This window comes from Cyphomyrmex costatus, unplaced genomic scaffold (assembly GCF_001594065.2).
Source record: "Cyphomyrmex costatus isolate MS0001 unplaced genomic scaffold, Ccosl1.0 scaffold254, whole genome shotgun sequence".
Classification (NCBI taxonomy): domain Eukaryota; kingdom Metazoa; phylum Arthropoda; class Insecta; order Hymenoptera; family Formicidae; genus Cyphomyrmex; species Cyphomyrmex costatus.
This window is the reverse complement of record NW_017276629.1, coordinates 77545-149633: the sequence shown is the minus strand read 5'-3', so window position 1 is coordinate 149633 and position 72089 is coordinate 77545. Positions and strand designations below refer to the sequence as shown.

At 31.3% G+C, this 72089-nt stretch overlaps 8 protein-coding genes across 10 annotated transcripts in view; 6 read left to right on the top strand and 2 right to left on the bottom strand.

The window, feature by feature from the left end:
• The window catches only part of LOC108774404 (dim gamma-tubulin 6), a 4877-nt gene extending 4097 nt beyond the window's left edge, over window positions 1-780 (top strand). The window contains exon 8 of the mRNA XM_018540498.1: window positions 338-780. Within this exon, the coding sequence (XP_018396000.1) occupies window positions 338-768 (431 nt within the window). The 3' untranslated portion in view covers window positions 769-780. The remainder of the gene's footprint in view (window positions 1-337) is intronic.
• Window positions 781-1913: 1133 nt separating this feature from the next.
• On the bottom strand, window positions 1914-5163 carry rush (pleckstrin homology and FYVE domain containing family member rush hour). 2 transcript variants are annotated; one of them, XM_018540556.1, is made up of 8 exons: window positions 5056-5163; window positions 4397-4461; window positions 4158-4295; window positions 3835-3898; window positions 3067-3192; window positions 2840-2946; window positions 2500-2757; window positions 1914-2135 (listed from the first exon to the last, which is right to left on the bottom strand). In XM_018540556.1, the coding sequence occupies exons 1-8, from the start codon at window positions 5069-5071 to the stop codon at window positions 2106-2108; spliced, it is 804 nt and encodes a 267-aa protein (XP_018396058.1). In that variant the 5' UTR covers window positions 5072-5163; the 3' UTR covers window positions 1914-2105. The 2 variants fall into 2 exon arrangements, with proteins under 2 accessions (XP_018396058.1, XP_018396059.1); XM_018540557.1 differs by having other exon boundaries at window positions 3067-3123.
• A 455-nt stretch (window positions 5164-5618) lies between these two features.
• On the top strand, window positions 5619-6824 carry RNASEK (Ribonuclease kappa). Its single transcript, XM_018540572.1, has 2 exons — window positions 5619-5883; window positions 6552-6824. The coding sequence occupies exons 1-2, from the start codon at window positions 5815-5817 to the stop codon at window positions 6777-6779; spliced, it is 297 nt and encodes a 98-aa protein (XP_018396074.1). The 5' UTR covers window positions 5619-5814; the 3' UTR covers window positions 6780-6824.
• A 1091-nt stretch (window positions 6825-7915) lies between these two features.
• LOC108774456 (major facilitator superfamily domain-containing protein 12) lies at window positions 7916-10823 on the top strand. Its single transcript, XM_018540565.1, has 8 exons — window positions 7916-7990; window positions 8153-8651; window positions 8892-9099; window positions 9182-9390; window positions 9664-10026; window positions 10131-10287; window positions 10395-10516; window positions 10602-10823. Exons 2-8 carry the CDS (start codon window positions 8345-8347, stop codon window positions 10703-10705), a joined length of 1470 nt encoding a protein of 489 aa, XP_018396067.1. The 5' UTR covers window positions 7916-7990; window positions 8153-8344; the 3' UTR covers window positions 10706-10823.
• A 1995-nt stretch (window positions 10824-12818) lies between these two features.
• LOC108774435 (serologically defined colon cancer antigen 8 homolog) lies at window positions 12819-18031 on the top strand. The gene is made up of 9 exons (XM_018540540.1): window positions 12819-13088; window positions 13615-13752; window positions 14234-14567; window positions 14702-15479; window positions 15568-15806; window positions 16335-16446; window positions 16656-16773; window positions 17288-17364; window positions 17455-18031. The coding sequence occupies exons 1-9, from the start codon at window positions 12883-12885 to the stop codon at window positions 17901-17903; spliced, it is 2451 nt and encodes an 816-aa protein (XP_018396042.1). The 5' UTR covers window positions 12819-12882; the 3' UTR covers window positions 17904-18031.
• Window positions 18032-20587: 2556 nt separating this feature from the next.
• Window positions 20588-48006, bottom strand: LOC108774412 (ATP-binding cassette sub-family G member 4). 2 transcript variants are annotated; one of them, XM_018540509.1, is made up of 22 exons: window positions 47974-48006; window positions 47413-47581; window positions 42747-43057; window positions 42107-42280; window positions 41333-41543; window positions 40872-40970; window positions 39555-39700; window positions 39310-39478; window positions 38294-38394; window positions 37984-38139; window positions 37159-37277; window positions 36806-36894; window positions 28562-28872; window positions 25937-26110; window positions 24667-24877; window positions 23952-24059; window positions 23139-23290; window positions 22879-23047; window positions 22555-22655; window positions 22291-22446; window positions 21651-21769; window positions 20588-21422 (listed from the first exon to the last, which is right to left on the bottom strand). In XM_018540509.1, the coding sequence occupies exons 2-22, from the start codon at window positions 47537-47539 to the stop codon at window positions 21197-21199; spliced, it is 3429 nt and encodes a 1142-aa protein (XP_018396011.1). In that variant the 5' UTR covers window positions 47540-47581; window positions 47974-48006; the 3' UTR covers window positions 20588-21196. The 2 variants fall into 2 exon arrangements, with proteins under 2 accessions (XP_018396011.1, XP_018396010.1); XM_018540508.1 differs by lacking the exon at window positions 47974-48006 and having other exon boundaries at window positions 47413-47730.
• A 7831-nt stretch (window positions 48007-55837) lies between these two features.
• LOC108774431 (flocculation protein FLO11) lies at window positions 55838-63816 on the top strand. Its single transcript, XM_018540537.1, has 8 exons — window positions 55838-56260; window positions 57856-58345; window positions 58770-58866; window positions 59620-60344; window positions 60463-60642; window positions 61099-61361; window positions 61457-62259; window positions 62710-63816. Exons 1-8 carry the CDS (start codon window positions 56214-56216, stop codon window positions 62772-62774), a joined length of 2670 nt encoding a protein of 889 aa, XP_018396039.1. The 5' UTR covers window positions 55838-56213; the 3' UTR covers window positions 62775-63816.
• A 6556-nt stretch (window positions 63817-70372) lies between these two features.
• The window catches only part of LOC108774419 (sodium/potassium-transporting ATPase subunit beta-2), a 10449-nt gene continuing 8732 nt past the window's right edge, over window positions 70373-72089 (top strand). Inside the window, exon 1 of the mRNA XM_018540515.1 lies at window positions 70373-70811. Coding sequence (XP_018396017.1) covers window positions 70686-70811 — 126 coding nt within the window. The 5' untranslated portion in view covers window positions 70373-70685. The remainder of the gene's footprint in view (window positions 70812-72089) is intronic.

Genomic DNA, 72089 nt, shown 5'->3' with positions numbered 1-72089 from the left:
ATAATTTATATCAAAAGAAAGTATATAGGACAACCAAGAAGTTACTAAAATTAGGTGACGATTATTTTGCTATGAAAGGAATAATATTAACTAAACATCACTAAAAGAAACCGTCATTGTTCTTTAATTCTTTTTTATTTATATTATTTACATTTATTTTTCACAATTTGAAACATGTGTCTTTGTACTACAATAATAAGAACGACATTATTTCTGTAAAGTAGTATATATTTAATTCAACTTCATTATTATACAAAATAAATAGCCTTTTCAACAACTTCTTGGTTGTTGTTTTATTATGGTATATATACATAAAATTAAAATTTTATTTATATAGTTAATTCTAGCATGATATCTCTGCAATCTACCGCACATTCCAATTCTGTCATTACAAGTATAGAAGAAATACCTAGTTCATCGGATTTTAATTTAGATGCTATAGCAAAAAGTTTTTTCAATTGGAATGAAGAGGTTTCTTATTCATCCGAACAATTAACTCCAAAAAAACAAAATGTCTCAAAAGTTGCGTCCCAGCAAGCGAAAGATCTTGATTGCGAGATCAAAGTAAATAAACCTGAATTGGATGAATTTACAGAGGTTCAAATTTTAAATGACGATAATAAAGGTACAATTGTAAAACGTGAAAATGATTCAAGAAGACGGTCCATTAGTGACTTAGTGGAACGTTATAAGAAGATACTGGAAGCCAGCAATAATTCTGTTACAGCGAAGTTAGAAAATAAGTTTATAGACCAAGAAATTGAATAACAAAAGGGTGAACGGACAAAATTTAAATTCAATTTGTATATTTTATTGTTTGTGTATTTTTCCATCTATAAATTTTTCAAAACGGAAAATTTATTAATGATTTCCATTATTAAAACAAACAATAGAAAATACTAATTAAGTTTGCTCAATTTATTAGTTTCTGCGCTATAGTATTATAATATCAAGAAGAAAAGAATAGACACGGGTTGGTATTAACATTTTCTATTTTGTGGAACTTATTGTATATTTTTTATAACATGTATTCATATATATTATATAGTTATAGAGATAAAGTCATGAATCATTATATTATCATGTTACAAACTAACATATATTGTTATGAAATAATTTTTTTTATAAAACTTTTAAAAATGGTCTCTTTGTACAAATGATATATTTTCGCCTTCTTTATCCCGTTTCTCGTATCATTGCAATTTAGATAAGGAATGGCATTCGTATCTTATATATAAATTTAAAAACATTTTCTCTTATTGTTTATACATTAATTGAACATTTTTTTCCCTCGAGATTCTCAGTATATTAATTCTAATAAACTAGTTTTATCTTTTTGTTGCTACATTAACATCCAAAAGATAATGTGGTGTTTACTATTTCATCAAATAACACTCTTAAATTTGTAACAGTACAACAGTTTATTCACAGATATTACGTTTAGAGTGCTATGTACTGTATCATAACATATTGCAATAATAGGTAGAAAGAAATGTATACAATTAAAAATTAGTCTTTGCATTCTAAATGTTGCATTAAATGTCACACGTTCTTTACTTAGATATCTGATATTGATCAATAATGTAAAAAGGCACAATGGCGGCATTCTTAGTGTATATATTCTTAGTATACATTCATGAAAAATGTCGGAAAAATTTTTGATCCAACAATAATTAGTGGTTATATATAATAAACTTATACATTGAACATTATGTAATTGTTTTATCCAATTACAAATATTTGTTAATTTCTAACTGTGCATTTCTAGTACTTTAGAAAAAATATTGATACTTTTGTTCTTTTAATCACCTATATATTTCTATCATTTTTTAAGTTTGCATTAATAAAATGTAATATTTTTTTATTGCTAATTGCAGAATGCAAATTAGATATATGTATAACAATATGTGCTTCGTAATTTTGGCAGAATTTTATATCATACACACTTGTCTCTTTCAATTTTCCTAATGAATTGTTTAGAAATATTTCTTGAATAACATTCTTTATCAACATTTTTATTAATATAGTTCGATATTGATTTAAAAAAATATTTATGTAGAATTTTTGCATCTTTTTCGTACTTCATCCGTATGATATAGTCATTTTCATCGGCCGAGCGTAGAATAAAATTTAGGCTGTAAAAAAAGGAAAATTCTTATTACATATAAATACATTAGTTTTATAATTATAAATGAGAACTGAATGCTAGCAATTATGCCAGTATCATAAATATACCTTCATTTTGATAATGTTAGTATACAACTCTTAATAAAATTATTTCAATATTTAATCCTGAATTATAAATTACATATATATGTATAAGTATCACATTTTAGAAATAATAAATGAATGTGTGTATTCCAAAACTCATTGTCAGTGCTGAAAATCTATGGTGTACATAACGTAAATAGATCTTCAACTCTGACAGTAAATTTGCGTGTGTGTTAATTGCATGAACGTTAAGAAGCTTTATTCAAAACAAAAAAAAACCTAATTTACCTCATCATGGTTCTCTTCCTTATTTCCATCATCGTCGTCTCCAGAGCTATCCCCACCTGAACTGTCAGCAGAATTGCGTTGCGGGTCTTTGTTATTTAAGCTATCCACAGCAGTCGTTGGTATAGCCTTGATTTTACTAGCGGCATCATAACATTGTAAACAGACTCTGACAGCTTTTCCGTTTCCTTGCCCAGGCAGTAATAATTTTTTATTACTGCATGGACCACAAACTACTGCTCCGCATTGTCTACAATGATGCTGAAATAAAGAGTGATTGTTTAAGTTTTTTCAACAATTACCTGAATCCATTCAAATAATAGAAATATGATTTTATCATTACTCGTCTGTTTAATACTGTGAATTGTGTTTTATTGCAGTGCATACAAATTGTAGCTTCATTATCTGGCACCCAAACTGCTGCATGGACCTCAACAGGCTTTTTGCCACCTAAACAAATCAAGAAGCAAAAAAAAAATTAAAAAGAATCAATCTTATTTTATAGTCGCAAACTTAAATTTAGAAATTTATCATTTTAAAAACATTTTTAACAATTTGGCTTTTACTTACTTTTTCTTAACAAATCTTCGATACATTTTGTGATATGTGCCATCCATTCTTGTTTTTCTGTTGGAGTAGCAGCATAAACAGCAAACGACTTTGTTACTGTTTTAATGAGCCATCCATTACGATATTCTATAAATAATGGTCCAATACTATACTACCGTTTTCTAAATACGCACATACGATCTCATTTGATTACTGATCCATATGCCACGTGACAATTAAAAAAACTATAGTAAATGCATAATTTCTCAAAAACAGAAACCAATAAAATCTTGAAATTTTTATTTATTTTTTGTAATAAATCTTGCATGTGAAAGTTTTCTGTGACTTTTAACAAAAATTATCAATTTAACAAAAAAAAAAAGAAAAACAAAATATTAGAATAGATTTCAGTCAGTATTGTTATATTGCAGTTTTTTTTATCATGTAATACCTAGCCAATATGACAGTTAAGAGTCACAAAATGAAGAGAGAGGGGTTTGTGTTGTATGTAGAAGATATTTTTTAAATATTCCATATACTTCCTTAACCATAAGTATAAAGCACCTTCACAAATTGACATAAGCGTTCTATATCTGATAAAAAATAAACTAATAAAAAATATTTAATTTTATAATAGTTTTAATATTTTGCTATTTCTTTTATTACCTTTTCCAAGAAAATACAATGAATTGAATATGCTTAATATTTATGACTAAAGCTGTGTAACATAATAGAATAAATATGAATTATAATATGCATAAGTATAACAATTATAAGTAATGTACTTACGACCCTCGTCAGCTAGAGACTCTAATTTTACCTCTTCCAGTGGTATGATATGCTGCTTGTTATACTATAAACAAATTACTATCATTATAGTCACTATTATTACTGTTATTTTATGTATCAATAGGTCTGTTTGCATTGTTTATACTTTTCATACATCTTTGCTTTCTCTCTCTTCAATGTTCAAATATCTATTTATCTTACTTTAAGAGCAAACATTTTTGAGAATTTTAAGCAACATAAACAGACTTAATGTTGGCTAAAAAATTAATTTTATATATTATAGGCTTTATCTATAAAAGATAAACACTTCTCTGTGTATATACCTTTTTCTTATTAATCACAATATTCCCATAGACCAATATATCGTTGAACAAGAAGAACTGTCTAGGCTTGGGCTTTTTCCTGCACATTTTTGTCAGGACCCCTTCACCCACCAGGACTCGGCCGGGTACTGCGAGTGGCTATGAGATAAATATTTCATAAATGAGTCATCACTACAACTAGCTACAAACATTTGAAAAATTTATAAATTATGCACTTTTGCATGTAATCTCTTTCTTACCTGACCTGAACCGCCGAAGCAGTTTTCGATCATCGCGATGCGCCTGGCATTGACCTCGCTGTTTACTACAACAAATCAAGCCCCAACGATGGAGGAGAGGGGAGATTAACGAGAATGGGTGCTTTCCAGTAAGGACACAGTCAGACCCAGTGAATCATTACATCCTTGTTGTTTGGTTGTGTTAAACAAGGATGAAACGATGCCCTGTGTTACACAGGGTCTCCGTGTGTCCTTGCAGAAAAGCACCCAATGTCACGCTCGCAACACACCCACGTTTCGAACGAAAACGTCCGAGGCACGTCAGGCCCTATCCGTGTAAATTCCATCTCTTTCATCTCTTCATCGAGATGTCACGTTTTAAATATGAAAAGCATAATGAGAGCAAGAGGGGAGGAAGAAGCGTGCGACTAAACAGAGCGGAATTACTCCGGACTGTCCGGAGCTGTCAAAAGCACACGGCCCACCAATACGAAGACCGTTATCATCGCACGCATAATCGCACAAGAAGACCGAGACGGCTGCGCGCCATCCGCGTCTGTCCGTTTGCGATCATGGGACGCGCGAGCCTCCCCAAGCTGCCCGGGGTGCCTAGCGGCCTCGTCTTTTCGTAAGATACGCGATATTAATTAAATAAGCTAATAAACGAAGCACGAACTAACCCAATCGGTCGACCATGATCCCATGAATCAGGGTGGACAACAGTAAGGTGCGTGAATCACATCCAGTCCGATACGTAAGTCCGTCGCGGCCCGAGCGGCCGTGCGTGTCTGACGATGTGGCGATAAAGTGCGTATCTAGCGAGTAAGCTGTTTGGTTTATATTTTTAGATCTAATGGAATATGCCAATCAAATAAAAAAGCTCATAGAGCGCGTTCAGCGGACTCAACAGTTGAGTGAATGGGCGCGTTCAGTGGACTACTCAACAATTGAGTGAGCGCTCGCTGTTATTGGTGTATTCTTCTAGATCTAAAATTTCGATTGGATGATCTAAAAAAATATACCAATAATAGCGAGCGCTAAAAAAATCAAACATTGCTCGTGATCTTTTATAAATTGGAAGAGAGTATGAAAATGACCTTTTTCTTTCGTCGTTATAACGTAGATCGAATAAAAAGATTTCATTTTGAAAGAAAGACATAGATATCGATAAGTCGCTCGACTTATCGATACCGCTGGCGCTTCAAGCGACTTGTCTGGACTTGTCGAGATCATTGGATGTCACATGATTACAAACCTTCATTGCGGTATACCATTAACGAATGTAACGACGGATAATCAGCTGAGAATATTAGCGAACGCGGCACCTGGGACGCCTCGTTCACGTTTACGGCTAATCATCAAGGGTTCGTGTAAAGCAACGACGAAGTCGCTTAGTTCAATTTGACCTGCACTTCGTACGAACAATCTTGTCAACCAAAATGAAGATCTGTGGGCCCAAGTATGCTTTGTGCGGTTTAGTGTTGTCTGTTTGGGGCATATTCCAATTGGTAAGAGAGAGATCACGTTTTTATAAATATATTTACGTACTTAAAAACGAAACATCTTGATATTGGAGTTAACTTCCTAAACAAATTCAATGAAAACAGCTTTTGTAAATCGTTGCAAATCTTGTCGATACAGTTCCAATTTCCAGATAATATATTAGCTGCATTTAACAGAAAAAAAAATATTTGCAACTCTTGTAAGATTCTTTAACATGATTGATTCTTGCCTTGTTGGATTTAAGTGTATAACTAATCATATTAACACTGAGCGTTGACTAATTTTTATAGATGTACCACAGAAGCCGAAGCTTGAAACTATTCTATGTTTGGAACTGATTATTTTGGCACATAATATGAATGTGTCAAAGAGTCATATAACAGTTGCAAAGCTATCTTTTTCTGCAGAATACAATTATTGACAGAACATGAACTTAATACTGATACAGTTAATGTCAATTTGCTATAATATTATAGGCATTCATAGTTCTTATTTTAAGATCATCTTAAAGAATGTATTAAAATATTAATATTCGAATTGATTCATGACATCTTAAGACTATATGTAAGATGGTCTTAAATATAGGATCTAACTGAATCAAATCTACTAGCAAGCTGCATGCTAGTATATATCATGTTGAACATCTTGTCTATTGGATCTTTTCTGTCCTTAGCTTCTAATGGGAGTATTTTTCTACGTCCGAAGCGTAGCACTGGTGGAAGATCTTCCATTAAAAGAGTTAAAGGAAACTACCACAACAGATGAATTCTACAAATTAGTAGACCGAGGATACACGCAGAATGCATACAATTGCTGGATTGCCGTATGCATCTATGTCCTCACTTTCCTTTTCTCTGGCCATCAGTTCTATCTCAATTCCAGATCATCTCTTAGCGTATAAATATACAAATGTTACTCAATAATGCTACTGTACATCCAATTTGTAATAATGTACATTTAGAAATGATTTTAAAATATCTTGATTTTCAATTATTTTTAAAGCTGTATTATGTAATTATACTATATAATCAAGTTGTTATCCAAACACAATATAATGTAGACAAAATGTTTGTGTAAACAAAATGTCTGTATTCCAAGTATTTCTACAAGTGCAGAAGATATTTTTTGCCTCATATGTGTATATTCATATTCCCATGTATTAATGTATATTATATATATATATATATATATACATATATATATATATGTGTATCTCAGTGAAGCTGAGAAGAATAGAATGAGGAAGAAAGATTGTATAATTTTCGCAGCGGTCTTAGTATAATGCTTAGTATAATGCCATAATTTGTTTTATTTATCAGTAATATTTCAGTAAGTTTAAATTCTGCTTATACATATATTGTTACATATATTGTTAATATGACTCAATAAATTAATCTTAGACTATAATGGTTTTTTTTCAATTAGGTAAGTTTGATTACACTGCAATATATTTTTTAATTTTTTAAACCGCAATCAAAGTCACACGCACATAATTCTCGTGCTGTTACATTTTTGTTTGATATTTACAAAGATGAAAATAAATATGTATCTGATGAGTGTTATAAACATAAATTGGATCATGGTCTAACATTTGTGGTTGTTAAAAATTTATTTGCTATCTTATTTTGTAGAAATTAGGCATGTTTTTTTTTGTTGAACTTTTGATACAGTTCATCTTTCTTTTTTCTCCACAGAGAAAAATAGAAAAAAAATGTGCCATACAAGAAATTCAGCTGAAAAAAAAAACAGGCTATTATCTTATTCAATTGGTCTTACTTTGCAAGGTAAAATTTTACGTAAAGTTTCAACTGTATCTTAATACTGAAAATCTGAAAAAAAGGAGCATAGCGTTGTATTTTAAAGCAAGACAGAATAAAAATGTATAAATCGCAAGAAGAAGGCAGGTGAAATACAGTTCTTTACTTTAATTACGTTATCGCCCTTTTGTAACGGTAAAAGGCGTGTGCACTGAAAGAATGAATCACATGATTGCTCAATGCTCATATCTGTCAACGTATAACGTCATTGGTAGCTTGATGGCTGGTGATAGGTGCAAGATGCATTGTGGCGGCACAACATGACGTGACATGACGCTCAGAGGAAATTTGATAGGTTAGAACCGATGTCTGCTTATTGCCTTCTGTATCTCGAACACCTTTGACTTTGATAAACAGTCTGATTTTCGATAGCATATTATTGAAAAGAAAACGACGGGACATGACACAGCTTGTCGTATCGTGGCGTTGGTTTTTCATCTCGATGTTCCGTTTTCAGGATTTACAAGTGTATGACACATATTCGACTCATTGATGACGCCACGACCACATTCTTTAATTAACACAAGTTATTACGAGGTCTGGCGTGTTGGAAATCTTTTCCTTTCACCTGCAAAATATCTCCCGAGAAGAGGAAGAACGTAAGTCGCACTTAAAGACAACTGTTTATGTTTAGTAACACTCTGTCACGATGCAACCTGGGACGAGCAGTTCGACGGATGATTATGTGGAGATAATACGGAGATTACCTGTTTACTTGAGATTAGCCTATGGTACAGGTCATGTATTAAATGACATCTGCGCTTCCATGTGGTTCACTTATTTACTGGTCTTCTTTCACCTGGTGCTTGGATTTGATCCAACTCTGGCTGGTGTTGTTCTTCTCATTGGCCAAATAGCAGATGCCTTGGTCACTCCATTTGTTGGTTTTCAGTCTGACATAAACGACAACTTTTGGTTGTGCAGATATGGCAGAAGAAAAACCTGGCACTTGTTAGGTATTACTTTTAAATTTGTTATTATCTAAAACCTTTATCTCGTCTAGTTTTGTTATTATTTTATGTAGCTTATATCAAACTGTTGATAGTAAGCTAGTAGTTTGCTAGAAAGAGCAAGCAGGATGTTAGCATTGACTGCATCTATATATTAACATTTTACAAAATTTATTTTTGACAGAATTGACTATCTAGATATGCTTTTGTTTTGTAATATTGTAATAATTATTATTTACTTTGCAGGCACTATTTGTGTACTATTTGGATTTCCTTTCATATTCTCGCAATGTATAGGCTGTGAAAGTGCACATCAATATGCACAACTAGTTTATTATGCTGCTTTTGTAGTAATTTTCCAATTTGGTTGGGCAGCAGTACAAATATCACATTTGGCCTTAGTCCCAGAGCTTACGCCTGCTGAACACGAAAGAACTGAACTTATAGCTATAAGGTAATAATAGAAGAGTTCATTCAAGAAAAATAGCAACATTTATTTAATGAAGATAACATTGTATATTTGCAATATTAAATAGGTTCACATTTACTGTCCTCTCCAATGTTCTTGTTTACTGCATTATGTGGGGTGTACTACATGTAACAAGTGACGAATATGATAATCAAATTGGACCTAATGACATTCACAAATTTCAGAAAGTTGTTTTAATTGGCACAGTAACTGGATTAGTAGCATCCATTATATTTCACGTTGTTATTAAAGAAAGTCCTAATGGCAATGCTAATGGTAATAAAAATAAAGTATAATTTAAAAAAAAAATTATATGTACATGTGTACAGGATGAATCAGAGTCGTTGAACCAGCTTTTTACCATATGAGAAAGTTATCAACTGCATATCTAATTATCTGCATATCTTATTATTATATTATAATTTTCTCATATGATATATATAAACAGTTTGTTCAACGACTCTGATTCACCCTGTATATACATGTCACATGTGCATATATGTATGGTATATAGTATATAAAAGTAAATATTTGATAATATCTTTTTAGGTAGCTTTATGCATAGGAATGCTAGAACAGCATCAGTATTATTGAAAGACATCAGAATGTATCAAGTAGCGTGGATCTATATGCTTACACGTCTATTTATTAATTTATGCCAAATTTATATGCCTCTATACTTACATGAATCATTGAATATGCCTGCGACATCTCTGGCTTATATACCATTGACAATGTATCTAAGTAGTTTTTTGATGTCTTTAATCATAGAGAGGCTCAATACAAAATGGGGTCGAAAAGTCGCATATTCTATTGGTGCTTTATTTGCGATATGCGCCTGTATTTGGATACAATTTGGTAATGGCGACACATATGTTAAATATCAAATCTATTTTGTAGCTGTGCTACTAGGTAACTTATGTAGAATTTTTAATTAGATATAATGTAAATATAAAGTTTTTCTTAAATTTAAGAAGCCTAAGAATGCCTAACTAATTTAATTTGCAATGTTGCAGGTTCTGCTGGTGCAATAATGTTAGTAACTAGTCTTGGTGTTACTTCCGATCTAATAGGAAAAAATACCGAGAGTGGTGCCTTTGCCTATGGAATTATGAGCTTTACAGATAAGCTTAGTAACGGTCTGGTGGTTATGTTGATTCAGTATTTAGTAAAGTTAGTAAGAATATATTTAATACATAAAAAACCTTGAATTAAATTTTTTATTACTTCAAAAGTTGTAGATTGAAAGAAACACTGCTTTAACTATGTTTCTCTTTCAGACACTTTTCGTCTGGTTATGCTGGTTATTATTACAGAAACATTCTTACATATGTCTGTGGAGTATCCGCGATATTTGCTTTACTGATGATTTTATACATCAAACCATTCTCTCGTACTACGGGTATGTTTAGAATGCATTTGTTTGCATCTTAGTGACAATAATTATAAATCAATGTTTAATCATGTGAATGTGAAAATTGTTTTAGTTTTCGATACGTTACATAACGATGATGATGAAGGTTTCATGGAATCTCCAAATGCAATTGATAGAAATTCCTTTTCAAACCAGTCTCAAACTAATATACATTGATGATATAATGTAGTACTTAATTTATAGTTTGTAAATTATTTAACATAAAATATGGAGAATGTAAAGACATTGATAATATTAAGAGAAAAAGAACATTACTTGCTAAATAGGCCGCGGAGCGCTCCATCTGAGTTCTTATAGGATTCTATGCTATCAACGTTATCTTTGTTGTACATCTAATGGATGATGAAGGTAGAATAACGCTGATAACGTTTCCTCGAACGTAGTTTGGGTATGGTATGTGATATATGTATAGTAAACAAACTACTATCTTTTTTACTTGAAACTGTTGATATTATAATTTAATATATTTTAATAATATTGAATTTTATTTTATGTTCTATTAATGCATTTATTATATTGCAAGATTATTGTAAACGATATTTGAATTAAATATTTACAATTTTAATACAGTTATATCTCGAAATCATTTGGAATATATATAAATATTTATTATGTTTTTTTTAAATTTAAACAGGATTTAATCTATGTATATATACTATGGTACCTATAGCTGTATTTGGTTTTGACGCTCATGCGCTAGTTTTATCTTATCTTTTTTCTATAAGTAAAACTAATAAAGATGAAAAAGTGATAAATATAGAAATTTACAATGCATGAAGGTTGAAATCGAATGCAAGCTATACTTTGAAGGTAAGTGCGCTCATTTACTTGTGTCTGTGTATTCCACTTTGTCACGCAAAGCATAGAGAGAGGGGGGAGAGAAGAGGGGGGGGAGAGAGAGAGAGAGAAGCTTATAATAGCTGCGTTCAGCAGACTCAACAGTTTTGCAACCGTTTTATGATTCGTCTCGCTGATTGGATTATATTTTTAGATCGAAAGAAATAGTTCTATCCCAGCAAAAAATCATAAAACAGTTGTAAAACTGTTGAATCTGCTGAACGCGCGCGACCAATGTAACCTAATGTTATAAGTTAAATCGATTATTTTTTATTTTTCAATTATTTTTGTTGATTTTCTTTTCTCTGTACATATATGTTTAATAGTTTAAAGTTTAAGTTATTGTTTTAGTTTTTAATAGTTTTTTAAAATACTTAGAATTAATATAAAGCTCATTAATATTGAGAATGACCCGATCGGAGTCAAAACGTCTATTGAAAATATATTAAACGTTTGTTTAATATAAAACGTCTGTTGAATATTGTAGCTACATATATTATTTAAATTAAAGTTTTTTCATTTTGTTATATGTATTGTCGGCTCTTTGTCTCTTTTTATATTGTTTTATACTTTTTTCATTTTTATGCGTGTATTGATTTTTTTCATAGTCTGTATAATATATCAATTTTTTGAATGTGATTTAAATATTTTACTTACTGATTTAAATTTGAACTGAAGAATAAAAAATTAAAAAAACAATTATCGATTTTCCTTTGATACGAATTCCTGTATCTAATAATTATTTGTTTCAATTAATGAAAATTACTCTGTTCTAATAAATTGCGTTTAATGAATGCGTTCATCAGGGAGACGTCATTATTTTTGAATGTGATTGAAAGCAGTATTTGTGTCGTTCTATCCTTGTTTTACGTCTGATGAACGATAAAGATACAATGAGCGCTAATCACGTCTTCCTGTGAACGCGCTCATAATATTCTAAATATTTTATTTTGATTTTGAATATTTTATAAATATTCTATTACTCTAATATACAGAACATTTGGAATTCGAATCGTTCGAATATTTTATGAATATTATATTCAGTTTCGTTCCTACGAACATTACGCATTTGTTGATCGTTCTGTTTCCATAGGAATTCTCTAACGGAGGATATGAAAAATATCAGGAAGCGATAGCGTCAGCATTTGCCTATCTTCGTTACCGAAGGTATGCTTTATCATTAAGGTATGCCCCAGGTTAATAAAAGTCACGAAACGCGTACATGTGTGTGTGTGTGTCGGTGGTGGTCTGATGGTACGACGACGGTACGGTGCTACTTGTCCCCGCTGAGGGGCCTATAAAAGTCGAATGGTACCATCGCACGCGATCCACCACCAGGCTCCTCCAGTTACAATGTTGGAGAACCGTTCGATTTTCTTCGTCGACTTCTCCCGACTGGGAGAAACGTATCATCGATTGGTCGGACGGTCGGCCGGCGTACGTTCTTGAGAGGGTGAAACGATGAGTTCTTTAATAAAGGGTAGAACGCGCTCAGAATGCTGACGACGAACAGCCCTTATGGTTGCCGCGAATGCCACCCCTTTGTACCTGGCAGTGTGACGAGTATTGCAACTATCGGTAACCCGAGTACAATTCGTCCGAAATTCTCTCCAAGAATCACCACTAAATTGAAAACATCACCTGGTATAAGTAGTTACACAGATCCGGCGTGTGTCGCGCGTATGAAGCGCTTGAAGAACAGGTGAAGTTGGAATATATTTATTAATATTTGTCTGTTATATTTATTAAGAGGAATATTATCTTATATATATTGTGTCTGTAATGTAAATAATATGGTAATGTAAAAATGATAAATATTACTGTATTAAATATCATTAACAGAGGAGTTTAATTATAAAAATATCTAAAAAGATACTTCAATTTTTGAAATATTTTAATATTCAAAATTGATCTAATTGGTCGTATCTAATAAAGGAAAACAAATTTTGAAAAGTTTTCGTTACATTAAGTTTAGACGATTGTTAACAAACAATGCTAGAAAATATAACAGAATCTGTTAACAAAATATAATGACAGAATAATTGCGCACACAGAATGTGCTATATTTTATATTTACTTAAATGATGTATTCCATTTAAATGGTTATAAATCATAATTCTGTAGTTTTTACTGGCAATCTATATAGCCTAGCTCTTGATGTTAATCTACCGCAATATTCTGAAATATTTGATTAATTGTGCAAAAAAAAGAAAACAATTATTTTGCAGGAAAACAAATGCGTCTTCAAAGTTGGATTTAAGCAAAAAGAAACCGGCGGATTATATGGAGTTGGCATATAGGGAAGCTATTTCAAAACTGAAATATTTGTTAGCTGAATCGTATGCTCCAACGGGAATGTCCGCAATGTAAGTTTAAAAAAAAAATAAAATGATTAAATTATTAATACTACAAATAAAATTGAAAAAGGGAGTAATAAAACCGCATATATATTCGTACACATTTCACGATAAATAAAATTCGGAAAATAGGTTGTGGGATAGAGAATTGCGAAAAATAATTTATTTACTATATGAATATTTAAAAATGTTTTTACTTTCAGAGATCTATTAAAATTAAATTTTGTGCCAACCATGTAATCATTATCTCTCTTTTATTGAATTATTATTTAATAAGCTCTTTAAATATTAATTTCTCTCCGTCTTTTCCTTTTTTCGTTATCTTTCTTTTCCGTGTATTTCATTATATATATATATATATACACATTATATATATATAACACATATGGTACATTTTTGAGTGAGAAAGATAATAACATTGATAGTATATCACAATTAGTTAATATTTACTAGGATATGATAAAGTAAAATGAAAACAATTTCTTTTTAGAAAGCAACGAAGTGTTCGAAACATATACAAAAGCAGTAATCTCCGAATTAGTGAATCTGGAGAGGATACAGATGATCAAAGTATGATTAGCGACCACTTTCGAAGAAAGGATTTCTCCAAAAATGCAGTTTTAAATACCTGCCCACCTTTCTCGAAAACTCTTCAATCGTCAAAGGCATACAGTAATATAGCATTGTCGAGAGCCGATCTTCAATCTATTCCTCCGGAGTTAACGTCCTTCATCGAAAGGCAGGAGGATTATATCGAACAATTGGAACGAGAGTCTCAATATTGTAGAGATGAATTGATCAATCTGTTAAGTAAAGTTCGTGAGGTACAATGTATATTTTTAAAATATATATGAATATTAGAATATTCAAGTATCCTATTACCTATTAAAATAATAACAAGCAGAATAGAACGTATAATGAAATTTTTTATTGTCTCAATTACCATGGCTTTTTGTAGGTCGTAGCTGAAAACGAAGCGTTACACAGCAGGAATCAAGTTGCATTGTCCAAATGCGTTCTACAGGATCATAAAGATCACTGTGGAGCAAACCACGAGTGTCACAAGCAGGACACAGGCGGTCATGTTGATAACACATTAGAATGCAAACGGGAGAAATCCTTGGAAGGACCCAGTATAATGTTTGAGTCGAGAATTAGTGAGCTGGAAGCGCAATTGACACAAGCCAAACTGGAGTTACGAAAGGCTCAGGAGGAGAATCAGGTGAATTTGAAGCGTTTGTCTGAAAGTGGTTCATGCGAGAGTAATGCTGAATTGAAAGCCGAATTGGATAAAGCTTTACGCGCCAAGTACGAGGCTGAGATGAAGCTAGAAGAATTGCAGAAGCTGCTGTTTGTCGCGCGGGATAAAGAGACCGAGGCGACACAGAGAGCAAAACGGTCTCTGGACGATAGGCATGAGATTGAGTTTGAGAGGAATCAGAGCGAGATGGAGATTCGAAGATTAAAGGACGAGCTGGAGAGGCAGCACGAAAAACTACGAGAGGCAGCTCAAGATGCGAATAGACGCATAACTGAGGACAGGCAACAAGTGGAGCGTCGATACAATCAGCAAATCGAGCAACTTACTGCCGATATTGCGACTCATTGGGAAACCACCAATAAATCGCAATTAGAGACTGAGAAACAACGGCGAGAGATAAATGAATTGAGACGAGAATTATCTCAGAAACAAAACGCCATGGATAATCTGAAGAAAGAGCTGCAAAATAAAATATGTAAGTTTATGCCGCACAAATAAATTTGTAAATAAATATTAAAAAGATCTAATCATTTGCGCAAACAAAGAAATATTCTTCTGTTTAGCAACTTTGCAGAGTGATTTGAACCAAGCATTAAGCGAAAAAGACGCGGCGGAACAAGAGGTTTTGACCGGTAAACTAGCGGCTGAACGAAGCGATAGGCAGGCTCGTCAAGAGCAGAGCAGATTGCAGGCAGAAATAAATTCGTACAAGCAGCGTCTGGAAAGAGCGGATGCTGATTTGGTACATTGTAGACGGGAAAATTTACGATTGTCGGAACAAATTGCATCTTTGGAAAAGGAGGTAAATATCTTGAATGTGATTTTAACTGATCAATACTTAATTATATCACGTGTATTATTAGCACACAATGAAATATCTAAAAGTTTCCGGAATTATTTTAAGTAATTAATTTAAAAAAAATAACATTTTTGTATTTATTTTTATACTTTCTTGTTTTTATTTTTATTTTATTTTTTGGATTTTTATATATTGGATTTTATATGCTGGATTTTTTCGTAACATTTTATGATAGAATACGTTTAAGTAGGTTTACTAAAAAAGAAATAAAAGTTGACACACTCTTACTGTTATTTTTTTTATTTCTATCTCATATAAAAATTGTCAAATTATAGACAAAAATTTTTTTAATAATGATATACTCTTAGTTAGTCTAATGCCACATAGTAGATCCTTTCACAAAATATTGTAGATTTACGATACAATATTGAATATTAATTCCAGTTCGTACAGAGGATTCAAATTTCGGAAACTTTTAAATAATTAAAAAATAAAAAAATTTGTATGTTTTTTGTTTTTGTACGTTTTCAGATCAGTATGAGTAAAATTGTACGATCTGAAGAAAATCGTAGCGAAATTACACCTAGATTGGAACACGAGAAGGAATTAACATCCATGATAATGGATATGGAGACTAAACATGGTAAGATATTGTCCTAGGTATGCCTATGTTAGGTATATTGTCCGTGAAAAGTGTTATTTGTAATTTGACAATGATATTGACTTAAGAGTGTCTTTATATATGTGTGAGAAATCGGCATGCCTGACACTATATGCCTAGCATAGGCGAAGATTGAGATTTAAGTCAATTAACATAGCTAACAGGCTGACCAAAGCAACCAAATTTCACAGCTGCCACAGTGGCGGGCCTAGAAGACGCCCTGAGTAATCAGGCCAAGCTCGTCTCGAGATTGACCACCGAATGCCAATCTCTCACACAGCGTTTGGAAGCAAACAATCTTAAACACAAGTATATTCTTAGTCCGACTTGCGGAAACTAAATGAAAAGATATAACGCACGTAGCTTCGAGCTGTCAGACGTTAGTTTAGTTGGTTCTCGATTAGTCTAATCTTAAGAAGCGCAGCTTAATTTATTATTATAGAGTATATATTAACACCCGTTATTGCGTGCGCGTTTATTATAATGTTAATTAGTATAGATAAGAATGCACCACTTCTCACTATATATATCTAAGGCTATTCTGTGTTGACAGAGGGGGTCGTTGAGAGAGATGTGACAACGGTTGGGCAAACCGCTTCGCCTTCGAGCAAGAAACGTACCGTTAAGGTTGATCTAAAAGTAAAAGTAATTCCAAAAAAGAAGTCCGACACCTCCAAAACATCTCTATCAGCACAGTAATAGCGAGAGTGTCCTAGAGCAAATGACAATTACATTATTACGCTCGATGTGACACTGATTTTCCGCTAATAGTCATACTTAACTTTTAACCCCATGTTAAATCGCATTTACTCATTTATCACAGGGAAGAAATGGCCGGCTTACAAAGCAACATAGAAAACTTGTCAAGTAAAATACAAGGCAGCCTTGTAAGTCACACAGGTATAATTAATTTTTATTTATATTTCTTACATAAATCGGTAATTAAAAAATGTACGTCGAATGTTGAGTGACAAGAATTACTTTTTCCAGGAGGAATTACTATGGAAACTAACAATGATACTGGAGCTTTTCATTATAACGCTGCGATGGATTCAGTAGTCTCGCCGCACACAAACGGATTATCAGGTGCTCAAATGGTACATCATGGATTCGATACCGCCAGCGGTCAAAAAGTAGTGGGCGAGGAGTCAGAAATATATTCTGACGCACCGAAGAGAAACGATCAGATGCAAGGCAACTTGGTGCAAAATAACATTGCACCGAATATGGAAACCGCAGAGATGTACCAGCAGCAAGGAGATGCACAAAATAACGAAGAGTATACGGTGAACGATTCAAATATGGAAGCTTACATGATGGGACATGATCAAAATCAGTACGAATACGATCCTTCACAATATCCAGAAGAACAGTATGTTAATGACAACCAGTTTAACATGATGGCGGACCAGATGGAAAACAATCAATCTCCGACGTAATCAGAATCACTACTGAAACTCTGCACTAACGTACTCTGTATTAATGGCATACGCACATACCTATAAACATACTATGAAAAATATAGGAGAATATATAAATCGAATCCATAAAATTTTTTCAGTTATTTTCAGGCCCTCTTTTGAATTTATAAACTTACAACACAAATTGTTTTTTCTCATATTAAAAGGAAAGCAGGGAGTGCAGTAATTGCATCAGACTAAAAGCAGAATTTACGAATTTATTCCAAAGAAATAAATAAATAAATATAGTTTTTTTCCGTTTAGGGGGTGTTATCTGCGACTACATTTGAGATATAGAAAATTAATACATATGATACAAAATTTATTAAAAATATAAAAGTTCTCTTTGCATGTGTGTGTATTGTATTAAAGATAGGCTTAAAAATTTCAATAAAAATTCTCATTTACGATAATTTCTTGTCTAAGAAAGAATTTGCTATTTCTTAGTTCCGTTATTCATTACGAGCCGTGAAAATCTATAGTATTATACATTTATAGTAACATGAACTATAGAAATGTACAGAGCAAAGCCTCCGTATCATGTATACGTACGAAAATAAATTAAATATGAATTTTTAATTATTCAACATTATCGTCAATTATGTTAAATTAACGCATTGATTATTCATTTATATTTTCTCACATTTTTAAATATTTCACATTTAATTTATAATATTATAATAAAGTTAGTTACAAGACTCAATTTCAAAATGATAATTATGTAATGCAAAAAGGACTAGTAAGTCTGATAATTTATAGAAACACCTTCATAAATATATTCTTCGCAATATATTAGAATAAATTAAAGATTTTAACAAATTTTATTGGCTCGTAGTCCTATTTCTCTTTATTAGTTTTAAATTTATTGAGCCATATTAAATACATATTTTAATTTACGCGGGCCAAAGGATTCGTTTAAAATCACAATTTGATTAAGGGAACGTTATTTCAGATTATTAGAGTTGTGTTTCAAGACCGACGAATGTTCGGCGCGCAAGTTTAGGGGAGGGGGGAATACATATATTACATTGGATAAATATTGCGAAGAATATTACTACGTCGTCGACCCGCCATCAGAGGTCTATCGATATACGCAAATTCTCGAAAGTGCTTTGACATGCGTATATCTCTTTATATAGATTCTCGATTAATAACTTTCCCAGGCGTCTAAGGTAGGCTTCCACTTATACAATACTTTACTAATGAGTTCAGTAGTGGAAGCCGGGACGAAACGCCAAAATTACGTGATATTTCTTCGCAATATGTTAGAATAATTAAAAGATTTTAACGAATTCATTGGTTCGTAGCCCTGTTTCTCTTTATTAGTTTTAAAAAATAATATGCCATGGTTCTAACTTGATATGATTTCTGTATCTTCAACATCTGCCAACCGTTGTTTTGAAGATTCAGTAACAGGCGCTGGAGAAGCGCATTTTTCTAGAGATTGTTTCTTATCAAACAGCTCTGCTTCAAATTTAGTCAAATGTTCTTTCTCTTTCTTAGAGGAATTAACTTAGACAATTTATAATATTAACATACTAATGTTTATATTATAAATTGTCTAAGTTTCCTCTAAGAAAGAGAAAGAACATTTAACTAAATTTAATCTACTAAGATTATAAGAATGAGCGATACAACAAAGATATTTTAAATATCGATATATTTTTGGACTTTTCCTTGATATTTTGTATTTTAATATTAATATTAACACTTGAACAGAAAAATCAAATTTCAATAACGGTCAAAGCTGGATCACAGTGCTTATTATAATTGTGTGAATTTTATATACTGCGTATGTAGTTCCCCCATAAATCGTGACGCTGATAGTTTTTCAGCATTGACGCATACATACTTACTACCGCAGTAATATCACTTAGTTAAATTGACAAGCAATCTAACAATTTTTGATGCTTATAGCATCTTATTGGATCTTAATAATATGTTGAAAGACATATATTAAATTTTAATGATGTAATGTTGAAGTAAATCTAAATCTGTGAAAAATAAAGATTGCGAAGAATATCACGAGTTGGCGTTTCGTCCGGGTTTCCACTACTGGACTCATCAGTAATAAAGGCATTGTAACGGAAACCTACTTTAGACGCCTGTGTAAGTTATTAATCGAGATTCTATATAAAGCGACATACGCGTATCTCAGCACTTGCGAGAAATTTTTGCAAACATCGATAGACCTCTGATGGCGGGTCGACGTAGTAATATTCTTCACAATATTTATCTAAAGTAGGAGAATAACGTCTTTCGCAAATTCTCGCAAGTGCTTTAATACACGTATATCTTATATAGAATCTCGATTGAATAACTTTTGTAGACGTAGGTAGGCTTCCACTACAATGCCTTACTGATAGTGAAAGCTGGGACGAAACGCCATAATTATGTGATATTCTTCGCAATATATTAGAATAAATTAAAGATTTTAACGAATTTATTGGTTCGTAGACCTGTTTCTCTTTATTACTTTCATAAATATTCAAATAAAAAACTGAGATACCACCAACAAAGAAAACTTTACTTAAATTAATATTACATGTTTCAGCTATATTATTCAGCCCTACTCATATGTACAAAAATTAATAATCTATCTTATTATCTATTAAACGAAAATTTTATAATATTATATACAAAATGCAATAGAATTTTTATTATCTTCAACATTGTAAGCCAAGGAGGAGACTCAATCCATATTTTTTGATCTTATCCTCACACATTCATTCTTTACGCAATTTTTGAAATATAATCCCTAACGTACCAACTTCGACGTACATACAATACTTTCTCATTATTCCTATCTTATCTATTTACAAATATACCTCTGCTTGTCTCACCATTATCTCTTTTTATTATAAATTTTCTTTCCTTAAAAATTTTAATTCTTTTCCCTTTTATTTCTATCAACTTCTAATTATTATGTATTCCTATTAATCTGTTACATCTTATATCTATTCTCTTTACTTTTCTCTCTTTGAAGTGTTATTTTCTTTTACCATCTATTCCCTGTGTATTTCTATACGTGATTGCATCAACTTTGACTTTAAATGAGACTTATATCTTTGCTTCTCTTTTTACTTTAAAGTTTAAAGAAAGAAAGTGAGAGTTTTAAACCTCGTTTAATTAAAGTCAAAGGAATGTTTCTGCCTACATACTATTGCAGACAGAATTTGTTCAGTGGGTAAATTTTTATTTGAGGTATGCGTATATCTTGCGAACATTTTTTGAATATATGTAGAGTTTAAGATTAATATTAACTTCACTCGTCATTTCTTTGCATAATAAACTTTCCATTGGAGTACTGTATAGTGGACCGCGTGTAAAAAGAGTATCCAAGAGATAAGTATTATCGGAATTGCATAAAATGGTACTGTTGGCATGTCCATCATTGAAAGAATCTTACTTGGTGAACGTAAGTAACAGTAAATTTCAAAGCACGTCAAATTCGGTCGATCAACATAGATCGCTTGTATTATTCCTTCAAATGCATATCTGCAATAAAATGTACATTTTTTTAAATTTATTAAAAAATATAGTAAAATAACTATATAGACATACAACAAAAGCATATTTTTATAGCAACAACTTTCGATAAATAGCCGTTTTAAATTTCAAAAAATGATTAATACAATTAATACGAAAAACATTAAAACTAAATAATAATAAAATTGAATGCTACAAGCTCTTAATTAATAATAACGCTGCGTTATAAAATTATACCTGAAATAGCTTATAACACTTAAAGGCTGCAGATACGGCGACATTTCCCCCACTTTCGTAAAAAATCCGGCAAAAAGTAATAATGGTATGTTAACTGATGATATTAAAAATAAACCGAACTGAAAGAAAAATTATATTCAGTTATTTACATTCTCATACTAATTGTAAGAAACAATTGAATTGAAATTTGAATGATATAAGCTAAGAGAAATTAAAAAGTTTATTATTATAAATGACTCTTATATATATATAAATAACATGATTATATGTATAGTCATTTTTCCTTTATATAATTGTACTATGATAGCTTTTTTCTTGTTGCTTTCTTAATGTATTATAAGTAAAATACATAAGTGTAATAAAAATAAGAGAAAGAGACCATGTTCGGTCAAAAAGAATTTTATTGGTATTTGTATAATAATAATATTTTAGTATGAATTTTACAATTTCTAGCAAACTGTGTATCGATTATTTGTTGGTCTTCAAATACAGTTATAAATTGAAGTTAGAGCAAATACCACAAATTAAATTAAATTCGCATAAAAATAATATTAAGCATCAAAACCCGCGTTTTGTTTATTGGACACTAATTCTCGATTGATTTCCACTTAAAATAGTAAAATATACACCATTGATATACCTCAGTACCAAACGCTGAGCCTGCAAGTATCCCGACTGTTTGTCCAACCATCATAATCAACAGACAAATGATCCACGTCTTTAGAATTCTATCATATTCCATTGGCTGTCCTGTCATATAGTATGATATAAATATGAAGGCTGATGAACAAAGTATCTAGAAAATAGACGATTCTTTAATTTTGATTTCAAAATAATGACAATCATATTTGGTTTAATCTGATATAGTTATAGTAACAAAATTATAATTTTATATTAAACATACTTGCATCACAAGATCCGTTATTACTTTCACGCTATAATAGGCTCCCAAAGAATACCAATTATTTAAATGTTCCTTTAAAAATACTGCCGCTTCCGTCGGAACTACAATCAAATACATCTTTATCACGACACAATTTACAGAATTCATAAAATGCGTTTATCATAATCTTGCGGCAAGTTAAGAATATTGTCAAACAGATATTTCATTTTTTAAAGTTATCTAAAAAAATTGTAATAATATATAATTTATTTGACAATAAAATCACACAAATACATTACGACTCAAGTTTATAAATAAAAAAAGAGAAGAATTTATATCACTTACACGTTTGCACTGTCCGTTCGGCATTTACGAAGAATAAAAATAACAAAAAGAAAAATAAACAAGCGATGTTGCTGTTCACTTTTTCCGCATCGTCACCGAAATCATAAAATACTGTTCCTAACATCAGCGCGACGATGATATGCGACGCAAGTCTTACTTTTGTCAAGATCTGAAAGATTAGTCAAAACAATAGTATTTTAAAATTTGTCAAACAAATTAAAATATTACTATAAGTATTACTTTCAAAAGTTTCTACTCACTGTATCTCGTTTTATGCAGATTAGAGCTCGTACAAACAAAATTTTTTGCTGTTGCCATATCGACTTTTCTTGTATTATATTGTTTGTTGGTGTACTTACAATTAGATCATTCGTTTCACATTTTTGCTTGGAATCAATTGATGAAGTCAATTCTATAAAAATGTCAATTAATTATTATAAAAGTTATTATTTTAACAATAATTAAAAAATTTGTTTCTTACAATTTTATATCTATAAATTATCTTGCTTTGTATTTTTTATTGAATTATGTTAATTTTATGTCATACAAGGAAAGTGCTCAATGTTTGGCTGATCCAACATTTTTAAGAATTTTATATACGATCATAAGGAGCATAAAATGTTGAAAATTAGTAATTATAAGTAATCTACACAATCAATGCTTTTGTTCTAATTTAATCTATAGTAATAAAATTGCATATAATACATTGATAAAATAACAACGTTTCGGCTTCATAGAGACTTCTTCAGTGTAGAAATAATAATTACTAATTTTCAACATTTTATGCTCGTATTGGTCGTACACTTAATGTTTTGTTTTTCAAATTTATCGAGCGTTGATATTATTGTTTAAGAATTTTATTTCTGTAAAGAATTATGTAGATATTCAATAGATAAAAATCATACTTTTGTTATTCAATCATTGTAAAGCAAGATAAAAATATTAATAAAATAATAAATATAAATTACTAAAGTAAAAAGTGATTACCTATTAATAAATTATTGTGGATTACAAAAATAATCGAGATATAGTTAAGAATAAAACGTTTAAATAATAAAATATAACACATTTACCATTTTTATTATGTGCATTTCGTAATCTAATCTTTTCGCTTTCATCACGACAAATTTTATATAGATTCTCCAAGTCTCCACCTCTTTGTTCAGTTATTACTTCAAGCACTACAATTAGAAAAACTCAATTAATATTAATTATTTTTTTATTTATAACATGTTTTAATTTTTAAAAAATGATTTTTTAAATAATTTTACAATTTAAAAAATTTGGCAACTATTTTAAAATATTCTTATTATTATGATCTGAATATGACTAAAAATTTGTAAATAATGCATACATGTTACGGCATATATGTATATATATATAAATTTTTATAAAATATTTTGTCTTAAGAGTACATCTCCTTCAAAGTTTTACATAAGTTAAATAAATATTATTATTATTTAAGATAATAATATAATATTATTACAGGTAAAAATACAGATACGTATTGATATTTTTTATTTTAATTCTTATTCAAGTACTAAAAGTTAAATAAAAAAATAATAATCTATTCTATATATCATCATATTTTTCAAACTAATTGCAAAATATTTTTTTAAATTTACAAAATTTATTTTAAAAATATCATAAGATAATAACTAAAGAAACCGATTTTAAAGTTATAAAAAATATATTTAAAAATGTATACAGTTTTAGTCAATACTATTTTTCAAATTCCTCTGTTTTCTTCTGTAATTTACGTAATCAAGTCGATAGAGTCAATATTACCAAATTCGGCTATGTTATAGAAGCTAGGACACGTGAACCCGGCAATGCTGTACGTGTTTAAGATTTCACTCTTTGGACCGCAGTACATACTTCTGCCTTGACTCAGTACCATAATGTCATCGAAGAGCGAAATTATTTGACTGCTGGGTTGATGTATTGCACAAATCACAGTGCAATTTGCTCTCGACATATCATGCAGCATGTAAACAAGCTGTTCAAAGCAAAAAATATATTTTTGTATAAGATTTAACGTTATTGCAAAACAATACAGTATAACAGTTTAGCAATATTATATAACATTTTAGTAAATGAATTGACATCATTTGTCGTTATTTTAATGTCAAAACTTGAAATAATATTAGCTCATTTTTTGGGATTGCTGATATCAGTCGGACATCCCGACACCGCTCGGATAACCGACAGTACAATTATCTGATTGAATATTGGATATTTTCCGAATGTCCGATATAATTTTTCTATTATCTTTAAAAACAGGGAAAAAGGAAAGCAATTGGGGGAAGAGTGATAATAATTTTCTTTAGAGATTTTAAGATGTTTATTATTAAAAGAAGGATTGATAAAAGTTGTCGATTTTTGTCCCCAATTAGAAATGTATGTTTTTTTTATAATTTTTGGGCTGCAAAATCATGTGGAGCAATTAGTTTTTCGTAAACATGAAGGGAACATACGTAAACGTAAAAATGCAGTGAATGAAGTAAGTAAATTAGCATAAGATTTTTGCTATGAAAATGAGGTACATATTGAGCCTTTTTAATATTTTAACTCTTAAAATCATCAAATATATGACATTTTGTTGTGATAGAGCTGAAATAGAAAAGGAAACAAATGTACGGAATATCAAAGGATGTAAAACGAGAGTCAGATGCAAATTGTCGATTATGCATTTAACAATCTGGAGAATTATTAAGATAAAGACTATAATTGTTGTATATCTATATATTTTATATCATCAAATCTTATTGGACCGTGAGAGTTTAAACTATAAATACCGATGAGTACATGCTATAACGGTCTGGATCCTGAATACTTCTAATATATAATTTTGTGTGAATTTATATACTACATATGTAGATTCTTAAATGTGCACCGAAATTATTAATTTTTATGTGTGTGTGTGTGTGTGTGTGTGTGTGTGTGTGTGAGCCGTCTTTATATTTTGTAATTTAATTATTACATAACGCTTTTAAAATAATTGTGATTAATATATATATACATATATAGTTGCGTTTATAGTAATTTATATGTATACCTGATAAGAGGCAGCACTGTCGAGACCGCTTGTTGGTTCGTCTAATAAGAGAATAGATGGTTTAGCGATTATTTCTATGGCAATAGAGAGTCTTTTCTGTTCGCCACCACTTAATTTGTTCGCTAATGTGCCCAAACAATTTGACAAGCCGAGAGTTTCCGCCACATCGTTTACCTGAAAAAAAAAATAATATCTTATGTATATAATTAATCTTTTGCTTGCCATATATGATAAACCAACCTAAATATTAGAGAAAATAATATGTGTAAATATAAAGAACAATAATAGCCTACACGTTATTGAAAACACAATATAAAATTACATATAAATAACGGTTAAAGACGAATAAATAAGTTGTTATAAATATATTAATAATTTTAATGTTCAAATTACATTGAATTGAGCGAAACTAGTTTTGACTTTACAAAGTCTTCTTCAGTCGCAAGAAATTAACATCAATAAATTAAAAAATAATCTGTACATATACTTGCTATTTTTATTAGTATAAAGAATGTCCAAAATTTGCCACTTAAAATACTATTAAGAAAGTTTTTAAAAAATTAAGTAAGAAATTTGTAAAAAAATATAAAGTAAAAATAAATAAAAAAAATTGAAAACAAATTTAAAAAAATAGAAAAAATGGAGTGTAAAATCTTACTAGTTTTAGGAAAAAAAATTTCAATGAACTGGTTAATAAAACATAAATCGCGGTTTTCGTTTCATTTCAGAAATCAAAATAATAAAAGAGCGAAGAGAAAAAAAGAAAAAGCAAAAAGACTAATGGTAATGATAACGTTCGAAAAAACAGTCGTAACAAAGAAATCTACTGCAAAAAGCATATGAATATTTGATGCTTGTAGCATTTTAATTACAAATCTGGCAAACTTCTTAAAAAAAAGTTTATATCTTTTAAATTCCACACGTGTGACATAGAAACTCAAACCAAAGTCAAACTTTTATTATCATTAGGTAGACTTTGTACAACTTCTATTGCATCCTTTCGAGATGTCATTCAAGAGAAATATTGAACTCTACTCGGCGAGACCTTTCCAACAACATATATTTTGTATCAATACGCAATTATCACTGTGGGCACTTTCCTTGTTAGCGTCGAGATATTATCTCAATAAATTAGCTCTTGTGGATTGTAGTAGAGCTACAATCAACTTATCCAATAATTATGTAGCTCTCTTTTTATGAACATTAATTCAAATAATTATTTTTATAGACAGATGGATCTCTTAATAGATTAGATATTGTTGGTGTAATAGAGCTTCAATAAGGGGGGCGGCTTGTAAAATCGCCATGTGTAGAGTTGGACAACTTGATCGTAGGGGGAGAGTAAAAAATGTTCAAAACTCATTTAATCTTCATATTAAAATCTCTTTATAATCGTAAAAAATAATAATTAAGCAACGAAATTATAAACATTTTATAAATATTTATAGTTTAACTTGAAACATACATAAACTCATAAAACAAAACTCTTAATGAAAAATTTTAATAAATTTAATCTTGTAGAGCAAACATTGAACTTTGAATTTTATTTTTTATAATGAATCCATAAGTGCATAAATATCTAAAGTTTCAGCAATCTCGGAGTGCACATGCAATATAGCTGCTGAATTCAACCAAACTTACTGCATCGTAGAACGCAAATATGTTTTTAATCTTCTCAATACAGAAAAAGAACGTTCTACAGTACACGACGTCATCGGTATTGTTAATAGTATTTGAATTAGTTTTGTATACTCCGAAACCAAAAGTCCCTCACAATCTTATCTTTTCGAAGAACTGTAACAACGTAAAAGTTCCAAAAAATTTAACTATTTTTAATTTAACACTTTGTTACTTTCAAAAAATTCTGATGTGTGTGGAATATCTCACACACACCCCACAAAAGTCGCCGTCCCTGTGACGAGGTACAATATATTTGAAATTTTATAGCTTAGAAATTTGTATGTACGAAATGCTCCAGAATAAATCAATTTATCAAATAATTATTTTTTATATGTAGGGGAACCAGGTGTTCTTTTGACCAGTTGTACCTTTAACTATTTGAATTTATAAAAAATCTATCGAATATTTATAAAAGTAAAGATATGTAATTTGTAGTATGAGCACTAGAGGTGTTTTATAACTTACAATCATAATAATAATGAAAAGAATTATACTGCTATGAAAAATAATTTATTGTTTTCGAGTGTTCGAATGAAAAGTAATTTCAATAAGCTTTTTAATCTCATAAAATGTTGTATATGCATTTTGTCTTATGTTGGAATTGCTTAAAATGTTAAATAGATATTCAGAAAAAGTTATTTAAAACTTAATACCGTTAATCTTAACTTATAATTTATAAAAATAATAACAAATTGAAAGTGAGCAAGCGTTGTACCTTTAACCAGTAAGTGATAATGTACTTTTGACCAATCAATATGATGTCAGACAATCATTTAGTTTGGATATCTCATCTCTAATGTTAATAAAATTATGATCATTAGACGCGATTTTAAATAAAATGAATGAATCTGCCAGAAAAAAGCGTCATTCTGGCCCCGTGAAGCGAGATATTATATGTTGAAGTTGACCATTGAAATTCTTCTTTCGTATTTATATTTTACTTACAACTGAACAAATTGTTTGTTTGCTCTCATTAACGTTGAGTTTCAGTCGAGCTGCTATGTATAAAGTTTCTTTGGTTGTGAGGAACGGTAATAGGTCCAATTGTTGCGGCACGTAGCACACTTGTTTTCGAAATGTCCCTTTATTCCGTTCAATGCCGTTTATGGTGATGGTGCCCTTAATGTCGGTCAGTCGTTTGCCAGATATGATTTTCATCAAAGTGGTCTTTCCCGCACCGGAAGGACCAATTATCACCGTGACTTTCTTCGATTCGAAGTACCCCGTTACATTTTGTAGAATCGTTTTTTCCGGTTCTAGGATAATAAACGTTTTTCTTTAACTATGCTTAATCTTTAGACCGCCGGAAAGCTGATATATTATTTTAATTTCATGATATAGTTAGCCTGAAATACTATATTTTAGTTCAATTATACCATTCTGAATGTATTTGTAGACAAATTGCACTTCATCATAAAAAATTTATTTTACTGCTGTTTTACATGCAATAATGGCTTCAGCATTCAAAATTATCATTTTTTGACCTCACCACAGTGACCTCAAATATAATTATGTTAAAATTAATTAATGTCAAAAATAATTAATGTAATAATGATCTCAAAAATATTCATTATATATGCATTATTTACAAGTAAAAAAATTTTAATCTTTTCCATAACCTATCCTGCCGGGAAGCCGATATATCGGCTCAAGCCGTGATGGAAACATTGTATATGATATAAGCAGGGTTAGGAAGTAACGCGTTACTTGTAACGGCGTTACCGTTTTCGTTACTTTTTTCAGTAACGATCGTTACTTTTTTCTGTCTGTAACGGTAACGGTAACGTATTTAGTCGTTACTTTTACCGTTACTTTAGTTTCAGGGCTGGTTTTAGGCGGTAAGCACGGTAAAAGCGGCGCATCGGGGCGTCATAAAACGGGGGCGCCTTAAATTCCAGCGCCAAAATATTTGAATGTTTACCTGAATCTATACCTACACGTAATATCAATCCGTAATAAAATTTTTTTGTTGTATCTTTTTTAGTATTTAAGTTATTAATATAAAAATTATATTGTTCAATTTACATTTGCGTATATGATAAAGTATGTGAAATATATCATATAATATATGTTAATTTTTTAAATTTCATTTAAAGTTCATATTTTCTTAGTTTGAATAAAAATACAGAATAATTTCGAAATTTTGTTATTATTATATATTATTATATATGAATGTGAGAAAATGAGAGGGAGGGGCGCTTTTTTAAATCTTGCGTAGGGCGCCAAGGATGCTGGAACCGGCTCTGTTTAGTTTCCTATTTTTAGTTTCCTATTCAATAGATCGCGCACTGATTGCGCGCCAATAGCGCGCGCTGATCAAGTACATTCTGAAAACTTATGGTACATTTTCACTGAGCGCGTCACGCGTCGAAGGAGAGAAAGAGAAGTGTTGTGTATTTATACATATAAACTTCTCTCTTTCTCTCTTTCACGACGCGACGCGTGACACGCACAGTGGAAATGTACCATTATTGTTAATTTCTTTTATAAATCTTAATTTCTTTTAAAAATATTTTCTAATAATTTTTAGCATTATAAAAAAAAAAAATAACGAATCGTTACATTTTAAGTAACGGTAACGCGTGACTTTTTTGAGATAACGCGCACAACTCTGGATATAAGTATCCTTTATCACAAACACATGTTTTTGTTACTTTTTAATGAGGTTTTGATAATCTTTACGCCGGCAATCTAAATGTTAAACAACACACAAAAACGCTATGTTAAACTTATGAAACTCTTAAGGCCTTCGGTACAAGGTCAGCAATACTACCAGTATTAACGAATACTGATGATGATTTGGATTTGAATACATATGTTTTTTTCCTTAAGATCCATGTTACCATAGATAATAATGTACGTCAAATCAAAATGGAACTTTAAGATAAAACTATTTATATTGTATTCCCGAGATTTCAAAGTCATTAAAAAAATTTGTTAGCAACATTTCTAACGTATTAGAAAAGTTTTAGCAATTTTAATATTTTTTAAGCAATATTTCAAATTGTAAGTTTTTTTTAAAACTTGTTAGCAATTTTTCTATGTATAAGATTTTAACTGTAAGATTCGTGAACATTTTGCTATTCCAGAGGTTTCAAAAAGTATTGCAGATATGATTTCCAACTTTAAAATGTTTCATTTTTTATTAAAAATATTTTTAAAATGTCTACAAAATTTTGGTGTTGTATGGATACTATACGGACTTCTATAAAAATCTGTCAGCTATTAACATTGCACATGTAATATCAATGTGTATACATTCGTGAGTCATCAACGGATGCTTTTAGCACGCAAATTCGTGACAGTACTATATTATTGTATTTGCAACATGTATCGTGATCAACATGTATCATGACAATTAATTCATATGTACGCTGCAACATATTATTAGTTGGCCCGAGTAGAACAAAAAGTCATGATATTGAAATAGCGTCAAAATTACTTCAGAATGATTATATTCTGCAATTTACACATATATAATCATGATTCATTTTGATGGTATGTGATCTATATTTTCTTCTGTTAAGAAAGTAAGAACTAATCGTTATCTTTTACGCTGCTATCATGAAATTATCACAAAGTATACAAACAAATTTGTTAAGGTCAAAAATGCAAAAAAATTTCGCCATTCATAAACACGATAAATGAACTCGCCTTTTCGGTTGTGACGAACCGAATAACAAAGATTGTTGAATTCGATGCACATTTGCGAGTTTTTCGATTTTTGTAGCAATTTTTCCGATTCCCCCATATGGATCTCACAATCGTCATTCACTATTCTTGCAACGTTATTTTTATCATTTATTTTCATCATTTTATTAGACGCACTATAAACTAGTTTTGTCGTCATTTTATTAATTAAAGAGCTGATGTTTGTAGTACAAGATTACGCAAATATATGTTATTATACAATGATCATTAAGTACTTTTTTCAGTCGCCTATACGGCAAACTGTAACACTGAACTTCGATTATATGACTGATGTCTCAGCCTCGTGCTACTGATTATAAACGTAACCAGGGACGTATCTAGAGGAAGAAATTAATGAAACCGACTCCTTTCGTGAGCGTAAATTTAAAGGAAGGGGAAAGAACAAAATATCATCCTAGAAATCTATCTCTAATTATCTATGTAAAACTTTATTATCAAATACAAAGTGATTTTATAGTTTAATGTATATACGTCATATAGTACATAAATTTTTTCGACCAAAAGTAGAATTCTAACCTTTTCATATAAACACAAATTTATAAATACCTATACTAAAAAATATTGTTTTAACACATTAAATGTCATTTTTTTATTTCACATCTTCTTACTGTGTAGTCCACAAAAAGTAATTTTTTCAAAATTAAAAAAAAATAAATAGAAAATATGTAAAAAAATAAAAAATTACTCGAATCCTAAAAATAGGATCGTATTTTTAGTAACAACGTTTCAGTCAGGTTTAGTACTGGCTTAAATTTCTTTTAATAAAAAAATCATTACAGAGAATTATATGTAAAAAATAATAAAGAGGCAGTAATAAATATATATATTTTTTGAAAAACAATTGCAGTTACCTTTAAAAAATAAGTCTCGAATAATACGTATCTTTATATTCCCATTCGTTCTTCCTATTCCGATCTATAAGTAGTAATAACTGTAATTTTCCTCTTTAAAAAAATAATACTGCAAAATTGCGTCAATTAAAATAAAATATATATACGCGTTATACTATTTAACTGAGCAACATAAGTAATATATAGTATATTTTCGAATTCCCTCTTAAGAATAACTTTTTTTTGTTTTAACTGAGTATTCAAAAATTTTAAATATAAAAAACTTAGCACTGCTACAACAAATACAGGGTATTCCGATGTATACTGCCAGCACTGAAAAACTATAGCTCACGTTACGTAAAGATTTTCAGTGCTGGTATATATCCGGAATACGGCCACGAAGTACTATAGTTTTAACGATAGAAGGTAGACCCTATAGCTACAAAAAAGCAATTGACATTTATGAACTCAACCACTTTGAGCGTACATACAGCGCATGAGCAAGAGTTATCTTTCTTGCATTGTTGGAAACTGTTTAGTTGGAATTTTTAGTCGCCTACGTGTAGACGCTAAAATAGAAGCAGCATTGAAGTTCGTGACGCTTGTACGGCTCTGCACAAGCTTCAATTCTGCAAGCGGTAGCACATAAATGTTCTATAATGTATGCAGAGATTAAATGAAGTATCTCCGCTAATATCATAGTGAAGTAATAATAGTTTCCGTTCGTGCGCTACGAGTCCAATATTGTTGATTTATAAAAAAAACTTCATTTTGCACACACTGTCACTTTCTATCATTAGAATTTTATATGTTACAAATGTTTTTTTTTTTGTTATATAAAGAAGTACTACCATTTAGGTTGAAACATAATTATTATTCTAAAGTAGAAATTCAAGAGAGTGTCATACATGTTATTTGAGTAGATAAAAAAGTATAACAGTATAAAACTAATATGAGAATAGGGCTACGAGCCTTGGATTCATTAAAATCTTTAATTCTATTAATTCTAATATATTGCAAAGAATATCACGTAATGTTGGCGTTTCGTCCCAGCTTCCAATACTGGACTCATCAGTAAGGTACTGTAATGGAAGCCTACCTTAGACGTCTGTTTTAGTTATTGAATCGAGATTCTATATATACAGATATACGCGTATCAAAGCACTTGCGAGAATTTTAGCGAATATCTATAGACCTCTGATGGCGGGTCGACGTAGTAATATTCTTCGCAATATATTATTCAAAGTGATATATGTATATGTATTCCCTTCCCACCCCCCTCCACCAACTTGCGCGCCGAACAATCGTCGGTCTTGAAACGCAACTCTATCTGAAAATTCCCCCCAAATTGCGCGCCGAAATATCTTCGGTCTTTAAACGCAACTCTAATAAACTGAAATAACGTAATTGATGAGTCTAGTATTGGAAGCCGGGACGAAACGCCAACATTACGTGATATTCTTTGCAATATATTAGAATTAATAGAATTAAAGATTTTAATGAATCCAAGGCTCGTAGCCCTATTCTCATATTAGTTTTAAATTCATTGAGCCTTATTACAATAAATATTTTATAACAGTATACTTTATTTTATCCACTTTATTTTAATTGGTGCAATTTTGTGATATAATTATTTTTTAGAAGAAAGAGAGAGAGAATCAAAATCATTCTTAAATTTAAATAAAAAGAATGAATAGGAATATAAAAGAATAGGAACATAAATTGTACAATTGTTTTACAAGAAGGAGCGCGTATATTCCTTTTTTTAATGACGTGTATTCTAATTAATTGAATTAGTATACATACATTCGAATTAAAAATTAATACTTATTGCGAAAAATATTACCTCGGTTAGGAGTCGAACCTGGATCGCTAATATTTTTATAGAAGTAATATTTTTCGCAATAAGTATTAATTATTTACATATTTTAATTTATCATTCAACATTATTAAGATTGATTTAAGATGCATAAAGAGCATCAAAAAAATTGTTAAATTGCTAGCACAATTTAACTCGTGATATTATTGTGTGATATTATTATCGTGATATGCCGGGTGGTCCACTTAAATCCTACACACACAAACACATCTTGAATATTTCGTTTATTTTTGACAATACGAAAAAATGTTTCAAATAAAAATGGAACGGTGTCGAGGGGGACACGTTTTAGTCACATTGTTTTTTTTCTAAGTGGAGGCGCTAAAAAGATATGAAGGTCACCTCCACTTTTTTAAATGGAATTATGTAATTTTTTTTAGATAACGTGATTCCTCTAATTATTTTGCATATAAAAGTATTAAGGTAGAGATACCAAAAAACCAATAGTTTTCGAGATATTTTACACTTTATTTTGGTACATTTTGACACAAAATGTTAAATAACTCGTAAACTGTTGACTTTTTGATTATCGTACCTTAATACTTTTGTGAACAGAATAATGAGATAAATCAAATGGTGTAAAGAAAACACATAGTTGCTTAAAAAAAATTATGTATGCAAAATGGATAATTTTTTAAATACGCAACTATGTGTTTTCTTTACACCATTTGATTTATCTCATTATTCTGTTCACAAAAGTATTAAGGTACGATAATCAAAAAGTCAACAGTTTACGAGTTATTTAACATTTTGTGTCAAAATGTACCAAAATAAAGTGTAAAATATCTCGAAAACTATTGGTTTTTTGGTATCTCTACTTTAATACTTTTATATGCAAAATAGTTAGAGGAATCACGTTATCTAAAAAAAATTACATAATTCCATTTAAAAAAGTGGAGGTGACCTTCATATCTTTTTAGCGTCTCCACTTAGAAAAAAAACAATGTGACTAAAACGTGTCCCCCTCGACACCGTTCCATTTTTATTTGAAACATTTTTTTGTATTGTCAAAAATAAACGAAATATTCAAGATGTGTGTGTAGGATTTAAGTGGACCACCCGGTATATATGACCTCAATAATATCACGTACATACTTTATTTCAGAGATCTTCCTGCGAATTGATATCTTAGGATGATTGATATCTCAGTGCGTTTTTCAGTATTTCTTGTAAATCTGTGAGAAAATCTACATACAGACGATGCATTTTTAATAATGCAATATGAACTAATTAGACAATTATTTCTATATTAAAAAATTATTCCGTCAGATCTTTATAAAAAGAAGAAATTATAGAATCCACAGAAATAATATAAAATATATACAAGTTGTTTATTTCATTTCAAATATAATTGTAAATATCACTTACAATTGAAGAATTGTGAGTATTTATTTCTGTATCTAAAATACATTCATAAATTTCGTTTTTAATATGATCATACAAACTTCCTAATATGCTCTCTTTTAAAATCATATAACATCATTACATTTAAAATCATCAGGAGATATGTCAGTGTATCGAACGTCAAACGCATATATAACTTAGTTGTCTTAGTACAGTATAGGTATAGTTTGTACTTTTATAGTAAACTTATGCATTTTTAGTACATATAAACACACACACACACACACATATATATATGTGTGTTCGTTTTTCACGCTTACGCGCTGTAAGTTTCATTCTATCTTTTTTTTTTTTGCGAGTACTGAGAACAATGATAGGATGAAGCTTACCGCAGCGCGTGAATGTGAAAAACGGATGTAACGATGATATATATATGTATTGTTAAACATGCATATAGAAAAGTCACAAATTCATAAAAATTAAAATCTTACAAATAAAACATAAGTTTGTAGAGAAAACTAATTAAAATTTGAAAATATTCTACATATTTTTTATTTAATATTCTATGTTTCTTTTATTTTTAAAAACATAATGATATTTTTAATTTTAATTTTAAAAGATCATTAATTAAACAAAAAAATTATGCATTCTTTGCTCAAAGAATTTTGCTTTCCTTTTGATAATAAAAGTTACATAAATTTTAACTTCTCTTGTTATTAATATATATTTTTATACTTAGAATTTAAATCCCCCCTTCAAGAAAAAATACATTAGAACGCATTTTCACAAAAACTACTTAGAAAATATACATACATTTATTATTTTGTTGCGTCGTTTATATTAGAAAATAAATTAAATAATATTTTCTTGGAGTATCTAATCGATATTCAAATTGACTTAAAAATTGACGCATTAATTATTCATTAATATATGTATATCTTAAGCTATTATAATTTATTAAACTATTATATATTTAATTTATTTTATTATAAAACACCATTCTTATATATTGTCATCATAATCAATTATAGGAAAATAAATCTTATTATGCTATCATTACTATTATTATTACTAAACGCGTTATATGTATATAGATATAAACAATTTATATAACTTTTTGCATTCCCAATCTGATTATTTTCTTTTAAATTTTTCCCAATGTTATATACAGAGAGAATTTTCTCAATAAGTCGTTTTTTTTGTTCGAGACATACCTTAAAAATAGTTTCTCGTTTCAGATGAATATTAACTTTAAAATGATTTATAAATATTAACTTCACTGATCACATCACTTTCTTGCATAATGAATTTTCCAAAGAAATGCTGTATAAGTAATCGTGTGAAAACAGATTATCCAAAAAGCAAGTATCATCACAATTACATGAAATGGAAGTGTTGGCATGTCCATTATTGAGAGAATCTTACTTGGTGAATGGAAGTAACAATAAATTTCCGAACACGTCAGATTCGGTCGGTCAAGATAGATCGCTTGCATTAATCCTTCCAATGCGTATCTGCAATAAAATTCACGCTTTTCAAAATTGAAAATATACAATGAATTAGAATTATATAATAAAAGTACATCTTTACACAGAAAGAAAAATAATTTTCAATAAATAGCCTCAATAAATATAAATAACCAAATAAATATAAATTAAATAAATAGCTCAATAAATATAAATTAAAACTATTGTTTGTACGGAAAACATCATATCTACAAGAATAAATTTAAATGCTAAAAACTTTTAATTAATAGTCACTGTGGTATACAATTGTACCTGAAAAAGCTCAAATAACTTAAAGGCTGCACGATCATCGGCATTTCTCCTAATTTTGAGAAGAATCCAGCAAACAACAATAATGGTACAGTAACTGACGGTATTACAAATATACCTAACTGAAAAGAAATTATACTTATAGTGTATTTGATTTACTGACTCGATCCGACTCCGAGTCAATGGTTTGTTCTTTTTAGTTGCATTTCTGGCACGATTTAGCTCTTCTTTTGCAGCTAAACAGAACAGATCGTTGACTCGGAGTCGGGTCGAATCAATAAATTGAATATGTTATTATAGTTATTTAACATTTTCATATTAAATACGTAGAGAACAATATGTACAAAATGTGGATATGAGACGTTTTAAAGATGTCTTTAAGACGTTTTTAGGATATCTTATGCCTACATTTTGAATACATTGTCTTTTAGGTATAAGAACGATTGCATTATTACATTCACATTATTAAACTGAAAATTTCTTATTAGAAATAAATTATATTAAAAAGCTATAATTTATTAATAATTTATTAATTTATTACTATTATATTATAAATAATTACTCGTATATTCCAGTAAACACGCACGTTATTTTGATATCAAATATCAGGTATGTCATACTAATAATCAGGTATATCATACTAATATCGTCAAAAAATAAAAAAATAATTTTATATGTGTGAAAGTCATAATGATATGTCTTACTGAAGATTATTTCACATCATTATGGTATAATATTTCAGTCTTGCTCTGTAGCGCAATTTTATCTTACATTGATATTGAAACCTAAAAGTTAATTAAAATAGTAAAAAATACATTGTTGAAATACCTCTGTGCCTAACATCGTGCCTGCAAGTACCCCGACCGTTTGTGCAAGCATCGTAATTAAGAAGCAGATTCCCCACATCGATAGAATTCTATTATATTCCATTGGCTGTCCTGTCATATAGTATGATATTAACACGAAAGATGAACAGCAAATTATCTAGAAAATAAACGAATTTTTAATTGATTTAAAAAGTAACGATAACATATATTTATGTAATTATAATCTGATTATAATCTTTAGTCATAACTTCACACCTGAAAGAAATAATTAATAACAAAATTATAGTATTGCATTAATGATTAAAACATACTTGCACCAAGAGATCCGTTATTATTTTCACACTGTAATAGGATCTTAAAGAGTACCAATTGTTTAAATGTTCTTGTAAAAATACTGCTGCTTCTGTGGGAACTACAATCAGATGTATTTAACTTAATACAGTTTATGAGATTTATGAAACATATTTATAATAATTATAAAAATTAAGATAAGTTGTAACAACATTGTCCAAGAGATTTTACAGAAGACTCGAAAAGATATATTGTAGTATTTTATGTCGATAACACTGGGGCCGATGTGGTTTCTGCTATTTGAATAAAAAATACCATTTCCGATGTATTTTTACGTACTGAACACGAATCTGGCAATGAAATTGCTTTATCACATTAGGAATTTTTGAGGAAAGTGGGATTAAAGGTGTCAAATTGACTTTTATTGACATATTTGTGACTTTTTTGCTAGCGAAGTAAATTTTTTTTCTACTTTCGTTTACGCCATCTTAAAGTATCAACTTTTATCCTTAAAAATTTTTTTTTAAACGCCGTACGTTTCTTTTTCACTGAGATAATTTCTGTGTAGTCATACAAAGAAAAACATTTTGTGCAAAAAATATTTTTGAAGAAAAAGTTTTAAGAACTGTGTGTTGATTTTAGTAGGAAAGTTTTTAAGGACACTAAATCTGAATCAAAAGTTAAATTCAAAATAGCGGATCCAATATGGCGGAAAAATTTATCATTTCAATACCGCAATGCATAGAGCAATTTCATTGCCGGACTCGTGTTCAGCACGATGAAAAATTAGAAATGGTATTTTTTATTCAAATAGTAGAAAAAGTTAGAAAACGTGTAATTTATTTACCAAAAGAGTGCAGTCTACTTAGTGTTATAAATGCTTCAAATCATTTGATCTATCATTCAGAAAAAATTTTACTAATCAATTAGTGTTTTAAAACATTTATATTTTATAATATCAAGTAGACAGCGTTTATATACAGAATTTATATTTGTATATAATAATATAAGTAAAAAAAGAATATATATCACTTACACATTTGCACTGACAGTATGGAATTTGCATAGAATAAAAATAATATACAGAAAAATAAATAAGCGATGTTGCTGTTAACTTTTTCTGCGTCATCACCGAAATTATAGAAAACTATTCCTAATAATATCGCGACTTGCACGTGCGCCACGAATCTAAGTTTTGTTAAGGTCTGAAAGATTAATCAAAATGTTTTAATTTGTCTCAAGCAAATTGTTTAAATATTATTTTTGAAAGTTTTTACTCACTGTATCTCGTTTGATGTAAGTTAAAGCTCGTGAAAATAAAATTTTTTGCTGTTGCCATGTTGACTTCTTTTGCGTTATGCTATTTATAGATACATCTGTATTTTTTGTTCCACATTTTTGCTTGAAATCAATCGATAAATCCATTTCTACAATAATTAATAATTAAATAATTGTAAAATATTTTATTCTTGTATTTTTATATGAAATATCTTTATGTGTATCTTTATTTATTGAATGGCATTATAAATTTTAAAACGCTATGGTATTTAAGCAAAATGATGGCACGAAATGAACTCGCATTTTTTATCGTGTCGGCAACACAATGGTAAATTAATAGCACGTGTATTTTACATGCCATCAAGATGCTATCAACTTGCTATCATCAAATTTATAATTTAGATGAGGACATTTCATGCATAATAAGAAAGCAGTAAGCTGCTTATGCTTTTTCATTATGTGTGAAATATTGTTTTCACGTGAATTCTACTTAGGGCTGGGCATCTATTTAAAATATTTTTATTTGAAAACGGTATTTGTAAAACAATTGTATTATGTCTTTTGTATTTCAATGTTAATAATAAAAGATTGAAAGTATTTTATATTTTAAGTACTAAGATTGACGATGTTATTATTAATTTAAATTATGAAATAAAGCTTTCAACCTTTCAATTTTAAGTACAAAATTGATAAATCTATCGTTCCGCGATAAGATACGAAATGTATGTTCGAAATTTACGAGTATGTCAGTCACGCTTTTATTGAATATACCATACGTTTATTTTTCACTTTTTCACTCATTTATCTTATTATTAAAATTTACGTTTTATAACTACATAATTTTTATATTATTTATTTATTTGCTTATAAATTGTGTTTTTAACACTAATAAAATGATTATAAAGTGTGTGATTAAATTATTTAAAGATTTTGTGTTACATTCTATTTAACATAAAATATTCAAGTTATTTAATAAGCTTATATTAAAGATTATATTAAGTTAACACTCTCTCTCTCTCTCTCTCTCTTCTCTCTCTTCTTCTCAAGCATATCAATAAAAATTTAACATAAAATTTTAATAAGAACTGGTTTTAATAAAAATATAAAATATTTTTATTGTGTAACAATTAAATATCTTTAAAGAATATAGAAATATATATGTTAAATAAAATTTAGGGTATTATTACTCAATTATTGTAAGGTATGGTAAAAAATATAAACTAGAAGAATTAGTAAAATAATTATAATGATGAATTATTAATAAATTAAGAAAAAAGAAAACTTTTAAATAATAAAATATAATAAACATATAACATTTACCCTCTTTTTTGCGTAACCTAAACTGTTCGTATTTATCACAACAGATCTTGTACAGATTCTCTATATTTCCACTCCTTTCTTCTGTTACTACCTCAAGCACTGTAATTAGATGAATATAATTATGTAATTGTCTTTTTGCTTTTCTAATTATTAGATATTTTTTAAGTATTGTAATTTCTAAAGTGTAAAATAAATTTGTCAACTATTTCAAAATATATTTATTATAATTTAAATTCACATGTAGAACAGATATTCAAGAAATGTTCTACAAAAAGTTTTGAAGACGTCCTAAGAATATTCTTTGCTTTTGTAAGATTAATAAGAATTAGTTCTAAAATTATTAATAAATAAGAACAATGCGCTCTTTCTTATGTTAATTTTCCAAATTTTCTTATCTTTTCACACACATCAAATTTCTCGTTAAATTTATTTAACAAGTCGAATCAGTAGAGTCACCTTACCAAATTCAATTATGTTATAGAAGTTGGGACACGTAAACCCGGCAATGCTGTACGTGTTTAAGATCTCATTCTTTGGACCGCAATACATACATCTGCCTTGATTAAGTACGATAATGTTATCGAAAAGCGAAATCATCTGACTGCTGGGTTGATGTATTGAACAAATCACAGTGCAATTCGCTTTTGCCATATCATGTAGTATATTAATGAGCTATTTAACACAAACATCATATGTTTCAATATAGTACATTAAGTGTTTTACTATATTGTGAAACGATGCATTTATATATACGTTGAAACATATATTGCTAGAATGTGCAATCAAAAATAGAATCTGAGCACTTATTGTGTATAAAATAATTAATTTATACAAAAAATAAAAGATAAATTAAAGGAGGATGTTAAAAAAGGGTCTATTTCTGCTAAAAAAAGGTGTAAGTAAAAGAAATAGTTTTTATAAATTTTGATTTCTTAGGTACAATAAATTATAAAATTATTAAAATATTTGTGGAGATGGTTGAAGAACATTTTGAAAATTGACTAAAAATATAAAAATTTGGATTCCATGTTTGTGCTCAATTCTTCAAGGTATTCTATGTCTTTCCAACATTCCATTATCATATTTCGGAGGTCAAAATCTATTAAAAAACACTATTCCGCTTTTATTTATACTCTTCTAGAATAGGTATAAATAAAATTGCAGAAGTCTTCTTTTTATTATTCTCTTCTGTAAAAAACGGTCGTTAATATGTATTAGTAATTTACGCTTTGTACCTGATTAGAGGCCATACTGTCGAGACCGCTTGTTGGCTCGTCTAATAAAAAAACGGATGGCTGAACAATCATTTCCACACCAATACAGACTCTTTTTCGTTCTCCACCGCTTAACTTATTCGCTAATGTATCTAAACACTTTGACAAGTTGAGACTTTTCGCGATATCGTTCACCTGACAGAAAAAATCAATATTAGTAGAAATAATAATAATATATACATATATATATAATTATACAATAATTTGTATATACATTGAAATTGAAATTGCAACATAAAAAATAGACATTTGATTCAGACGAAAGTGTATATTATACATCATATAGGAACTATAATATATGAACAAATTATTAAAATTTTAGAAATTTATAGCAAGTATTAATCTTTATTAATCTCCCCTCTCTTCCCCAGGGACCATCTTTTTTATTTTATAAACAAACTTTATTCTAAAGACATTATGGAAACGTCTTTAAGACATGCATAGGATATAAGGAAGCTTTTTTGATAAAATAAGCACGAGGTTTTTTTTAAACAAAAAACAGCGAGAATTAATTTAAGCACCTAATAAATAATTATATATTATACGTATATGTATATACAAATGTGTTTGCTGTTCTCTCGTTTTTATATTTTCAACTCACCGTTGAACAAATTGTTTGCTTGTTCTGATTAACGTCGAGCTTTAGTCGAGCTGCAATGTATAAAGTTTCTCTGATTGTGAGATATGGCAATAGCTCGAATTGTTGCGGTACGTAACACGCTTGTTTATGGAACATTTTTCTGTTTTGTACAGCACCATTGACGGTGATGGTGCCTTTGATATTGTGTTGTTGTTTGCCCGATATGATTTTTAGCAGGGTAGTCTTCCCCGCACCGGAAGGACCGACTACCACCGTGATTTTTCCCGGTTCGAAGTATCCCCTTGCATTATGCAGAATCATTTTCTCAGTTCCTATAGTGAATGTTCTTATTTTACTATGTATAGCAGAAAATACAAAATCAGTTACGTGTCACGTTTAATATTATATATTAAATCAATTATGACTGCAGATCAAAAAGTGACTTTTAATAATCATTTGAATCATTTTAACATCTCATTTTGATATTAAGTATTATGATTCCTTTCTATTTGGATTTAGAGATTTAGAAGAAACAGTTATAATTCTTAAGGTGCTTTTGCATACTGATGCTCATTTTTAACATCTAAACAGGCCACACGATCAAAATTGATATATACTTCAATTAATATTCTTCAATTTTTATTACATCATTTGTTTATCATTGAATTTTTTGAAAGGTAAGAATCCCCTTTACTACTTATTATTTTTGATTTTATATTTTGTTGGATAATCAAATCAGCCAATTTGTGGCGATATATCTCGAACGCTTGGCTCGACCAATCACTGAAGCGCATGGGCGCAACGCTGCTTACTTACCTGTCTGAGAACTCTACCTAATTCTGTTCTTTTTTCGTCCGTCGCTTGCTTGTACGCGACTCTTACGCCGTGATCGCTCTTTGTATGGGTCTGAGCACAAGCACTGCCGTAACATTTTACAACACACTTAAGTTGTAGACATATATAACGCACAAACTTTGGGGTATCGGCGTATGACGTGTTTATGTACATTATTGCCATATCTTTCGACAGTGTGCATAAACACGTCATACGCCGATACGCCAAAGCGTGTGCGTTATTTACGTCTACAACTTAAGTGTGTCGTAAAATGTTACGGCAGTGCTTGTGCTCAGACCCTATCTCAGACATAATACGTTATAGCGAATGTATGTATTCATAGTGAAGCCTTATATTTAAGGCTTAATTTTTATTATCTTTAGATGCTCTACAATTTATTTTGTTGGTTACTATGAAAATATATGACGACCTCTAAAGATAAATTTAAGGAAGCTTTTAAATATAAAGTCGTAGACTGCTATTTAATTTGTACGTTCACTGAAAAAATTATATTCTTAACTTAAGAATATCCTACTTATATATAGTATATATGTTTTTCTCTAAAATAAGTGCCAAGATAATCCTCTTAATTTAAAAGGAATATTATCTAAAAATTATCATATTTTTAATATAAGAATTTCCAAGATATCCTATTTTAAACGACATTCAAATATCTCTTGAATAATACACTTTAGAAAGAAAAATATTTTGGACAAAAATTGCATGATTTTAAGGGAGACAAATAATGGTAAAATTAATTATTGCAAAATTTCAATTTTTTTTTAAGGTTATATGAAGATAATCGCCATTTTTTAAAATAGAACTGTATGATATTATTTGCTTAATGTGCGTATGATATTCAAGAATAACAATTTCAACTTTAATATTACTTAGTGTCGATCTCATTCAACGGTTCAAGGTCTCAATCAGTTTACAAGCACGTGCTTGTACAGCCGGTAGTCGAAAGGCTGCGTCTACCTGAGCACGGCTCAACAAATAACAAATGAAAATAAAATAGTACGAGCAAACGCAAATATCCAAACTCAGCCTTACTTTCTAAGAATAGTAATATGATGTAACACTCGGATTGGTACAGGAGAGAACAAGTTCTACGAACGATTGTTAAAACTTTTACCTCTATACACTTGTCATACGACAAAAACACATAAATGAAGTAATTTTTATTAAACCGGTGCTTAAGCCATGGAAGATTAATTTTTACTATGATATACAAACAATATTTGCTAGGGGTATATATTTTTTATTATCTTTACAATACTAACTTTTATTCAACAAGATGTGATTTTATAATAAAAAATTTTTACTATGAAAAAGTGTGTAAAAATTACTTTATATTATTGTTTTTAAAAAAATATGGTTATAGCATTTAAACTTATAATTACACGATGGTCTGCAACTTCTATCACATTACAGTACTTTTCTCCGTGTAGGAGCTTATTTTTTATACATTTATCAATTATGTATAGTTGTTGGCATGGGTGTCCATGGGGGGGGGGGGGGGGTGCAAGCAAGGGCATTTTCCCTCCCTCCCGGGAGATAGGCGCGCGCGCCGAATAGAAGCATATGTGGTGAGATCTTAATGTGCTCATTTTTAGCATCAAAATAGATCACGTAATCAAAATTGACGATTTCTAGTCGTCAATATTATTTTTCCAGTTTTAAACGGAGATAAATACTCAATTTCGCGGAAACAGCATTTCGAGTAAGATTATCGTTTGCCTCAACTATCTGGTCTCAGATATACTCGCGAAACATCAATATGGATTCGAAAAGAGATTTCGCTTTAAAATATGCCTACTGTCTTTGCGGAAACTCGAATTAGCTGTGTATTCCATCATATGTATAATTATGATATAATCATACTATATATACCTACTTGAAAATTACATGAAATATGTAAAGTTTATGAAAAATATGTGCCACTTTTTTACAAAATATCTGTGCAAAGACACATAACGAGACTGAAAATTATTAATACATACGTGTATAGAATAAGATTCTACAGTGTACCTGATGGTCTGACTGATTCAAAGAGAAATCTGTAGGTTTTAATTATTTTTACTTTCATCGTATTTCGAAACTTTCGATTCGTATACACTGCCAATACTAAAAAACCAATAGCGTATGTAACATTTAAGAATTCTGAAAGATAGCTTTGCCAGTGCGGATGACGTGTTTGTTCTAGTTCGAGTGTTACATCATTTAAATATCTATTTTTGAAATAGATATTTGCTGATTTTAAACGTGCTTTCTCTTTTTGAAGATTCTTCATATTCATCTTGACGCGTGTCCTTGCAAAACTGACCTGTAGTAAGCGCGTTTAGTATGTGGGGAAACGTGTTCACATTTTTGCGGTGATTGTATTTTTGACATTAATAGAATACTATCATACAGTTTTTTGTTGGACATTTTCAAAAAATATTAACATCACTGGCCTTGCTCCGAGCTGGAGCTACATAGGCCATAAAAAGAAAGAAGAAGAAGAATATACATAACGTTCAGTATTAGTTGTTATCAGTTGTTCATGATTATGGAAGTTCATGATTCAATGTAATCGAGATCTGTAGTTCAAAGATGTCAAATATTTCGTCCGTTATCAAAAGATTTGAATAGTAGCGGACTTCTGCAGTGAATTTGCTCCATTCTTCATACAATTATCTCTGGAATTATTAACCGCTGATATTATTTTACGCTTTTGTCATAAAGGATTAGATTTTTGTTCAAATAATTAGTCGTAATTTTTAATTAATTTTTGTAAGTATATTTAGTTTTTCTTGCAATTACTTGAATAAAATGGTGAGACTTTTAATAATTCGCTATATTCAGCGAGAGATTCATTAATATTTGTAATATCACTGATATATATTCTTGAATTATCGACAGATAAGTCTAATGCGCAGATCAATGGCAGACAGAAGAACATCATTGGATATATCAATAGATCATGATGGCATGGTAAAAATAATACAATTGACTAAATCTAATTAAAATTATTTTTGTAAAAGTTATAAGTTTTCTTGGAAAAAAGAGAAGATGCAAATAATTTATATAGAATACGCTACCAAAGCCGATATAAATTATTTAAATTAGGCTCATTTTTAGTTTATTTTTATTTTATTTTTAATCCTTTATTATATAAAACGAATTGTATAACCTGTAGTATTTCAAAAATGTTTTGACATCAATTATGTAATATATATATTCCAGTGAGAAATGATAATGAAATTCACATTGAATTAATATCGATTCGACGTCGAATTGATATCGATTCAACGTCGATTGTCATTTCTCACTGGGATAAGCACATGCAATATAAAATAAATATTTCTGTTTAAAAAATTTATATTGACTTTTATTTAATTTTGATAGCATCTCTTATATAAAATTATTTATTATTTCAATCGTTTTTCTATTAAAAAAATGTATTTGTATATAAAATTTTTTTTATCTCTCTTAGTTCGAAGATATTGCTTGGCACAATTAAAATTAATTATATTAACTTAGTCTATATATATATATATATATATGTATATATAACAATAGCATCTATTCTATTTAACGTTAAAACAATAAAGAATCATAAACTATTTAATGGAATTTTACTATATTTTAATATTTTTTTTAATTATTCGAACGTATTCTATATTTTATTGCGGAATATTAATAAATTAGAGATAATCACGTAAAATTTTTTGAAATATCATGTCTTACAATTACACGATGATTTTCAAATTTTAAGAGAAAATTCTTTCCGTGCATCAATTAATGTATTAAAGTATCGAAGATGCAGAAAAATTGTTTCAATCAATAAATGTATAGAAAATGAACTTGCCTTTGCTGTTGCAAACCGAGTAACAAAGATCATTGAATTCAATGTACATTTGTGAGTTCCGTGATTTCACAGGTCCTAGGAATTTTTCTGATTCCTGTATATGAATCTTGCAGTCGTCTTTCAGCATCCTCGCTAAGTTATTTTTTCACTTCTAGTATCGTACTAAACACTTAGTGAAAACAAAATTATAACTATTCGTTGTTGAGTTAATTTAAAAGTCAGCGCGCAGTTACGGTACCGTACGAGAAAATAGACATACACAATACGCGACGTTTATTCATTACTTTATTAATCACATTTGACTACGATGACAAGTGAACTTCGATTTTATATTAACTGATATCATGCTATTGATTACAAGCATGCAAAGTAGTGTAACTAGAAGTTAATAAATCAGGCACCGTTGTGGAAACCCAAATGAGAGAAGATTGTACAGAAATCAGTCTAAATCAAGCCTATCCAAAATTCAGCTTATAAATCTTCGAATGCTTTTATCTGTCTGTCGCGACGCGTTGTCGTAAAGAAAGACGGAATGTTATTGACCAAGGATTGAATGAATACCTGAATAGGTCTGTCCAATTATATGTGGAGTGAGGAAGCCTGTCTCTCAATCTCTAATCATACTAGTCATTTTTTATTTTGCTTATCATTCTCTGGCTGTAAGATTCAATGATGCTATACAGCTATACTAATAATCTTCTTCAAATATTTTTGTTTTTCACTATTATAGAAAATATGAATGTTTCCATACAGCACAAATATTTGCAATATTGTAACGTGTTTCAACGTTGCAATTGTGACGATGTTTAGACAGATCTGAATATAACGGAACGCTGACGTCTATCCTTTGCCATTTACACTTCATCTTATTTTACCGAGATTACAACGGACACATAGAAACGTTTTAGATTACGAGTCGAGTTTTTAATAATAAGCATAATCTATTTCTATATTTAGAAATTTGTCTCTAATTATCGGTATAGCTTATTAATCAAATATGAAATAATTTCACAGATTAATGTAGATCCTACAGCAAATAAATTCGCTTTAGCGAGTTCTCGCCAGAGCGAGAAAAATGATAATGCATATAACTTTTATATGCATATAATTTAAAAGTATAATAAAATAATATTTAAACATATATCTATGATTTAAGATTATATGTTATCTTCTTTCCTGTATCTTTATATTATATACTACAACAAAATAGGTTACGTAATTTTTCTAAAAAAAAAATTGTTTTAATCAAAAGAATGACAAAATTACGATGGATTGTTAGTGGATGGATAGTTTATTAAAATATGATGATGATATCTTCATATTAACTGAACATTTTGACTCTCTTTGAAGTTCTCAGAAATCAATTATAATTTTTCAGTGTACATTATCAGCACGTCAAATTTAAGTTACAGATAGGTTGCCAAATCCGATCACGGAAAAAAATTCTATTAAGATACTAATTAAGAGTATATTAACAATAAGTGCATAATTGGATGATTAAACTTACAAAAATACAAGAAGGATCTGTGACGAGAGCACAAGCCTTGAATTACGTTTAATAAAACGCCGTAAATACAAAGTTTCACAATATAACGTACCATATAATCGTTAACAAAAAAAAAGTGCTGACATAATTAAACATTAAATTATGCTGAGAAAGACTTTAAAAAGAGTCGAAACGCTGAGAGTTGATATGAAAACATGATTAAGTTGTTATTAATAAAATGTAAAATGCCTATGTGTAAGCCTTCGTAGTTCTTAGTGCGTAAAGAAGTCAAAACAATAATTAAACTTTTTAAAATACCCAATATATTATGTGAAAAATGTACAAACGATCGTCGATTTATTGGATCCTCTTTAGGGTAACAGTCAGTAAATACGTATATTATATAGTAACAAACATGTAAACTGCAGGCTTACTCAATCACACCTCTTGACAGCCTTGATAGTCTCCTCTCAATGTTGAAATAGTCAAATGATAAAAATATTACTATTTCGATGTTTAGTCTAAACGAAGTTTTACGCTGCAGTAAGATTATCCTTAAATTTGTGGACATCCTGCATACTTACTGCTTAGGTCTTCGCATTTATTATATTCCTTTTTTTATAATTTGATGCTAGTTATTGACCAAATCTTTTTTACTAGTAATATACACATATACTTAGAATGAGTAAAATAACGCAATTTTATGATATAATAATTTTTTGAAGAATTAAAGCTACTACCACTCGATAGCTTATAGCGTTTTTCATTGGCAGAACTATAAGTGTGTATGCAGTGCATTTTAAAGTCATTGTATCTAAATTAACGTAAATATGTCTGTTTAATTAAAATATAGAGATAAGTTAAACTGTGAAATTTTCAATATATTTCATTGTGCTATGTGATAAAGTATACATTGACATTTAATTTTATCAATTAAAGACATCTCACTTTTACATTCAGATTAAAGTCCACAACGATCTTAATACGCACTAATAAATGCGCATAAGTTCTGCCAATAAAAACGCTATTAGTATTCTACAATGTGCATTTTCCTGTTTTCTATCACTCGAGATAAAAGTTAGCAAAAAATAGATGTCGAAAAGGAAAAAAGCAAGAGGTAAAAAACAAGAAACAAAGAGCATTTTGTAGAATATACAGGGTGTTCGGAAAGTGCAGAGACACCTAAATAACTTTTGAACGGATAAAGATAATTGAATGAAACTTGCAGGACACTTATTATATCAGAAGAGCTATCTTTTGACATAAAGAACAACCTCCGTTCCTCGAGGGATACGGAGGGGAAACACGTTCAACATAAATGGCATAAACTGTCAAATGATGGTATAAAAGCTCTCAAAAAGACCTTTCCAATGAGACCTCTTGCGACTCCCTCTCCCCCCAGGGGTGCGGGAGTGAAACATGTTCAAAAGTTCTAAATGGCATAAGGGATTAGGTGATGGCTCTTTTGAATAACCTCGGAAAGAACTGTTGAAAAGAAATGAGACATAGCGTAACCCGGAATCCTAATTATCAGCACCTTTTATTAAAATTGTGCGCATGCTCCGTCATTTGCTCTTAGCGTAACGCAAGATCAACGACGCAGATATGAGATAACAGACTTCTTTTGGAGTGCTTGATTATCGTGAATCCCTCTCACGTTTGAGATGCTTGTTTACAACAAATGTTCAAAATGCTCCACCTGAACGGGCTGACAATGAGCTAATTGGTTGTAAAAACTTGAGACCGCCTTCCTATTGTATTCCCGTGGAATGTATATCTCGTCTCATTACCTACTCGACGACGCAAATCATCAAGATCGTTAAGTTTAGTAATGTAGACCTTACTTTTTAAATATCCCCAACAGATAGATAGAAAGGAAAGGTCCAATTGAGTGGCCACTCTGGTCACCTGATTTGGCGACTCTTGACTGTTTCGGGGATATTTAAAAAGTAAAGTCTACATCATCAAACTTAACGATCGAGATGATTTGCGTCGCCGAATAGTTGATGAGACGAGATACATACCACGGGAATTGGACTCCTTACGTCATTTAAGATTTTTGAATGTGTTTCACCCCCGCAGCCCTGAGGAAAGGGGGAACGCAAAAGGTCTCATTGGAAAAATCTTTTCGAGAGCTTTCGTACGAGCCATCATTTGACCCCTTATGCCATTTAAGATTTTTGAATGTGTTTTACCCCCGCATCCCTCGAGGGAGGGGGGTTGTTACCCCTTATGTGAAAAGATAGCCCTTCCGATGTAAAAAGTGTGCAAGTTTCATTCAATTATATTTATCCGTTCAAAAGTAATTTAGGTGTTCGGCACTTTCCAAACACCCTGTATATAGGCTTTACTTATCATGCGAAAATAAACAAGTAAGCATCAACAGTTTTACTGCCACAATATTAAACGTATATTTAAAAATGAATAATTGATAAATAATTTATTTCTTCTTATATTGTACTGTTCTCAATAAACGGTTTATTATCACACATTTTTTACTTTGCCTTTTGAATCCGTTATAATTCATTTTTGATAAATATACATGTTGTTAGTTAATATATATTATTGCGTTATACTATAATCATAAAGTGTAAAATAAAATTTGAAGTATATTTTGAAGTGCATATCCGAAATCAAGTGTTATAAGAATAATTGTGATCCATATGTGAAAAAAATAGTTTTCTTGCAGCATCTACAAAAGCTAGATAGATTTAATTAAATCTAAAAATAATCTTATTAAACTGTCAAAATAATTATGCAGAACGCTCAATAAACTGATTATTAAAAACTTTTTGCAGTATTATTTATCATGCTCGATAATAACTTATCAAAGTAATCTTATATACATGATTTCTTTGATAAACGAACAAATTTATTTTCAGATCTATATCCATATAATACTTGCATTTTTAGATACGTCAGCAAAATTGCTCTTTTTGTATAATTATTGTCAAATAATAATATATTACGAATCTCATTCTCTGTCATTTCAAATGTATAAATCGCGCAAAATAATCTATTTCAAAATATCTATTTCGTAATATATGATTGTTATTTAGTTATATAATAACCACACAAACTATAATTGTTTCCAGTAGACCGTAGTAATTGTAAAGCACTGTTTCGTATTAATGAATACTTGTGATTGCGTCTTTTGAACGGAAATATGAAGATGTTCAAAGCGACACGCACTATATTTAATTTTACACGAGTAGCAACGAGTAGTGCATTGGCAGTCGATAGGCAATACCTCATCCGTCACATAAAATAAACACTAACCAAGGCTGCGTATAAAAAACTCTCATTGTCACAAAATAAAACTTAACATATTAGAAATAAGAGTAAATGTTAAACAATAATTTATTTGTTAATTTTATATAATCTCTAATGAGTGAACATCAGCGCGTTTTCCATCATACTTTATTCCGTCATAAATCATCTATTACCCTAAATGATCAAAATAAATTGATTCTTTTATTATAACAATAAGGGGAGGATTCCCTTTGCCTACAAATCGATTGCTTACAGCATATTGTTTTCCTACATCCCATTTGCCTACAGATCGATTGCCTACGAGTATTATTGCCTACAGCTTGATTGCCTACATTAATTTTGGTAATTATACAGAATATAGGTCTAACATTTAAGAAAATCTAAATCTTATCCTCACACTACAAATTTTAAATGGGTTTTTATTGTTTCTAAAAAGACTATTCTCACACTTCACTGTCTTCATGGGTTAAGAATATTCCAAGCGACACTGTCTATAGGCTGTAACTTCCAGGTAAGGACCCAAGCGTCTAAGATATGTGTTATTTTTTTTGTTCAGGACGCCTACGCCCCGATTCGATACATAATCGATTGTAGGCAATCGATTTGTAAGCAAACGGAGCCTCCTCGTAATATAGTCAATTATAACGATATAAAAAATTTGATACCTTATTACAAAATATTTAACATTTTAATTGTGTCAATATATGTGCCAGAATAATATATAAAATGTCTTATAAATCAATGGTATCTTTATATTATAGTTTATATTATAGTTTTATATGCAGAATAATTAGAGAAATCATATTAAAAAAAGAAAAAATCATATATATAATTCTATTTAAAAAAGTAAAAGTGACCTTTGTATCTTTTTGATATCTCTATCTGGAAAAAAATAATGTGACTGAAATATGTACATCTTCATTGAAATTGTTTCACTTTTTTTTGTATTTTTTATATTTTTCGAGATATTTGTTTAGGTAAATTAATTTTTACTGTGAGATTGTAAATATAGTATTCTTATTTTAAGAACATGAGCGAATTTTTTACGAAATGCATGTTTTACGAAACAAAATTACATTTGCGCATATAATGAGATTGAGCAATCAATGAATTAAAAATTGCTCGCAGATGGTAACTGTGTAAATCGCAAATTTATATCAATTGTCGATAATGTCATTTCTTCAATTATTTCCGGATATATTTATTCCACACAAAGTCATGAAAATTTTTCCAGGACAGGTCGTTTTTAATAAGATTCGTTGTTATATTTAAACCTTTATTATCTCAAGAATTACTATTTAAAATACAAATTTTCAAATAATTTTTTTACTTAATTAACTATTTTTACGTATAGCATGATTTAAGTGAATTTTGGGACATCCTGAATAAAATACATTTTTGTCATTTGTGAATGAAAAAGAAATTTGAAATTACTAGTTGAAATTACAACATTACGCGTTGGGTGCATTTCTCTTAGGCTGGGTCCACAACCTTGCTTTAAGAGGCCGTAAGCCGTAAGAAATTGACCAATCATAATTCAATGCGAGAAAAATAATATTCTGTGATTGGTCAATTTCTTACGGCTTTACGGCTTAGGGCCTCTTAAGGCGAGGTTGTGGACCCAGCCTTAAGCGGGTTAATTCCATTGGACTAATCGACCGATTACGTTAATCGGGGTTAGTTAAAGTGGTATTTATATAATAATAATCCCGGCGCAACAGAGCGGCGCAGCGGTGAAGCGGCGAGCGATAGCCAATGAGGGCCATGCTTTTACGCTGCGCCGCTCTGGTCTGTAGGCTCCTTGAGAGCGGTCTTTTTCTTGTAATGCTTCTCACTAGCGGCACCAACGTCCATTTTCGAGCTGCGGGAACTACGTATGTACCACGAGAGCGAGCGAGACTTCGCAATATGCAAGTTTGATTTGGATATAGCTTAAAGCGGGGAGCACAGACTTTTGCATAACGCATAAACATAAAGAATTTGATTGGTCCATTGACTCATGCATAAGAAAATGGACCAATGAAATTCCTTATGCACATGCTTTATGCGTTATGCAAAAGTCTGTGCTCCCCGCTTAAGGCCGCAGCACACACTTTTGCAAGACGTATAATGCATGACGCATGAAAGAATCAACAAATCATAATTCTTCTTTTCCTCTCACTTCACGGAAGAGAAGTATTTAGATTGGTTGATCGCTTATGCACTATGCGTCATGCAAAAGTGTGTGCTGCGACCTATAAGTCATAATTGATTGTAATTAGTCCATTTCTTATGGCATAAGGGTGCTATTACATGAAGCGAAAATTACACAGGAACGGAACAATGAGACCAATCACAATCGCAGAAAGGAAAGCAGAGTAATGATTGCAGAATTCTGATTGGTCTCACTGTTTCATTCCGTTGTAATTTTCGCTCCATGTGATAGTACCTTGAGGCTTAAAAATCTATTGTAGATCCGGGGTAACGCTGATTGGTTCAACGATTAAGATTTAAGACTTCCAACTAGAGGCTGTAGCTTAAAGGGAGAATGTTGAGCGGATAGTGCTCTTTATTCTGATATTGGTCATTTTCGGGCCACTTTCGCACATATTCATAGGTGTATATATGTGTGTCCTTTTCTCTCCAATGAGAAAAGAAAAAGAAGATAGATGAACCGTGCAGGATCAATCTTTATAGGTTATCAAAAAAGAACAGGCTTGAAATGTTTGGACTAGTTGGAGTGTAGATCCTAAGAGCCTTCACCATTTTCTTTTTATTATTTTTAAATTGTATCGGCCACGATCTGGCCATGAACGAGTTGAAAAGCGGATTGGATGAATTCCAGAGGCTACCGATTCTTTACAACTTCCATAATTATATACCCTCAGAATATGTTAATTAAGCGACTTATCTCGCGCTTGCTGTCAAAAAATTATCTAAAAAAAATGGCGGACTTGTAATGAATTCGCATCACTCTCTCTACTCTCCCTCGATTCTTTCTAGTTCCGCACTCACAAAGCGTTTATCAGCGTTGCGAGCGGAGAAATCGAACGCGCGCTAAAATGCGAAGCGCAACGAACATATACGACATACGACACCTCCTTTAACGCGAGTACACAACATATATTGTGAACGGATCTCTCGCGTCGACTGTCCGATACATTCGTAGCGGCATCTCGTGCGCGCGCGAGAAGGAGAGTGAGAGAAAGAGGGGCGAGAGTAAGACTGGTAAGAGTGAGTGAGAGAGGGGAGAAAGAGGGAAAGAGAGCGAGAATTCGCGAGTTCTCGCGTAACGAGAGAGTACGGGCGAACACGGCGGTGAATATATATCCCATATCGTACGACGTGTTGTTCGTTTCTCGCGGAAATATCCAAAGAGATTCAGGGGACATTCGGAGCGCGCGGCTCTTGACGCGCCTGCTTGCTCGCTCGCTCGAACGCCCGCGAGAGAGGCTCGTCGTCGTCGTCGTCGTCGTCGTCGTTCGTCGTCCTCGCGGCCCGCGCTACGCACGGCACGGATAGCGCGCGCGACTCTCTGCGATCGCGCTCGTCGACTACGACTTTTTGTCGTCGGCTCCGATTGGGAGACATATCGGTCCCGTCGTAATCCCGGTCGGTGGTGTCCAATATCTCTTTACGACTGGCCACGGCGAATGTGGAAGCTTAACGGTGTGTTACGGCTGTCGTGCCACCGCCGTCGCTGCCGCCACTGTGCATCTTGTGCGTCCGCGGTATATTCGTCGTCGCTTACAACCGGATCCCAACGGGGTTCCATTACACGGTTGTGAAACGGTTCTCGTTTGTAAGGATCTGATTGTCAACCCGATTGTGCGGTGCCCTCGAGAAGAAGAGCGAGAGGAGCGAAAGAGAAAGAGAGAGAGAGAGAGAGAGAAAGAGCGAGAGCGAACCACCAGAGGAGGGAGAAAGACGAATAGATAGAGGGACGAAAAACGAGAGGAAGAGAGAGAGAAAGAGAGAGAGAGAGAGAGAGGCCGCCCGCTGGTTGTCCGCTCCGTTGCTCCGCACTTTCCTCCTACCCAAGTAGTATCAATGTTGTCTGGCAATGGTGTGTAAGGAGAACGTGGTATCATGGTTTGGGAATCTGTCCAGGTAATGTGGGAAGCGTCGTGACTCTCGATCCCGACGCGCGCATCTTCCCGAGATATTTCAGGAGTAATTTTGCGTAACCGTTGAGATAGCGCGTCGTGTGTCGCTCTCGCGATGCGAAGCATGCACGGTATACCCCTCTCTCGAGGTCTACAACTCGACGTTTGTATCTCTCTCTCACCCTTATCCATTGGGCGATCAGCATCGCCTTTAAACTCTCGTTTCGTCAAAGTATCCACAATTTACTTCGGTTTTACAACACTTTGCGAGACACGCTCTTTGCGCATCCCTCGTGACGAATTTTCGGTCAACGTCCCCGTGAGATATCGTTGGGAAATTTTTACTACGTATATTTTATATATGTTTTACGTTACTTCCTCTATATAGCGCTTCTTGCACCAACATTGAATTAAACACGATTGTGTTCTTTGTCGTCTCGTAGTTCTGTGTTTCTTGTACGATGCGACTCTCTCGGTTATAAAAAGTTACTTATCGTATTATGTTTTCTCCATTATTTTAAGGTTTCTTCGCGTACTATCTTTGTGTTACTTATTTTGTAATCTTCAAATGTTTTATCGGTATAATAATAGCACTAGTATGTCAAATAAGAAGCAAAATAATTACGTATAATAGGCTACAGTTTTTAATGATTCTCAACATAAGTTGCCTTTAATACTTCAATATACCATTTATACATATATATAGAAAATTATTATACAAATGGTAAAAGATAAAGAGTGAAAAAGATTTAAAGATGTAATGAGACAGAATATACTTCTATTAGATATTATTGTGTTTATTTGCTAAATATATTGTATATTATGACTTATTTTTGATAAGAGTGCTAAGTTATCACATGAATTTTTTAACTCAAATGTTTTTTTAATTCAAAATACAATTTAATTGTATTAATTCATCATTTTCATCAAATTGCATGTGTTAAAAATTTAAAAAGTTACATATTCTAAATAATAGTAAGATTGAAAATAGGGACATTACATATTCTAATATTTATATAAGAATAATTAATCTGCATTTAATTTAGATAAATACAAAGTATTATCAAAAATAAATGCTTGCATGCAAAGTAGTCGCGCGTATCACGTGATAAAAATTCCTATTTAAATGATAATATCGAAACTATTAATACTAAATGATAGAAAATTGAGATATTATGAAAATGAGATATTATGCCATTAAAATTTTATTTTTAATACTTTATATACATATATATATATTTTGAGTATTATTCCTCAAAAAAAAAAAACAACAAAATAATTGAATTACCTATTAATACTTTATTTTTAACTGAAATATATTAATTATAATTGTAATGAATGTATAATATATATGTATATTATATATTATAATACAAAAAAGTGACCGATAACAACAACTTAAAATGATTCAATTATCTACTTTTCAAAGTTCGTGGTAGCAACGAGTTTATCGAAAGATAGACTTTAGTGAGAAAGCCTGTGTAAGACATACATACAATTAGGATTTTAATTTTTAGCGCGTAAAAATCACGATGTATTGATAATATGATGATGTCGATACAACTTTGTTTGATATTAATCTATATTTTGTTTGTTCAGTTATAAACGTATCGATGTAATGTGCACATTGCTGAACATGTGCGTGCCATTTGAGATACGATATCTCGGTACGTGCATCGAGGATATCGGTAAGCGGGACTACAATGACCTACGTGATGTGGAACACCATGCAAACAGCGCCTCGGAGTTAGCCGAGTTGACTTCCAGCGTGACAGATAAACGCACGCGAAGAAAACTGGCTCTCTACATGGCACTGTTGCACTCGTGCAATTATGCCTGTGCAGTGATCTTGTACAAAAATCTGTCGAATTTCGACCATCAGGAGATTACAAATCTGTTAAACGGGACCACCTTCAGTGTGGACGACCAACCCCTGGAAGAATTGCTTCTGCTGTATACGATGGCACTGAATCATCCGGCCTTCACGTATGAACAGAAAAGCGTATTCGGCAACATATTCATTAAGCTCCAGGAAGAAGAAGCTCGTCTGAACCTTTCAAAGATAAACTCTTCTTTCAAACCGACCCAAGTAATATACAATATTTTATTTTTTCAAAAACAGTAAAAAATCAATATTTTTATAAAAATTGACATTTATGTTTTATTTATTGAATTGTCTTGTATTTACTAAATTATTTTTTTCTTTTCAAAATTCTTAAAGAATAATTATTGAAATTTTTAAGAGTAATACGATATATTTACTTTGAATTATCGATTGTATTAGAAAAACAAATTTTTTTCATTGGATATAAAGATATATAAGTATGTTATATATATTACTTTAAATTAATTTATTAATTTATAATAAATTTAATAATTTTAGTAACATGCTTCTATAACATTGCAACTATGTATCAAATTGTATAGTAATGTAGTAATGCGTTTAGTTATTTTAAAAGCTGGAAATTGTTTGATTGTATTATATAATTTACATATAGTTTAAATTTATGCAGGGCTGTACACCGTGCATGAGTACAAATGAAAGATTAATGGAGCCTGAGATACCGGGTAGCTGTTTAATGCCACCACCGCCAATACAATCTTATCATGGTACGCTGTATTGCATTCTTCTTAAGTATCTATTAATATGGAAAAGTAAAACGTTTTTGACAAATTACAACTATGACATAATATGGCAAAACATATGCGTAGTAGTACCGTTTAGCAGGGTATCAACATTCCGCTTTTCCAGAAAATAAAAGTATCACTAGTTATTGTTTACTTTTGCATCTCTTGTTTTACTTACTGGAATCAGCTCAGTTGAATACAATACGCTTAATAGGATTAGAGAGTTATAACTATGTCAGCAATAACATGACAGTTTATACATTATAAAAACACTGCAAAACTATTCATATTCTATCCAAAAACTTTTTGTCTTATGTTGAATAAAAGCGTGTAAAATATTTTTTATTATTAGAAAATCTATTTGTATATGCATATTTTAAAATGATCGGATAATTTAAAATTTTTTCATAATTAGAAGTTATTTAGTGATTTTATATTCCCTGTATATTTCCTATGTTATAAAATTTCTGTGTATATGATTTATTATATAAAAATTTTGACATTTTATTTGTGAGATAAAATTATTTTATATACAAACGAAGAAGGTTTTATTCGATCTAAATGGATCTCTTAATGTCGTCTAATAATATTGTGTCTAATAATTTTTGAATTTTATAATATTCAGTTCAAAATAATTTTAAATATAATAATGTTAGCCGCGTTTTTACGTTTGATTTATATATTTATATGCATTTTTCAAATTTTAAATTTAATATATTGATGTATTGTGTTTAGGAGAAATGGGAATGAGGAATAATACTATAGTCACCGGAGTACCACCTGGTCTCACGATACCTCCACCAGGATTATGTTTGCCTGGTCCAGAGCAAATGCCTATGGGATCTGGCGGTACAACGCAGTACGTTCAACTCGGTTTTCCATCCATGAACCATATGCCCCCTTGGCCAAGTCAGGTTATGATGGCAAACCAGCTGATGTATCACAGCGATGTATTGGCTTATCCCCCTTCCCCCTTAGTCAGTCGCCAATCCTCGCCATCTCAGTCACGATCTCCTAGTCGCAGTAATTCGCCAATGGGCCGTAGTAGGACTAATGTTAACTCACGCGCCTCATCGCAATCTACTCAATCCACCTCGACCAGCCTCACATCGTCAAGCATCTCAAACAGCCAAACAAGCAGCTCCATTTCGAACACTACTAGTAACAGCAACAACTCTCTGCCGCCTCTACCAGCGTCCGGTGCAAGCAGAAGTCTTCCTAGTCAATCGCCGTTACTCCCATCATCGCGATCCGTTCCTTTATCTAATACGAGTTCGTCAGGTTTCTCTCGACATAGTATCGATAATACCCCATCGTCTACTTTGATCTCGGCAACTCAATCGAAACAACCACCACCGCCACGACTTAGGTCATCTAATTCTGGCGATTCCCTTCGAGAGACTTTGAGTAAAGAGATGCCGAATTTTAAGGGCAATCTGCAGAACTTCTCTCGCGATGAGGTAAGTAAAATTACGTTTTCATTACAGTGATAGTCAGAATGTCTGTGCAGATAATATAATTTGCATAGATGTGTGTGCAATTTGAAATTGAATTATTCGTATGATATGTAAATTACAGATCAGAAGAATGAGTGACGAAGACTTAAGGGACATTGGCTTGACACCGAATGCAGTGGGACAGTTGAGGAGTATAGTTAAAAGTCAAACCAGTAATGGCTTAAATCAGATTTCAACGGATAAGAAGCTGGATAGCGTAAGCAATACCTCACATTCGCTCACTGAATCGATGGAAAACGAGGTAAGGCTTATATATAATATCATACATTAAATAATAAAGGCTTTACAAATTTTTTCTTTAATTTGAGTCAATTTTTTAAAGCAAGAATCGAGTGACATATCTTGCGATCTTTTAAAATAAAAACTGACTATAAATAATGTTATATAAATTAAACTTTAATATATAAAAACTGCGTGTTTTTTTACTTGAAATTATGGTTTAATGTGTTGAATGAATAAAGTGTTAATGAGTATATTAGTAATGAATATCAGCTTTATAAACAAGAAAATATTTTGGCAATATATTTGACAATATTATATATTTGACAATATATAAGATAAACAAGCCTCGTATATTTTTATTAAAAATAGAGAATGAAGTTATAGACTTCCATTCAGAATTTGATAATAAATCTATAAATTGATGTTTTTTTATATTTAATGTTATTTCTTTTTATTATTTGTATTTGTTCTATAGGCATCTGGTATAGAAGTTTTAGGGGATTCAAATAATAGTACAAGCGGGAAATCGATGCTATTACAAGAACAGCATCCGGCGATGCATCATTATCATATGCACAATCATATGACTACTCCAAATTTGCGGCGCTATCCTGGCATGCCATCGATAGATCCGGCGCAAATACAAATGTATCCTGCACCACCAATGTATACAGCTCAAAATTCACCTTGTTATTGTCTCACTGTACCAGTAGCTGGAATGCAAAATCGATATTCAAGGTATACATGAATGAATTTTGTCAGTACTTTAGATAATATTTTAAAATGAAAGAATTATGTAACCAGTTATCATAATATGTATCGTACATTTTCAGGTGTAATGCTCAACACGTGTATTGCCTTGGACAACTGCAAGCATTGCGACTCGACTCCGAGAGCAGCCGGCACTGTTCCCAAAGCAGTAGTTCTGATAGTACCGGTAGTAGATCGCCCCCCGAGACGCCACCGGCTGCGCCGTGGGTCAGTAGTAGCAGTGGCGGTGACAACAATGTTGCACCGCCTGCCACTGACCACATGACTTCCGCGCCGGTGCATTCCACGGCGACGGCTCCGCCACATGTCGTGTCAGCACCCCAGCAGTCGTCAATGCAATCGTCGGTGCCACCGGAGAGCAGGCAACTTACCAGAAAGAATTCACAGACGCGCACGATGCGGCAAAAAAACCAGGGAATACTGAACGGAGCCGGGAATGGAAACGGTGGACCGCCGAGTCTGTCACACTGCGTCTCCTTCCCGGCGCCGCCGGCACATTCACAGCTCACGTATCTGCCGCACGGCCACTTCCCAACTACGTTACGACCCAGTAGCGGTATCTACTCTAACTTCTTGCACGGGCCATCCGCACGACCATCTTATCAACCAGCGTATCAGCCGAACGGCGAGATTATGTATCCATTCACGGGTCATCCCGCGTCTGGTAGCACTCCACCGCCGCCACCGCCACCGAACGTAGCTGCCGCGGCACCAGTACAAGCGTCGTACATGCCACCTACGCCGGTGGTAACGTATGCAGCGGCGGTAATACCACAGACAAAGATCTCGTGTTATAACTGCGGCAGTAATAGTCACCTCGCGGTAGATTGCAAGGATCAGACGATGGAAGACATTACGAAGAAAGGTACGCCCTCTTAATACAATTGAACGTTGCGTTATATGAAGAAAGGACGGCTTTTAATTCATTTAATACATAACCAAAACAAAACTGCTTTTCAAATGAATGTAATCTAATCTTGATGAAACTTATTTAAATGGAGATATTTAGATAATCAAAAAATAAAAAATTGAAAAAGAGGATAACGTTACATAAAATTTAAAATTCACATCTTAAAAAAAAAATATGATCGATTTGGAACATTTTATGCAAGTTAGGATAAATTTAATACGCCTATAGATCTACATGTCTTAGTATGTTCATATTTTTTTTTTTTTTTTGTAGCATAATGTTTCATAACTGCCGCATATATACAAACGTGTAACCAGCATTTGAATACTGAGTGGTTTCATCTGTAATCACACATACTACTCACGTATTGTCGTCACAAAGAACACGAAATCCTTTTACTTTCAGCCCAATACCGACTGGATTACACGATAATGAAGCAGCCTGGGGAGTGTCCGAATTCCGATAAGTGATCCCCTGCCATGGACCACTCTGCTACCACTCGTCACAATTATCACCGCCACTATAACCGCAATTATTGCCATCATCGCCATCACCAATATCACCATCGCTATCATCTTCATCATCACTGTTATTATCACTATCGCCAACACCATCACCAGCACATCTGTCATTGTAACCACCAGTATGCCAATGCGAATCGATTTAAGGACAAGATTACGAGATGACAACCGATATTGTTCCTCCTTTCACTTTTCGGTAATTTTTCTAAATACCTTATTCTATAATCGGAATGATGATGATGATAATGATATTATGCGATGCTGACGATAACGGTGACGATAACGTCGACACCAAGTACGACAATGACAGCGATGAAATTTTTCTAACTGAAGACATTTCGCGGTTTATGGTACGGAGTACACCTTTTGCAAGTTCTTACGTATGATAGTGATTGAAAAGTGATCTAACTAAATGTAAAATATAATATAGTAGTATTGTACAAAGAAAGAGCAAAAGCGAAGCGAGAAACAATTGAAAGACCGCGTTATACGGAACACAATTTTTTTGTGTGTGTTTCTTTTACTTAGGACACGTTTTGAGAGATTTTTGAGTTTAAAATAGTGACTCCTGTCCTTCCAGCGACACTTATTGGCTACTTTTCGCTGCAACTCCCATCTTGACAGTGTTCCTATTTTTCTCCTATACCCTAAATTCTCTTAACGAGTAGCTATAAGAGAAACGCAAATGAAAAGGATAAAGGATATAAATTGTGCCCCCCCAAACAGGAAAGGAAGCGAAAATTATACGAGATTCGAATATATTTAGCAAGCGATACTTTAACTTCTAATCTACCATGTCTATACGCTATTACTATACTATTAAACTATAATTATTACTTCTACTACCGCCGTTGCGCCACGACGTGTTTTTATGTATATATATTTTTCTCGAATCTTACGTGCGCAATGAACCGATAATGACATGTGACAAAGAAAAAAGCGTGTAATATATATACGAAATATGATATACAGTACGCATGTGTGTGCGTGTGCGTGCGTGCGTGCGTGCGTGCGTGCGTGCGTGCGTGCGTGTGCGTGTGTGCGTGCGTGCGTGCGTGTGTGTGTGTGTGTGTGTATGGTGTGCATGTGTCACGTATGTGTGTACGCGCAAAAAAAGATAGAATGTAACCCATACGGCACAGTTGCTTGCAGCAACATTGCTGCAATATTCCTGAAACATTTAACATTGTAGTCATATTGCAGCAATGTTGCTGCAAGCAACTGTGCTGTACGGGAAGAGGCAGAAACAAAAACCGACAGAAAAAAAGAAGAAAAAAAGGGAGGAAAATGGGAAAAAATAGTGAAGGAACAACATACCAAAAGTGTTCGATCATCTAGCTGCCGTTGCGCTCCTTTGTGTGTTTGTTTCGCTTACATATGTGTGCGTGTTTACATATCTGAGTATGCACGCGCGCATATGTGCGTGCGTGTGTGTGTGTGTGTGTGTGTGTGTGTGTGTGTGTGTGTGTGTGTGTGTGTGTGTGTGTGCGCGCGTGCGTGCGTGTGTGCGTGTGTGTGCGTGTGTGTTTATGGTAAAATCATGAAATATATGTTATATGCATCCTATATATAATATATATTTCGTAATTATACATATGTTTTTGCTGCTCACAACTTGTTTCTTATCTTATACTTGTAGTTAGACGGCGATCCTCATATTATTTATACACGAGTAGTCATGCGATTGCACGTGCATTTGAAACGATTTTATACGACTTTTATCGATTGCCCATGTATTTGAGCGTAATCAACGTTAAGCTTTTTTACGCGTTTGGTTGCAGCAATTAATGTGTAAGGCGTGGTTAACTAAATCCTCTGTATTTGTCTGCATTGTGGAACTATTATTTAAAGTAGAAGAATCGCGTTGTTTCTAAAAATTATAATTTTTTAAGAAGCGTATATTCATTGACGTAATAGAATATTTTCAGAATATTTTTAAATTGACTCAGTAAAATATATAAGTATGATGTATTTTACTTAAAGTTTTGTCAATTTTTCCATCTTTTTGTTTAGGATATCGCCCACGTCATTAATTTAATTTTAAGCTATCCAACATAACACATGTTTACATATTTTACGATAAACGTTTTTTAATACATTTTTTTAAATTTATATAGTTAATTTATTGCAAATGTAAGTCTTATTTAATATGTTGAAAAACAAAATGGATTAGTTAACCAAAGCTGCAACACTATTGATGCAATGGACTCTTAGGGAGCAACGCAGGGTAAAGCTGAATATAAGTCGAGTGGCAGCCCGCTAGCAGAATTGCTAGTGCATTTAAAACAATCATTCGGATTTTCATCAGCGAATGCGAAACAGCTCGAACCCTTTGTACATGGACGAACTTTTATGGTTGAATCTTAAAGACGAAGACTTTCCTCTTCACAGAATCATATATTTTCTTGTACGAACGGTCGCAATACGCAAAAGTGATTTTTGATTAAAAAAAGAAATGAAAGGCGATAGATATAGCAATGAACAAAATAGTTGGAAAATATATTAACTAGATAAAGAGAATCCGAAAAAAGATGGAGGAAATTGTGCTATTTGTAAGAAAGTTATGGAAACGACTAAAATGCTATTATATAGCGTTGATAAGCCAAATCGGACATTTCCGAAATATGTAAAATGCCCTCAGACTTTATTTAATTTTTTCAGTTGTCAAACTTGTTATTATGGTAAAATGTTATTAAATGAAATTAAATTATACCAATTATCAATAGAAGGTATCAAGTTAAATAAATTTCATTTAATAAAACAATGCATTTGTTCAATGAATAGAAGTTGCCAACAAAAATTGCCTCTCCTAATTGTGCAAACAATATAGTAGAAATAATATTGCGTTTTTCACTTGCATCACTGTAATTTCCGTGTAATAGACAAATCGAGAAACAATTAAAAAAACAAATTTAATATTAAATGTCCGGTGAGGCTTTACGACTTGAAAGTAAGCTGCATATTTTTTTAGATTAATTTATTTGTGACACATTATTCTTCTCATTATATTATAATTGAAATTTATCAAACATATTCCGCGTAAATTTGCTACAATAATGACATAACTCAATAATTTTTTAATTGCTTGTAAAAAAGAACAGAAATATAGAAAAAAGAAAAAATATTTCAAAAGAATATAATTTTATTCTCTTTTATAATCAATTATTATTCTAAAATATATATAATATTTAAAAATTGATATTAAAAAATTTTAATGATTTGAAATATTCAGACATATACATTTTCTGAAAAACTTGTTTTTTTAATTAGTTCATTTTAGGAAATGAGTGATATTAGGAATATAATTAAGAAAAATGGCAATGTTTGAAAATCAAAGCATTATATAGAAAAAAATTTTGACCAATTTGGCCTGTAAAGAATGTAAAAGAAAAAAACAGAATTTTAAAACACACAAATTTTTTTTAATAAGGCTTATTGTCAAGAAATCTAATATTAAACGATAAAAAATGAATAATATATATTTTACACGAAGTATTTGTTAAAACCAAATTAATTCTTTGTTAACATTCTTTATTCATTGTAAATCTGAAAGATATTAGATAATTCTATCAGTGATCTGTTATACACTTTACACTATTCATTTCCCATAGTTCATGGATGCATTTTTTTCGTATTCGAATAAATTTTTATGAAAAAAGATCAATAGCTGAAATACTGTTCCTGGAAAAATATTAGTCCTAGATTGTTTGTAAAACTAGCCCCAAATATTAAAAGGGTTGATTGGGCATTAGATGTTGCAGTTCCTGTTACTGTTAAAAATTACAAGAATGTTAGAAGGATGGCTGTCGTGTATATACAATTGCTAGAAAAGTTGATGAGAAGGATTTGTGAATCTTCGCGATTTCTTATTCTTTTCCAGAAAATTACAAATTCAAAACAAAACCAATAACATATTTCAACATTGATTTAAATAATTTTCGTTGTGATTTCGTTTTTGATATTCTTTTAAGGTCATATTTTGATTTTTCGAGTCGTTTCGGCATTGAAATTTTTCTACGAGCTATGAAATCTAAGAGCACAATGACTGGAAAATGATAGAAAAGAGTACAAGACTCTATCAAATAATATCAAGGTTACTAGTTAAAAATTTGATAGAGGTTAAAATAATCGCTTTGACTTCTCGAGTGTTAAGACAAGTTGATTACGTCCGTTGTTAAATATATATCAACAAAATGTGTCGAACGAAATTTGTATAGCGACTGTGAATAATACATATTACTGTTCATAAGTTGTGAATATGGATGAATTAAAAAAACTTTATAGAAAAGATCAATCAAAAAGAAAATTCACGAGATACTGTAGATTAGATTACGCATTTGTCACAAAACTGTAAAGGGAGTACAAGATGTATAGTAAAAATAATAAAATTATAAATAAAAGAAAAAGATCTAGAATTTTAAGAGCGTACTCTTCTAAAGAAATAAGAAAGCCTTACTTTTAAGTGCGTACAGCTTATTATTAGCATGTATTTAATCTTCGCGAATAAATACTTAAATGTAATTATATTCCTGTAAACGTAATTATATTATTGGAAATACTTAAATGTACTTTATATATCGACTAATATTTTTTTCTTAGTAAATTCCTTTTTTTATAATTTTTCTTATATACTCTATAGAACTGATTATGTTAATACTTAAAAATTTTTTATACAAATAATTTACAACAATTTAAAATTTTAATTATACAAAAAGTGAAGTTTTATACGTGAGTCAATCTCAAAAAGTCTATAAGCAAGACCAGAAAATTTAACCCAAAATCAATCACATTTAATAATAAAAGTAAGTACCTAATACTGTGTTTATAACACAAATAAATATGACAATTTCGATCACATAACAAATATTTATTATCAATTGATTATTAATATAACTTTACGTAAAAACTGACATTTTAGTTTTAAAGCTCGTTGTAAAATTAAATGTAATTCAAAAATTAATATCAAATTAAAGATATGCCCGATGAAATTATCATATTTATTTATCAGCATTTATACGTTATTTATATTTTCTTTAGATTGATCTTCATCCATTGGAAATGACGCAATATTTTTCGTACTATTAATATCTCTATGTATATGTATAACGAGAAATATCATTAGATTCTCGCTGGCCTGTTGATAAAATGCCTAGTCAGAAAGTAGAAAGGTCTAGATTTGCGCTTTGATTTTAAAATGCGGAGATATGAGATGTTTAGCAGCATATTTAATAATATTAGGTTGATATTAATATTGATTTAATCATATCAGTTGACATTTCAACTTTAGGAAATAATTACGTAAGAACAAGTATAATAAATAATAGTTTTTGTGTTTGATATGGCGGTAACATTTGTAACTCACAAATTATTATTAGTTAAGTGATCAAATTTATATATATATAAATATATGCATATACATATATATATATATGTATATGTATATATGTATATCATTTTGTGTTCGATAAATTTAATAGTTAATATCTTATTACTCTATACACATAATAATGTGAATATATACAGTTTCATTAATTTCAGAACGCTGTAACATAAAACGTGACTTATAAGCAATTAGATGTTTTTACAATTACCATATATAAATATTGTGAATAAATCTTTTAAAAGGTTTGTGTATTTAATTTTATGTAAAAAGGCAAAACAATTATCGTGATATTTGATTCTCTTATTATAATCTATCTATAATTATATTGCGGATATAAAGACAAATAACCATATAGCACACTTTATCCCAGAGATATGTTCCTGTGAACATTTTCTTAGTACTTGGGATATTTTCAGGATATTCGTCAAATGTCCCTTGGACTTTTTGTGCTATTTGGGAAATTATTTTATTCTCTATAGCTTTTCTAAGCTATACGAAATAAAATAATTTATTTTGTATAATTTTTCTAAGAAAATCTTAAAATTAAAAAAGTTTTTAGTATAGATTTTTTTTTACAGAATGAAAAGAAGCGAGTGCAAAAGAAGGCGATATTACGATGTTAATCTTAATTACGTTTGTGCCAAACGTGATTTTGTGATCATATTGCATTATAACCGAAATATTGTGAGTCTTAAAAATCTCAGACATTTATATCTTTTTAAGATACTTATATTACAAATTAAATACATCAGATTATCTTAATTTAAATAAAACTTATTTTCAGATAATTATCAAGAGTTTCTCTATCAAACAGATTACAGGTGCATAAGAATCAAACTTTTAATTAAATTAGAAGATGCGTTGAATATTTTGACGACATAATTTTTTTTAATTCAATGAGCATAATATAACTTTTACACATATGTATTGCGCGTGTGAGTCTGTTGATGACTTGCAAAACTTGCTTTTAATATCTAAATTTGGCTGAATCTAAATTATTATTGCCAAGCAACAATACATAATTTCAGCAATAATTACTAATTTCTTTTCCAATTTAAAAAGCTCTCTTTACATTGTTGTATTTTTGAAGAAACACAAGCAGTATTGTATAAAAAATTTATTAGATTCAACAATTTTATTATAGAACATTCGTGAAAAATGTTGTAAATCGATAATCTATTTTCTAATTGACCTAATTGTGATACATTAATTAACAGTTACATGATAATAATTGTTATAATTAACAGCTACGTTATTATTAATTCATAGCTTTGAAATAGAAAAATAAATATAATAGAATATTTTAAAAGTCACATATTTATTATAATTAAGACATTATTATAATCAAAATTATTTTGTAATACTTGTCCTGATTTCGAGAGATTAACGAGAGATGATTATAAGATTAAATATATATTTAACTTAAGTTTAGTTGACAATAATATCGCGATGGATGCATAAAAAATTGCTTATAAAGTACTGCGTCGTCGTATGTCGTCGAAATTACTGTGCGTATCACTGGAGAATAATTGCAACAGTGTTTCGGTAATGAGTGCAATTTGAAGACCGCGGAAAATACCAAACCGATATTCCCACTCGAGCTTTCGCAGTCGCGCGGCAGTCGAATACTCCACGTGACCCACTATCTGCTTTCCTCCCCTTTCACCCCTCTCGCTTACGCGTTCTCGATATCACCCCTCCTTGCCATCCCAAACCTCATCCTCCCTCCATCTTTTTGCGGGAGACTTAATACGCATACGCGAGCCGGCTGCGCATCGCGTCGCATATAAGTTCTGATCTGAACGATCGCGTTTTCGCGGGACGGGGGTCGATCGAAAGCACCTAAAACGAAACGGCCCGAAATCAGCGGGCAGGGAGGGGTGGGGGGAGTAGGTCGCAACGAGATCGTCGTACATCGCTCGCCATTGTCGGCTCTTGTCGGTGGGGGAGCCACCTGGTCCTCGGATTTTACGAAGGGGAGATGGGTAACGAGGGGTGATCGCGTGTCGCGGGAGGGGTGCTAAGGAAATCACGTATTGACGCGTCTCTGCGTGGTCACGCCGGCGCGTTGCTGCCGTAAAGGGTGCGCCGTGGAGGGGTGAGAGGTGCGAGGTGGCAGAGGGTGGTGGAAGGATAGATACCGAAGACCCTCTCTCGCGGGGGTCGGGCCAGCCTCGATCGCTCAATATTCAACCCTCCGCCGGACGAGAGCGCCCGACAGCAGCGGCTCCTCCAGACGGGGGTACGAATCGACCGTTCCTTCTTTTGCGCCCTCGCCCGCGGAGCTGTTCGATCGCGCGGCCAACGTTCCGCCAGAGGAAGGAAGTCCTCGAGCCCTCGAGAGGGATCAGCCAGCACGCGGGTGGCAGAGCGCGTTCTTCTCTCACACCTTCTTCTGTCGCCCGAACTTCCACCCTTTCTTCTCTCGCCCTCGATTTTTTTTCACCCCGTCGTCGGGAGTCGCTGTAAAGAGCGGGATGGAGGGCAAGAAAGTCGAGCAGTTTTATTCACCGCCGCCGAAGCTTGGAAAATGGGAAAGCTTCCGAGTCTTCCTCTGGAACTCCGAAACGGGACAGTTCCTGGGACGCACTGGCGCTAGTTGGGGGGAGTTTTTTTTTTTTTTTTTAACGCCAATATATTCTCTACAGAGATTCTAATATCAGCTTCTCCCGTTGAGTCCTTGCGTTTTTGACCCGCCCCTCTGTGCGCAAGATTATTTTCCGGGAGATAAATGGCTGACTCCACAGTTATCAAGTTTTGATTAACAAAGAGACTCGAGATATCCTAATATTATCTTAAAGTCACGTAGTACAGACTCTGGTAAAAAATTGGATACTAAAAATGTAGGTATAGGTAGAGTAGTATGCTATTTGTGTGTGTGGAAATTATATTAGGTCGTGGAGGATTAATCCTTTGCATTTCGTTACGTCACTGCAATGTCTGTAATGATCAGAACGTAAAGAATATCTTCATATAAACGTGAAAAAAAAAGTAATCTAAGGCCCAGTTCCACACAACTCACGGTTTACTCTTAACTAAAGTTCATCACTTCTTTCCACTTCTAGAATTGAAAAGAAATGAGGAATATGTTGAATTGAGGACTGGGCTTGAGTAGCGGTTCTCGACCAATCCGTGTGTGAGTGTAGATTAGATAGTATACTATACCTATGTAGAAAAATGTTATCATTCAAACTGTTTCTATATTTATATTATATGTATATCATCCTATATTTCATTTGTATCATTTTACATGACAAATGACAAGTCAAGCGAGAAAATCACAGCAATTAGTAATGTTAATATTATGACCCAATTATGAAATGTGTACACAAAGGAAATTAGAAAAATTATTATAACACGCTTTTCGTGCATTACATTTCTGGAACTTTTTCTGGAAGTGTTGAACATTTTACAATACATTTGAAATAATTTATTCACACGCAGTGTTAAAATCTTTCTAATTATGATAATCAAAATTAATACTGTTATGGAATTTTTCATTTTCTTCGATCCGATCCGAATTACTTTCATTACATTTGACATATACTAAGATTTCTTCATTGTTACTACATCTCAATAAAATTATTACAATTATTATTATTATCAATGATCAAGCGTGCAAAGTTGGAGGGAGATCAGTTCTAAATATTATAACACACACGTTTAAAAGACGTTTTAAAGATGTTTTTTTAAAGATACCTTGTTAAGATGTTCAAAAATTGTTTTTTATAAGACATTTTTAGAGTATATACAGTTATTTACTATTGTAATATTTATTAGTTAAAATATATGACATAATCGGTATAAATGTAAAACACACACAAGGCCGTGTTCCAAAATTCACTCGCAGAGCTAAAAATCTATAGTTTACATATTACATA

Coding starts and splice junctions, on each gene's coding strand:
- LOC108774431 (XM_018540537.1), top strand. CDS start 56,214: ATGGTGTGTAAGGAGAACGTGGTATCATGGTTTGGGAATCTGTCCAG. Junction 58,867..59,619: donor GCCAATACAATCTTATCATG/GTACGCTGTATT, acceptor TATTGTGTTTAG/GAGAAATGGGAATGAGGAAT. Junction 60,643..61,098: donor CTGAATCGATGGAAAACGAG/GTAAGGCTTATA, acceptor TTTGTTCTATAG/GCATCTGGTATAGAAGTTTT.
- RNASEK (XM_018540572.1), top strand. CDS start 5,815: ATGAAGATCTGTGGGCCCAAGTATGCTTTGTGCGGTTTAGTGTTGTCT. Junction 5,884..6,551: donor TTTGGGGCATATTCCAATTG/GTAAGAGAGAGA, acceptor TTCTGTCCTTAG/CTTCTAATGGGAGTATTTTT.
- LOC108774435 (XM_018540540.1), top strand. CDS start 12,883: ATGCTGACGACGAACAGCCCTTATGGTTGCCGCGAATGCCACCCCTTT. Junction 15,480..15,567: donor AGAGCTGCAAAATAAAATAT/GTAAGTTTATGC, acceptor TCTTCTGTTTAG/CAACTTTGCAGAGTGATTTG. Junction 16,447..16,655: donor GGATATGGAGACTAAACATG/GTAAGATATTGT, acceptor CAAATTTCACAG/CTGCCACAGTGGCGGGCCTA.
- LOC108774456 (XM_018540565.1), top strand. CDS start 8,345: ATGCAACCTGGGACGAGCAGTTCGACGGATGATTATGTGGAGATAATA. Junction 8,652..8,891: donor AAAAACCTGGCACTTGTTAG/GTATTACTTTTA, acceptor TTTACTTTGCAG/GCACTATTTGTGTACTATTT. Junction 10,288..10,394: donor TTGATTCAGTATTTAGTAAA/GTTAGTAAGAAT, acceptor TTTCTCTTTCAG/ACACTTTTCGTCTGGTTATG.
- LOC108774412 (XM_018540509.1), bottom strand. CDS start 47,539: ATGCTGAAAGACGACTGCAAGATTCATATACAGGAATCAGAAAAATTC. Junction 28,873..36,805: donor TTGTTACTTCCATTCACCAA/GTAAGATTCTCT, acceptor TTATTATCCTAG/AACCGGAAAAAACGATTCTA. Junction 21,423..21,650: donor AGTGTTATAAGCTATTTCAG/GTATAATTTTAT, acceptor ATTTTATTGCAG/ATATGCATTTGAAGGAATAA.
- rush (XM_018540556.1), bottom strand. Junction 2,758..2,839: donor TCACAGTATTAAACAGACGA/GTAATGATAAAA, acceptor TCTTTATTTCAG/CATCATTGTAGACAATGCGG. Junction 2,136..2,499: donor AGGAAGAGAACCATGATGAG/GTAAATTAGGTT, acceptor CTTTTTTTACAG/CCTAAATTTTATTCTACGCT.